At 47.4% G+C, this 68,297-nt stretch overlaps 1 long non-coding RNA gene across 1 annotated transcript; it reads right to left on the reverse strand.

Annotated features, from left to right (window-relative positions):
* Window positions 1-25,274: 25,274 nt before the first annotated feature.
* Window positions 25,275-59,765, reverse strand: LOC135361689 (uncharacterized). Its single transcript, XR_010405371.1, has 3 exons — window positions 59,366-59,765; window positions 33,557-33,722; window positions 25,275-25,664 (listed from the first exon to the last, which is right to left on the reverse strand). It is a non-coding gene; the product is annotated as an uncharacterized LOC135361689 (long non-coding RNA).
* Between the last annotated feature and the right edge of the window lie 8,532 nt (window positions 59,766-68,297).

The following is a 68,297-nucleotide window of genomic DNA, read 5'->3' on the forward strand; positions in this document are numbered from 1 at the left end:
ACATATTATTATTATCCCCATTTTATAGATGAAGAAACTGAGGCTCAGAGAATAACAATCCTGTACTCAAAAGACACACTTTGAGAAGTCAGGATTCAAGCCCCACTCTCTGACCCTCCTTCTGCCTGCCTCCATCCTTTAGGCAAACACAGCCATCAATCAAATGTAGGCAATTGCTGCATTACTCAAGAGGAAATTGAAACCAGACTGTAAGATGCAGTCCACAAAATTCATGATTTCTTCCCCCACCCCCGCTCCTTTTACTTGGTCCCTTTTTCATATGGATTGGGTTTTTATTTCTGCATTTATTGCACACGCAAATTACAGATGAGAGCATCAACTACACAAGTCATTACTCAGAGTAGCATCTCCCCAACTGCCACCGGACGAGGACCGAACAGCTTGTGGTTAATTTGCTATATAATCACTGCCTGTGACAGGGGGCCAGGGCTGTGCCTGTGCTAATATTTGGAAAGGGGAAGCTGAGCAGAGAGGACTCCTGGGGCGTGGGGAGTGAGAATGGGATTGGTTGGACCAGGGAGAAAAGAAGAGAGCTGGTGGGGAGCAGAGGGAGGGGGCTCTGCACCAGTCACAGGCTTCTGGGAGGGTCTGCTCCTCTACCAAGGAGTACAGTTGCTCCATGCCATTAGTCACGTCTCCATGGAGGAACTAACCAGAATCCCCACTCTCCCAGCCTCTGCCATTCCTGGCCACTGCCCCTGCCGCCTCAGCTCAGAGGAGGGATATTTGTGTGCACAGGGGTAACCGCAGCGATGGGTCGTGGGCTGGAGGAAATTTACCAACAGGCAGGAGTTACACCACTCTAACCAGTGTGCTGACAATCCAGTAAGAAAAAAAGGCTAACAATCCGATAAAAAATGGGCAAAGGATGTGAACAAGCAGTTCTCAGGTTAGAAAGCTTAAATCACCTCCAAACATGCAAAAAGGAGTTTAACCTTGGACTTTTAAAAAAGGAAATACAAATGAAAACCACAATGAGAAACCATTTTTTTATTTATTGAATTAACAAAGACCAAAATGTTTGATCACACACTAAACTGACCAGAGTGCAGAGAAGCCACCAGCCTTTGAGAGCAATGAATGGCAACTCAGCATTCTCTGTCAAAATGTTTGATGCACATACCCACTGACCCATAAATTCTACAGCTCTAGAATGTATTCCACAGCCATACTTGCATATATGTATGCAAAGTTGGATGTACAAGGCTATTCACTGCAGCACTGTTTATAATAACAGAAGATTGGAGACAGCCTGAATGTCCATCAACAGGGGACTGCTTAAATAAATTGCCATACATTCATACAATGGAAATCTTTATGGCTGTTAAAAAAGAATGAGGCAGCTCTTTATGTACGGATATGAAACAATCTCCAAGATATATTGTTAAGTGAGAAAAGCAAAGTGCTGAACAGTGTGATTAGAATGCTGCTCTTTGTGAGGGTTTTTTAAGGATATAGACACATATACATCTACACTTATATATGCAGAACATCCTTCTGGAAGGATGACAGTCTTTGCAATGTTTGGTTCCATAGAGGGGGAAAAGGTTCTGGGAGCTGGGAACAAAGAGGGAGGGAGGTTCATTGTTCACTGTTTACCATAGGCCTGTATAACCCATTATAATGGATTAGTAATAGTTTTTGAAGCCTCTGTTGGTTCCTCTTGCCCAAGAATCAAATCTCTTGGCCTAACACCCAGAGCCCTTTTGGATTTGACTTGAGCCTATTCTCCTTGGTCTGGTCTCCTGACACACCACCCCTAGAACACTCCTCTCTACGCACACTGAATTTTTCACTTCTCCCAAATGCACCATGCTTTTTCATACCTCAGGACCTTTGCACTTACTGTTTTCGGTGTCTGGAATGCCCCCCTCACTTTAATTTGCCCTATACAGGCTTTTGCATCATTCAAGACCCAGAACAAACATGACGCCCAGAGTTCAGCCTTCCCTGAACTCCCCAGAGAAAGGTAATCCCCCTCCTCTCCCCTCTCAAGGTACCCTAGACAGACCTCCAACCTGGTATAACTGGAATTGTGACTGGACAAAAATGACCTGCCTTTGGCCCATTTTCAAAAAAGAGCTGCTGATTTAGCCTGCCCCTACTGGGTACCAGCATCTGCCAGCATGGGTCCACCCAACATGAATGTCTACCTCCCCAGAGAGTGAGCAACAAAACAGAGTCGCACAGTATGGTCCAGGAAGAAAGATCCCATGGACCCAGAACTGGAGATCTCCATGCACATTAGCACATTAAAAGTTCTGAGGAGTCCTGCAAAGAAAAAACAGGTTAAGTCTATTTAGCCAGTGTGTCCCTCACTTTTTAACCCCAGAATTTGCCTCCCTTAAACACCTAGAGAGATGCGGTGTCAGTGGAAGTAGATTGTGTGTGGTTAAGGTGAGTGGTCATGACAGAGGCTGAGTCAGACATGCAGACATAGTGAGTGATACCCACAAAACACCAGAGGTCCATGCCCTCTGCACAGTGGGGACACTTTTTTAAGTTGGATCCAGTTTGGAGGTTCATCTTCCCACTAAAAGATTGGGGCACCAAGCCCTTTCCCTTGGTGACAGTTCAGCAGGCAGACACATGAGACAGATCAGAGGGAAGGAGGGAGAGAGCCCTCATTCTTTTTTTGGGGGGGGGGTTGTTGTTTTTTTTAATTTTTATTACTTTTTTAATTGTTACGTTAATCCTCATACATTACATCATTAGTTTTAGATACAGTGTTCCATGATTCATTGTTTGTGCATAACACCCAGTGCTCCATGCAGAATGTGCCCTCCTCAATACCCATCACCAGGCTAACCCATCCTCCCACCCCCCTCCCCTCTAGAACCCTCAGTTTGTTTTTCAGAGTCCATCGTCTCTCATGGTTCGTCTACCCCTCCGATTTCCCCCCCTTCATTCTTCCCCTCCTGCTATCTTCTTCTTCTTCTTTTTTTTTTTCTTAACATATATTGCATTATTTGTTTCAGAGGTAGAGATCTGAGATTCAACTGTTTTGCACAATTCACAGCACTTACCAGAGCACATACCCTCCCCAGTGTCTATCACCCAGTCACCCCATCCCTCCCACCCCACCCCCCACTCCAGCAACCCTCGTTTGTTTCCTGAGATCAAGAATTCCTCATATCAGTGAGGTCATATGATACATGTCTTTCTCTGTTTGACTTATTTCGCTCAGCATAATACCCTCCAGTTCCATCCATGTCGTTGCAAATGGCAAGATCTCATCCCTTTTGATGGCTGCATAATATTCCTTTGTGTGTGTGTGTGTGTGTGTGTATATATATATACCACATCTTCTTTATCCATTCATCTGTCGATGGACATCTTGAGAGCCCTCATTCTTGAGTGGAAGTAACTAGAGGCAGGTCCTGTTCACCATCTGATGGAAGAAAAGGTTCCTCTTGATTCTTTTACCATTGAGATTTGAAATAAACAGAGCCACAGAGATAGTGGTGGAGATTCTGCTAAGAGTGGGAATAAGGAGCAGTTGCATCTGAGTCTGAGAATTTTCTGCATTTGGAGTTAAAATCCCCCAGATAACATAGAGACGGTTCCATGCAATAGGTGGGCTGGGACACCCACCAAGGAACACAAGACCCCATCATGGCACTCATGAAAGACAGCAGACAAGAGCTGGTGACATCCTGGTCACCTGTCCTGGTCATGGTCTCTTTTTAATATCTCTGGGGAGCAAGACTGTTGAGGTCTTTTACCTCCAAAACAAATAATACATTGTATGTTAAAAAAAGAAGAAGAAGAAGATAGCAGGAGGGAAAGAATGAAAGGGGGGAATCGGAAGAGGAAATGAACCATGAGAGATGATGGACTCTGGAAAACAAACTGAGGGTTCTAGAGGGGAGGGGGGTGGGAGGATGGGTTAGCCTGGTAATGGGTATTAAAGAGGGCACATTCTGCATGGAGCACTGGGTGTTACACACAAACAATGAATCATGGAACACTACATCAAAAACTAATGATGTAATGTATGGTGATTAACATAACATAATTTAAAAAAAAAATTTTTTTTTTAATCTCTGGGGAATGCCCCACCTGGCCCTACCCCTCAGTGCAGACTCCCCAGACCATTCACTCCAGCCCTGCAAGCAGGACTCAGACCCCTGGGGCATCAAAATTGTCTCCCCTTCTTCACTGCCACAGCCTAGTCCAAGACCTTGTACGGCACTCACAACATTCTCCTAACTTGCTTCCTGATTCCATCCCTGTCCCTAGTCCACACAGCTGTCGGAGTGCTTTAAAAACATAAGATCATGTCATTCTTCTGTTTAAAGCCATTAAATGGGGTTTCCCTTTACTGTTTTAGTTTGCTTAGTTTTTAACAGCTTTATAGAGATATAATTCATATATACCATACTATTCAACCATTGAATGGTTTTTAAAATATTCACAGAGGGCGCCTGGGTGGCTCAGTTGGTTAAGCGACTGCCTTCGGCTCAGGTCATGATCCTGGAGTCCCGGGATCGAGTCCCGCATCGGGCTCCCTGCTTGGCAGGGAGTCTGCTTCGTCCTTTGACCCTATCCCCTCTCATGTGTTCTCTCTCTCTCATTCTCTCTTTCAAATAAATAAATAAAATCTTAAAAAAATAAATAAAATAAATAAAAAAATAAAATATTCACAGAGTTGTGCAGCCATGACAACAATCAATGTTAGAACATTTTAATCACGCCCAAAAGAATCCCCTCGCCCCTTAGCTATCACTCCCCGGCCACCTCACACACAGCCTGAAAACCACTGATCTACTTTCCATCTCTATGGATTTGCCCATCATGGACATTTCATATAAATGGAATCATATAGTAAGTGGTCTTTTTGTGACTGGTTCTTTCAGTTTTCAAGGTCCCTCTGTGTTGTAGCATGTATCAGTACGTCACTCCTTTTATGGCTAAATAATATTCCACTGTAAGGATATGCCAGTTTGTTCATCAGCTGATGGACTTTGGGGTAATTTCCATTTGGGGCTATTCTGAATACTGCTGATGCAAATATATGTATACAAGTTTATGTGATGATACATTTTCATTTCTCTTGGATATCTACCTAGGAATAGAATTGCTGGATTATATAGAAACTCTGTGTTTCACCATTTGAGGGACTGCCACCTGTTTTCCAAGGTGGGTTACCATTTTACATTCCCACCTTTACTCAAGGAGACCCTTTATTCAATGAGAAAGACAAACCTCTTTGCCTTAGCCTTCAAGGCCCTCCCTAGTCTGGCTCCTACAACCCCAGCAATCTCACCTCCCCTCACTCTGCTCCTTGTGCTTCATTCTCCAGCCACACTGGCCTCTTGCTCCCAACATCTCATGTTCCCTCCACCTTCCAAACCTCTAGTAAAGGTGTTCCCTCTCCAGTCACTTTACCAGCATAGCCCCTGGCCCTTCCCCAGAGCTTCTCTTATGTAGCACACACCACAATTTCAATTCAACACGTAATTATACTAAAATTTTAAGAATTGACAACACTAAGTGTTGGCAAGGATGAGAACAATTGGAACACACACATGGCTGGATGTCAAGTGGACCATAGAGTCTAGCAAATATATTCCTAGGTATTTATCCCTGGAAAGTTAGCACATATATCCATAAAGATGTTCATAATGACTTCATTCATAATAGCCAAACACTGGCGACAATCCAAACACTCATCAGTAAGAGAATGGAAGAACAAATTGTGGTACATCCATACAAAGAAACACTACACGGCAATAAAAGAAAGAAAAAAACTATTAATACACACAGCAATGCAGGTGGATCTTAAGACCATTACACTGAGGGAAAGAAGTCAGACATAGCATAGTACATATCATATGATTGAATCCCATGCAATTCAAGAACAGGCAAAACTAATGTGTGGTGATCAAAGTCTAAATGGGTGGTGGAGGAATGGGTATTGTCTAGAAAAGGACTTAAGGGAACTTCCTGAGGTGATGGAAGTATTCTGTATATTGACCAGAGATCTACATATGTAAAAACTCATCAATCTGGACAAATATATTATAAAGCAAATAGACAAAATGTTAATTGTAGAGTCTACATGATGGGTATACAATGTCCACTGTACACTTCTTCTTTTCACGTTTTAGTGATTCAACATAATAATCCCACCCATGCAATAGTCCAGTGCAGGTTTCACTGGTCAATGGGCAGCTTTCCTCCTTATGGTAAGCCTCACACCAAGTTCCTTCCTCTTTGTGGCCCCATCATCCTCTAGCACAGTGGTTCTCAATTTGAAGTGATTGTGTCCCCCTACCTCCACTTCCAAGGACATTTTCTTTCTTTTTTTTTTTTTTTAGAGAATGAGAGACAGAGAGCATGAGAGGGAGGAAGGCCAGAGGGAGAAGCAGACTCCCTGCTGAGCAGGGAGCCCGAAGCGGGACTCGATCCCGGGACTCCAGGATCATGACCTGAGCCGAAGGCAGTCGCTTAACCAACTGAGCCACCCAGGCGCCCCCAAGGACATTTTCAAAGCCTGGAAAGACATTCGATTGTCCTGACTGGGGAAGAGAGTGCTGCGGCATCTAGTAGGTAGAGGCCAGAGTTGCTGCGAAACATCCTACAGTGCACAGGACAGCCCCACAGCAAAAACGTATCCAGTCCAAAATGTCAGTATTGATGCCGCAGAGAATCCCTGCTCTAGCAGATTTAACCTGGGTCCACAAACCCCAGGGAGTCCTTGGAGAGAACTCTGTTTCAATATAATTGGTTTCCTTTATAATCCTATGGATTTTACTTCATGCAATGAAAATCATTATGCTGAGTAGGGGTCCATAAGCATCACTAGTCTACCAAATGATCCATGGCACACAGAAAAGTCCTCAGCTTCTAGCCAGGAGGTGGAGGAAGAGCTTGGAGAAGGCAGAGCCACTTCTTAACTCCAGGGGGCCTAAAAGTGACACGAAGTATTTCTGCTGGTAGCCAGCCCACTGATGAGAACTAGTCATACAGGCATATGTAGATGCAAGGGAGTCTGGGAAATGTAGTCCCTCTCTGGACAGCTGCTCTAAGCACCAACTCTATTCAGTGACAGAAGAAGCATAAATTTTTGGTGGCCAGCTAGCCACCTCTACCTCACCTTGCCACTCCTAAAAATGATGAAGACAGTAACCACAAGAATACTAACCAATGCTAAGGATAATAATAATAATAATATAAATAGCTAGCATTCATCAAGCAACTCCTCTGACCCAGTCATTGTGCCGAGAGCTTCCCCAAGCGTCATTCTATTTGCTCAGTCCTCCTTCTCCCTATGAGGTTAGGAAACTCCTACTCTGTAATCAGATCCCATTCCACTCCTGTGCTTTGTAGACATCCTCTCTGCCATGGTCAACTCTCATATCTATGAGGCACGGGCTGCCATGGTACCTGTCACTGAGAGCCTGGGGAAGGAACACAGAGGCTGGCTAAAGGGGGCTTGAGCTCTCTGTAACCATATGTCCCAGAACCTAAGACCCCAGCATGCTGACATGCTAAGTCTGGATTCTGGGTCTTCTGAAAGCTCCCCAATTCAAAAAGAGTACTCTTTAGCCTCCTTGAGCTCACCCACTGGGTGCACATCTGCAACTGAGCCTTCCATCAAGACCCCCTTCCAGACAGAGGAGATCCAGCCAAGAAAAGTGATCACCATTTTCACTGTCTGTGGCCTCCTCTTCCTTCAGCAGGAAGCTGCCCAAATGGTAGTGGTGAAAATAGATCTCCACCCTCTCTGTCACTTACATTAGGGGAATGAATGATGGACCCCTGTGATTCAGAGACCTGAAAGCAGGTGGAGGTTTTGCTTTATACTCAAAAGCAAGACCTGGTCCTTGTGCGTGAGTTCTCTGTGTCAATGGCACATACAAATATTATGCCATTTTACAGATGGAAGAATTATGGCTTGACTATGTTAAGTCAAGAGCATGCAGTTATGGAGCTGAGAGGTGAGCTGGGCTCAGGATGGGGGTTCTCAAAGCACTTTGCATGGGTGCCTCAGGCTTCCTGCTCAGAAGTGTTGGGTCCAGTCCAACACACCAGCCTTGGGCCTGGAGCCCTCCCCAAGCTAATCAGGGGAAGTGGTGGCGGGGGGAGGGGGGTTTGCGATCAAAAAACAGCTGCATGCACAGCAGATGGTAGCGGCTGCCTCTCAGATGGTTTTTTTTATCACGTAGCTTTTTTCTTTCACATTAGGAATTTTTTTCAAAAATCCTCTAAAAACATGAGTTTTGCAGCAAACACTCAGGTGGCTGAGTGTTTCTGAGAGATCCAGAGCCCAGACTCGGCATGTCTTGGCCTCTGTGATATATGAATAAAGTAAGTTCAAGTTCACTGCCTAGAAACAGTCCCTGGAGGTGGGTTGCCTCCTCTTCCCCTGTAGCCAATGAAGCCCTGGGATTCTGGAAAACCATGCTTTCCCCAAGCCCTGTAGATAACCCTCCAGAACAGCAAGGATGCGGTGGAACCAGCCCCTAGTGTGGTGAGAGTTCCAGTCTCCAAACACACGAGTCTCCATGGGAAGGAACAGAGACGAGCATCGCCTCAAACAAGCCACTTGAACCTCAGTCTCATCATTTGTAAAGTGCAGATAAGAAAGCTGTCTACCTCTTGAGGTTGTGGGGAGGATTGAATGAGGCTTGTCAAAGGACCTAGGGCAGGGCCTGGATCCAAGAACATTGCCAACGAAAGTTCGTTTCAATGATGATTTTCAAGCCACAGGAAAGAAAAAAGGTCATCAGTGATATAAAGGTCAGAGAAGATGAGACCCTGCAGCCCAGATGGAGGGGTTATGAGTAGGCTGGCTAGGTCAGAGAGGCCCTTGACCTTATCCAGCAGGAAGGAGGGCCTGCTGCTCCCAGGTGTGCCAGAGATGGGGGAAGGGCTTGGGCAAGTAAGCCCCCAGTCCAGCATGGTTCCCACCTCAGCAAGTGTTCCTGGGCCAGAGAAGACTTCTTGTGCAGCCCACTAGGTTATACTGGGGAAAATTTTGGAAGACATCCCTATAGGTGTGACGTGTGCTGTCCTTTAGAGATGCCCTCTGCTTAGACAGATGCAGATGATACTGAAAAGAACGTCCTCCACATGCCAACCCGGCATATCGGCAGAGGCATTGAGATGTAGTGGTTGGCCATGGAGCAGATGCTCCTTATGCGGGTCAAGGCATCCGTTCTGCAGGGGGACCTGGGAGCACTCAGACTGGGGATGCTGACTTCCAGGAACCTGGATGCAGTTCACTGGCCTACAGAAGGAGCATGAAGTGTGCTCCCTAGTGAAGGGGATGGAAGATGTGCTGGGCCCTTAGACAGTAAGGTTCCCCTGGGTCAGGATGGGTCCTTAAGTTTGAGCTGGACCTTCAACTACCAAATCCTAAGGGCCTTCCAGATAACAAAGCCTCACTTAAATGGAATCCTCCCAAAAACGCAGTGATCTAAAGATTATAATCCCCATTTTACAGGCAAGGAAAAGAGGCTAAGAGAAAGAAAGTTACTTCATTCATTCATTCATTCATTCATTCAACCAATTACTTAAATATTGATTGTCTAATACATGCCAGGTACAAAGCTAAGCACTGAGGAAGACAATTGTAAATGGGCGAGGCATACCGTGCCCACGGGAAGCATGCAGTCCAGGGGGAGACAAACAAATAACAGATAATCAAATAAAGAAATAAATCATCAAATAAAGAGAAAGAAATCATCAATTATTCAATGTGATCAAGTGAAGTGTATGGGGTAGGTTGAAAGATTGGCTCCAAGTCCCCACCCTTCTTTACATCAAGATTTGACCATACAACAGTCCTCCTGTCCATGGATTTGGGGCAAAATTTTGGCCAGTGGAATGTGAGTAGTCATGACATAAGCAGGAATTTGGAATGTACTTACACAATGAGGTTTGTCCTCTTACACTCAGCCAGAGCCATGAGAACATACCCTAGCTAGCCTGCTGGTCCCAAGAGATGGATGAAAGCAGAGCCACCATCTCATGAATGAGATAAATGTTTACTATTGAATACCACTGAGATGAGATTTGGTGTCCCCCCCCACTTTTTTTTTTTTTTTGTTACGCAGCAATAGCTGACCAATATAGAATGTGATGATAGATAATGAGACAGGAAGATAGGCTATTAAAAAAAGACAAAGTAGATAAGAGAGGGTAAGAGTGTCAAACTCTCTGAAAAAGAAACATCAAACAGAAAAATTAGTTAAGTCCTAGACACATAAGAGTGCAAAAGTGGGGAGGGAGCTTTAAAACCAGAGGGAGTAACATATACAAAGGTCCTGTGGTAAAAAGGAGCAGAACACATTCCCAAGAAGTCAAAAAAGGCCAGAAAGCAAGGGAAAATTTGATGGCAGGGGATAAAATCAGAAAGGAAGTTGAGAAAAAGAATAGAAAAAGAGCATGCAGGCCTGTGGGCCATGGTAAAAAAAAAAAAAGCTTTTATAGTTTTAGATTTCACATTTAGTTCTAGGATTTTTACAGAAATAAAATTCATGTACAATACAATTTACCCATTTTAATTGTTTAACAATTTAGTGGTTTTTAGTAAATTCAGGGTTGTGCAACCACTACCACTCTCTAATTCCAGAACATTTCCATCACCCCAAAAAGAAACCTCAGACACATTAGCAGTCCCTTCCCATTCCCCTCTTTCCCCAGCCCCTGGAAACCACTGATCTACTTTCTGTCTCTGTGGATTTGCCCCTTCCAGACATTTCATATAAATGGAGTCATAAGAATGTGTGGTCTGTTGTGTCTGGCTTCTTTCAATTAGTATCATGTTTTCAAGTTCCCTCCATGTTGTAGCATGACTCAGTACTTCATTCTTTTTTGTGGCTGAATAATATTCCATTCTATGGTTATAGCACATTTTATTTGTCTACCCACCAGTCAATGGACATTTGGGTTGTTCCTATGTTTTGGCTATTATGAACAGTGCTGCTATGAGCATTTGCATATAGGTTTTGTAGTAGACACTTGAGTTGTTTCCATTCATTCATTTTATTTAAGAACAGTGGGAAGCTATCAAAGGGTGTTGAGCATGACAATGACCTGATAAAAATTCCTCCCGGCTGTTGAATGAATAACGGATTACAAGGGTGACAGTGAACTCTCAAAACAATGCTGGTAAGACTGTAAGATGATACTACCATTTTGGACAAAGTTCAGCAGTTTTCTTAAGAAGTTAAACCTATACCAATAAGCAATCCAGACATTTCACTCCTACGTATTTACCCAAAAGAAATGAAAGCATATGCCCGTGCAAACACTTGCACAGGAATGTGCACGGCGGCATTAGTTGTAATAGCCAAAAACTGGAAATAATCCAAATGTCCATTAACAGGTGAATGGATAAACCGGTTGTAACATATTTATACAACAGAATACTATTCAAAAATAAGAAGGAATGAACTATAGATACACACAACAACCCAGATGGGTCTATATAAAATTCTGGGAAAAGCAAACTAATCTATAGTGACAGAGAGCAGATCATGGTTGACTGGGGATGGGAGGAGAGAGACAGGGAGGGAGAGGAGGGAGTATTTCAAAGGAGCACGAGAAAACTTTTGAGAGTGATGGGTATGTTCATTGTCTCAAATATGGTGATGGTTTCCACGTGTATAAATATGTGAAAACTTTTCAAATAGTACACTTTAAATACATTCAGTTTATTGTATGTCAATTATACTTCAATAAAGCTCTACAAAATTAACAGGACTTATTGATTGGATGTGGCAGGTGAGGGGAAGAGAAATGTCAGTTGTGACCCCCAAGTCTCTGGCTTCAGCCACTGGTGGGTGGAGTGGCCATGTCCTGACATGGGAATACTCAAGAAAGATGACTGGGGGAAAGAAAGAACAGTGAGCCAAGGTGTGGAGGATGGGAGTTGGGAGGAGAGAATAGCCCAAGATAGGAATCCATGGTGGGAGAAGATGGGGGTAGACAAGGCAGAAATGGGTAGGCGGGGTGGAGTGGAGAAGCAAGGCAGAAGTCACATTAGGGGGATCTTTCTGCAGGCCCAGTGGGTGGGTGAGCGGAGAGAAAAGCACCCAGTGGCTTCTGTGGGACCTGCTAGATTCACAGCCAAGGCGGAGAGGATATTAGAAATCAGGAGCCTAGAAAGTGAACCTATTTGGGGTGTTGGGGCAGGACAAATGGAGGAGTCAGCTTTGGGGCTGTGGCATTGGGCAGAGAGCCTTGGATCTGGGTGAGTGAGGAGAGATCTGGGCTGGAGAGAGGCAATTAGAGCTTCCCTGGGAGTGAAGGGATTGCGGTGGGTAGAAGCAGAAGGCCTCGGAGATGCCCCAGAGTGCAAATGAGGATGGATATGCAGTCAGGATGGGGGGGGGTGGCAAGAACCAGACCCAGTCCCCAGAGGCCCTACAGGAGCATCTCTGGCCAGAGCAGTAGTGCCCAGGGCTGGCAACCAGGCCTGAAAAAGGAGCCATCCTTGGAAGGACACTGGAAGGAGGGGGATGGCCTAATCCCCCAGGACCTGGGACATATATCTCCACATTGAATGCTCACAGCCCCTTCATGAGATCAGTGTAATTATCCCCATTGGACAGACGAGAAAACTGAGGGTCAGAGAAGTCAAGAGATGTCACCCAAGGTCACAGAGCTTGTATCTAACCCACGTCTGGGGGATCAAGGACTCCTTTTGAGCATCAGGATGCCCAGAATAAGGTTCACCAGGGCCAGGCTTGAACCAAGCTCCCACCAACGCCCCCCAGGACACACATAAGCACGTCTGAAGCAGTTGGCATGAAGGAGGGAGCGCAGCTAATTGCCTGTACAAATTAACTCTAATGTGGTCGGCATCAGTGTACTGATCTTTCTTTAATTACATTAATCAATTAATGAAGAAGATGGTTTCCTCTTATTATGATTTCCAAGGCCCATGTGTTCTCAGGAGTCCAGCTGGAGCTTGGGTTTCGTTTCTGCCCCGGCTTCAGTGGACAACGGGGCAGGCACCAGTAAGAGAAACCACCCCCAAAAGCCTTCTCTACCCTGAAGCCAAGCTCCAACAGGGAAGAGGTGAGACAACAGAAATAATGATTCCAGAAAAGGTAACCAGAGGCAGAAGCCCCAACCTGGCATTCGAGACCCCTCTCCAGCATTGTTCATTGTTCCCTTCACCTGTGTTTATCGGCCTGGGCTGATGGATTTTCTACGAACACACTTCAGCCTCCCCCCCACCCCTCCTAAGTGCCTTTCCCTCCAGCAGGGAGGCCAGCTCCATCAGTCAGCTTCTGGTCAATCATTTTGGATTCAACAAATATGCACTGGCCCTGCCATTGTGTAGCTTCCAGCCCTTGGCGACAGACAGACGTTAAACAGATCCACGATCACACAGAACGGTGGTTCCCAGCCCATTAGAATCACCAGGGTAGCTTGTGAAAGTAGGATGCTCAGGCCCCACCCTGGACACGTTCAAGGAGAATCTGAGGGTAGAGCCTGGGCAGCAGTCGGGGTTTTCATTCCCCAGGTGATACTAATGAGCGGGTGGGACTGAAACCGCATCTGCAATGCTTTCCCCAAGGGCTTTGGCAGTATGATCAGCCCATCATGCTTTTTATAATTCTCTGCTTAAATGAGATGAACCGACATGAGAGACTCTGCTTTCTGTGTATAAAGAAGTGACACACCCTTGAGATTCTCCTGGCGATTCTCAAACTTCCGCACACACCAGAATCGGACACGGGGCTGCGGGGGGAGCCGGGGTGCGAAGACACCGATCGCCGGGCCCCACAAATGTTAGTTTCTCACGAGGTGATGCTGATGCTGCTGGCCTGGGAACCCCAGTAGGATAACCACTGAATTAGAGCAAGGTTTAAAATAATTCAAGGGGGTGCGTCCTTCCCTCCCTCATTAAACGTCTGCCGTTCACAAACTTGGTTTTAATCAAAGTCGTCTTCTTTCTCCCAGGCCGAAGAAGAAAACAGCCTCCAGCTGCCCCTTTCTAGGGGTAGAAGCGTGTGAAAGCTCACACCTCCCCATCACACAGGTTCCTATTTTAACGGACAGGTGTTTGGTGACCACGGGGTTTCCGCTGACTCCTCTCCCCACTTTAACTCCTGATGTTGTAACAGAGCCCCAGATGTCAGAATGCACCTCACCTGGGAACTCGTGCCAGGAGCAGATTTCCCAGGCCTACTGAATCCGAATACTGTGCGGTTGGAACTCAGGCGTCTGTGTACAAACAGCCCCCACCCCCCACCCCAACCGGGGTGACGCCAGCGAACTCTCCAATGCACAAACTCCTGGCTCAGAGAAAGTGAGTTCGTTGACCATTTGAACTCTTCTGGACCCAACTCACTCTGATCGTTTGTATTGGTTTTTTTCGTTAACAAATAGAGCATGTAACTCTTGATCTCAGGGTCGTTGAGTTCAAGCCCCGTGTTGGGCAGAGAGTTTACTTTAAAAAATTTTTTATTTATTTATTTATTTAGATTCCATTCATCAAGACTTCCTAGGTGCCAGGAACTGTACATTACTGATCGTGTTTGATCCTCAGAACAACCCAACACTCATTAAATCTATTTTACAGATGACGAAGCTAACACGCAAAGAGATTGAGGATTTTTGCCCACCTGTTAAGTGACAAACCCAGGTGGGTGGGGCTCTGTGCCCCACCTCACTTTACCTTTTCCAAACAATAACATTGCAGGAACCTCTCACACTTGGGTGATACCTCCATTGTATGGTTCTCTTTCAATCATAATATTTTAACATCTCACAGAGCACCTGGGTGGCTCAGTCGGTTAAGCATCTGCCTTCGCCTCAGGTCATGACCCCGGGGTCCTAGGATCAAGCCCCACGTGGTCTGGTGGGGGGAGGGTGTCCCTGTTCAGCTAGGAGTCTGCCTCTCCCTCTCCGCCTGCCCCTCCCTCCCTGTTCTTGCACACTCTCTCTCAAAATAAATAAATAAAATCTTCAACAAAAAAAAATCTTAACATTCATCCGTTTTTCCTACCCAGATATTTGCTTTCTAAAGCCAGCGTTCATTAAAAAAATAAAATTTTTAAAAAACCTTCAGTTCAGTTTTTGAACTGCTTAAAATCATCTAACTAATGATTAACTGCCCTAACATGTCATGCATTTTTCTTTTGTGAAAATTGTGGAACTCAGCTCATTTGGAAGCCTGTGACTCATATCTAAAGGTGTTTTAATTAGCCAGTCAACCCAGCCAACCCAAGTGGCTGAACCGGTCAACTTGGCTCCCCGGAAACGTGCTACAGGATGAAGATTATTCCAAGACAAGGTGATAACTAGCTGGTGTCTTTAGCAGAGAAATTATCAGTGTGTCTGTGTTCCAATCACACATGGACAGCCTAGGGTGACAAGCCATCCCAGTTTGCCAGGACTGTCCTGATGTTAGCACAGGAAGTCCCGTGTCCCATGAAATGGTTGCCCTCATGGCACCATGCTTGGTGAGTGCATGGGAAGGAGTTGCTCCTTCCCTTCAGCCAGCCACGGGCCTGACTCCAGGGCTCTGAGAGATGGCCTGTGGCTCCCCGTGAGGCAGGATATCCTGGCCAGGACCAGTGTTTCGGAACCTCGCGAAAGGGCTATGTCTTAGGTCGGACTGCTGCAAGAGAATACCACAGACGGGGTGGCTGAAAATTCTCACGGTGATGGAGGCTGAAGTCTGAGATCAGGATGTCAGCGTGGTCCGGTTCTTGGTGAGGGCCCTCTGCCCAGTTTATCAATGGCCATCTTCTTGTCATATCCCCACGTGATGGAGAGCAAGAGAGCTCTGATCTCTTCATTACCTTATAAGGGCACTGATCCCATTCATAAGGGCTCAACCCTTGCGGACAAATTTCCTCCCAGAGGCCCCACCTCCAAATACCCAAACACTGAGGATTTAGGCGTCAACACATGACAGGGTAGGGGACAAGCCTTCAGCCCGTTGCAAGATACTTGGAGACAGAAAGGAAACTAGTCTGAACAGTGACCATGTCTCCTGCAGACCACCCTCCTCTCCCCCACACAAACTCGAGAGAGATTTTGCTGGGATGATTCTAGAGCAGGAACTCCACACCAGGCGCCCACCTCCTCCTCAGATAGAAACAAAGCCCAGGCCGATCCTGGAGGAGTGGGGGACAGCAAGACAGGACCAAGACAGCCCAACACTGAGATTCCAATCTCTGGCTGCCTCTGTTGCTCTCAGGCCGAGGAGGTTGGGAGGTGTTGGGGAAGTGTCCTGGGCCTCCCGAGCTGGCAGGGCCACCCCACAGCACCTGCGGCTGCTGGCCTGACCCAGGCGGTGGTCTCACCACAAGAACAGGGGCACAGAAGCCCAGACGATGAGCTGATGAGATCATCCTGGAAGGGGCTTGCAGAGGTCTCCAGCTGTTTTCCAGCAGCTTCTGCCTGCCGTGACTGGTTCATCTTCCTTCCCCTCCATCTCTCCGATCCCCACTGCAGCCCTCCCCGCCCCCTATTGTTGTGTGGCCTTGGTTTCCTCATCTACCAAATGGGGAGAATATTCATCCCAACCTCAAAGAACTATGGTGGGCTGTAAAGGGAATATGGCACATAGAATGCTATGGACTTGGGGCGCCTGGGTGGCTCAGTCGTTAAGCGTCTGCCTTCCACTCAGGTCATGATCCTGGGGTCCTGGGATCGAGCCCCACATCGGGCTCCCTGCTCAGCAGGAAGCCTGCTTCTCCCTCTCCCACTCCCCCTGCTGTGTTCCCTCTCTCGCTGTCTCTCTCTCTCTGTCAAATAAATAAATAAAATCTTTAAAAAATAAAATAAATAAAATAAAATAAAATGCTTTGGACATAGTAAGTGCTCAATAAGTGGTCATCATAGTCATTAGTATTACCCTCCAGGGCACCAGGTAATGGGGGAGGGGCTGAAGGAGGAAGAGGGGGAGCAGGCTCTCACACCCTCCTTTCCCCACAAAGCACAAGATCTGTTCTTCCTCAAAACCAGCACCAACTTCTCCATTAGGCTCAGGAGCATCGATATTTTAGGGACCAAAAAACGTTTTAATTTCTTTTCATCTTATTTTTAACATGAGATCTACCCTGAACAAATTTTTAAGCTTACAATACATTATTGACAATAGGTACAATGTTGTACAGTGGATCTCTGGAGCCTATTCATCTGAACTGAAACTTTTTATTGAAATATATTTGATATATAACATCGTATAAACTTAAGGTGTACTTAACTGAAACTTTATGCCCTTTGAATAATAATTCCTCATTTCTCCCTCCCCCAGCCCCTGGCAACCACCATTCGGTACTTTGATTCTATGAATTTGACTATTTTAGATACCTCTTATAAGTAGAATCATGCAATATCCTGTGACTGGCCTATGTCACTTAGCATAATGTCCCCAAGGGTCATCATGTTGTCTTACGGCAGGATTTCCTTCTTTTTTTAAGGCTGAGTAGTATTCCATTGTGTGTATACACCATATTTTTACATTTCTTTTAAATCCAGGAAAAAATGGGTGCCTGGGTGGCTCAGTTGGTTAAGCATCTGACTTTGGCTCAGGTCATGATCTCAGGGTCCTGGGATCGAGCCCCGCATCGTGCTCCCCGCTCAGTGAGGAGTCTGCTTGTCCCTCTGCCCCTCCCCCCACCAATGCTCTCTCTCTCTCTCTCTCTCTCTCTCTCTCAAATAAATAAGATCTTTTAAAAAATTATTTCTTAAAATTAATTAAAATCAGAAAAAAATAACTTTTAGAGGAGACAAAAATGTGTCACTTTTTTTTCTCTCATCAGAAACAAGATTTTTAGGACCCCTGAAAATATATTACTGGGGGAGGGGCCCACAAAGGCAGAAGTGTCTAGAGCCCACAGAAGGCATAAGGCAGCCCTGCTGGAAACCTCAATGGTGCCTGCCTTGCCACACCCCCCGGCCCTGTCCTCATGGATGCCATGTTTGCCTCTCTCCTGGACAGTGGGGAGAGCCTCCCAGCAGGTCTCCTCCCAGCCTGTTCTCGCAAATCCTCCGTTATATCTGCCACAGAGTAGCCAGCTCAGTCTGTCAAGATCACAAATCTGACCATGTCTCCTCCCTGCTGGAAATCCTCTGTGGCTCCCCACTGCCCTCGGGATAAAGTCCAAATTCCCCAGCATGGCACCCAAGGCCTAGGTGGGCAGTCACATGCAGACTTCCTGCTGCTCCCCCACCCACCCCACATGCACCCAACCTTCTTGCTTTCACATCTCCACACCTTTGAGCTTGCAGTGCCTTCTACCCAGAATGCCCTTTCCCCCGCAAACTCCTAGCCATCCTTCAAAGCCCAGCTCCTCCGTGAGAACTACCACACATTTACCATGTTGTGATTTGGGGTGAATGTCTTCTAGAGGTCAGGGGCTGTGCTTGTCCTATCCCTCCAACCACCACCCCAGGGCCTAGCTTAGAGCTGGTGGCCAGTATGGTTTGTGAAGGCAGAGATGACTGCCCTGTGGTCACGGCCAGCCTCCGGGCCCTCCTCCGCCCCACCCAGCCCCAAGCCCCTGCAGCCCCATGGTTTGCAAGGGCAGAGGGACACCCTGTGCTCCTGCCCAGCCCTACCTCATCTGGCAGATGTTCACAGGTGGCAGACTAGCCCGAGGTGAGTAGAGCTATAGCCTTCACCGCCACCACCCCCTCCAGGAGAAGCCACCAGGACTATAGGGGAAGCTTGCCACCCCAAGAAAATCCCAGGGGCCATATTCAGATACCTGGCCAGGGAGCAAGAGACCGGGTTCAGCCTTGGTCTGCATGTGACTGTGTACCACTCTGTGCCTCAGTTTCCCCATCTGTTAAGAGCAATTCGGGCTCAAATCCTCTAAAGAAAGGGTTCTTCTGACTCAGGCTGCAAAAGCTCTTCCAGGGCCTTCCATCGGCCCCGGCCAAGTTACCAACACAGAGGGAAGAGTGCCACCTACTGACTCCCAGGCTCCCTCCAGGAACACTGAACAACCCAAGGAATCCTCAAAATATGCATCCTTCCGCTGGAGCGCTTGTCTGTATGGTCCCTCTGCGTAGCCACAGCCCCCTCCCTGTGCATGGGGCCCAGGGGCACCCCCTCCAGCCTGGCCAAGGGGCTTTAGCTACACTGGCCCCACGCTGTCCCCAGCCCCCAAACCTCAGGAGAGCCAGGAGCCCTTGTGCCATCCTGCCCCCCACATCACGCCCAGAGCCAGGGCAGCCCCCCAGCTGCCAGCCCCCCCCAACACTGGGCTGGCGGCTGGAGGTGGAGAACAATGATCTCTATTGTGACTAAATTTCCCCCTGAAGATCTCATTCAAGATGTTAGAGTGAGCGATCATAAAAGGAATTAATAGTTGATTCGCTGTATAATTTCCTAGTTCAATATACTTTAGTGCGGCGACTAAATGAGCCGTCCCGGCCGTTCGGTGGGGCCAGATAGCGACTTTATCACTGGGATCTCAGGCTGAGGAATAAAAGCAATTCTTCTGAAGTAATTGCGTCTAATTAAAAGAAACATTTAAAAAGTGTAACCAAAAGGAATTCATTTCAAATGGAAAATTAATGCTGAAAAATAGCCCTGAGCTCTCTTGTCGCAGCTAATAGCCAGGCAGCCGCAGAATAATTAAACTGTTTTGAAATGTCGATACCATCCTCCTCGGGAGAGGATGGGCACGGCTGAGCACGGCTCGGGCACCGGCAAAGGGAGCAGCTTCCAAAGCGGTGGCCAGCGCGGGGACTCGGGCTCAGCCACAGGCTTCCCTGCAGGCCGAGAGCTGGGCCACCTGGGCCAAACCCAGAGGAGGTTGGTGCCGTGACACTTAATGAGAGAGCCATCAGCGTTCGGGCCTCCTGGGTGCCTGAGCATCCCAGTGGGTCCTCGGGACAACCCTGCAAGTCAAGTCTTATTATTAATTATTATTATGAATATTATCATCATCAGTTCAAAAGGAGGATTCCCAGTGACCTTGTCTGATTATCACAACTAATATGTAGCAGAGCCAAGATTTCACCCCAGGTCCTCCCGGCTCTGGGGTCCTTGTGCATTCCCCTACATCGATGTTAGGACCCAGCATTGAAAAAGAGGCCCTGTGCTCTCTGATTCTGTGATTCTCAGCTTTGAAATCCCTGCCCCAGGCTCTACTTCCAGACACGTTGACTTCATTGGTCTGGGGGCAGCCTGGGCATCAGTTTTATGGGCTTTTTTTTTTTTTTTTAAGCTGTCCAGGTGACTCTACTGTACATCCAAGGTTGAGGACCAGTGGGCTAACACCCAAATACCTAGCACGCTTTATCCCATGGACATGCCCTGAAATCTTCCTGCCCATTTCCCCGGGGCGAGGGTGGGGGGCTCACTGCAAAAGAGCAGTGCAAATACCACCCTTGCAAGGTTGCAACCAGGATGAAATGGGCTAAGAGAGACTAATTGAAAGCCAGGCACTTAATAGATGCTAAATAAATGCTAAGTTTCCAGATAGAGGGCAGCAAGAAGTAAGAACCCAGGATGAAATGTCTAATAAGACTTTACTATAGCTACTGCCTCCATTAAAACCTGGGAAGAAAACTAAATCTGGACAATTTAACAGGCAAGATGATCTGGTCAAAAGGGCCGTGCTCCAACTCGAATTCAGAATGCAGAGGTCATGCTGGCTTTAGAACCAAATCTGCATTATGGAATATACACAAAAACCCACATTTTTTTCAAGTGCTTGCAGTTACTCAAACTAAGCTAAGGGTTGCCTGTGATCAGTGATTAGGGGGCATGCTTTAGTGAAATAGAAGACTAATTTGTAATCCAGGAGTTGTTTATATGCTGACAAGCATTTCTAAAGACCTTGGGAATGCTCACAAAGTAGGTTTAAAGATGTACCTAAACCTTATTTACACCATGAAGATTCTTAGAAAACACCTCCTTTATATAGAGGCAAAGATCCCTAGCACCCCCCCTTTCTGAATTGCAAATAGATTCCCATTTTCAAAGATCACCAGCAAAGCACCCATCTGCTTTGTTAATGGCTAAACCCCTTATAAGGCAACTCTGTTCCCCAAGACTAATAGAGACCTTTGGACCCAGGAAAAGCACCACCTTACCTTCTGATGAACCTAGGCTGCTGAGACACAGTGACCCCAGGATCTTTGCAAGTGTCATGGACATGCACGATACTCTGTTTTCGCTGCCAACTGCCACTTCTTTGCCTGAGGACTTTTCTCTGGCCATTGCATCCACTTTGTCCACCTGTCTGGCAGGACAGAGGGGCCACCCACATACCCCCAGGGCAGCTCTCAACCAAGGAGCAGTGAGAGTAGGTTGATAAATACCCTGGCTCCCTCCTCCCTTGAGTGGATAAGCCTGTGGTATGCTATGCAGCTTCCTACAGTTTCACCGGCTGGGAACTAGCAGGATCATGCACCCTTTATTAGCTGTCTTCCCCTACCTATCTTACGTCCTCACTCCCTGTACTGTCTTCACCTCCCAAGTTTATCCACTTGCATTTGAATCCATGTCCACTAAGACAGAGGGTGAGAACAGCATCTTTGGGGTCATCAGGTTAGCAGTTATAATGGAGATCCACCCCAAACTGGCCTCTGCATACGCTGCACAGGAGAAAGCATGGGCTTTTGGAACAGAGATACCTGCACTCCAAATCTGGCCCAGACATTTACCAGCTGTGTGACTTAGAAGAGGTCAGTGGCTGAGCCCTTCTTTTCTTTACCATAAGATGGGACTAATCATGGACCCACTACACAAGGTTGTTGAGAAGACACATGAAATCACCCGGGGTTAAGCCCTTGGCACGAGCAGATGTTGATCCCACAATTTTTGGTGGAAGGTTTTTTCCAGGATGAGCTCAGAGCGTGACACAGCAGGGAGGCAGAGTTGCTCCGGGGGAGAGAAGATGTAAGAAGACAATTCAGTCACGGTGTTTGCATTCAGCGTGCTGGGAGACCAGTGGGCCGGGGGCAGCAGCCGGGCTGCACCAAGGTCTCCAAGGGTCTGGAGCTGTGCTGTCCAGGATCATAGCTAGTAATCATAGGTGGCTATTTAAATTTTAATTAATTAAAATTAAATACAATTAAAATTCAGTCCCTCAGTCACACTAGCCACATTTCAAGTGCTCAGTCAGTGCTAATGACTACCTGCTAGAGACTGAATGTTTGGGTCCGCCCCAAAAACGTCATAGGTGGAAACCTATTCCCAACGTGGTGGTATTTAGAGCAGGGTGTTTGGGAGGTGATTGGGTCATTAGGGTGGAGCCCCCATGAATAGAATTAGCGGTTTTATTAAAGAGCCCTCAGTGAGCTCCCTAGCCCATTCTACCACGTGAGGACACAGAGAGGACAGCCATCTATGAACTAAGAAGCGGACCCTCATCACACGAGGCCAGCCCCTCAATCTTGGACCTCCCAGCCTCCAGAACTGTGAGAAATAAGTATCTATTGTTTGTAAGCCACCCGATCGCGGTATTTTGCGATAAGAGCCCAAACAGACCAAGCCACTGCCACCCTGGGCAGCACAGACACCAAACATCCCCATCTTCACAGCAAGTTCTGCACTGGCCTGGGGTCAGACAAACCCGGGCTCAGACCTGGCATGGCATCTGCTCACTGTAAGGCTTGGCCAGGGCACCTGACCTCGCGGAGCTTCAGTTTCTTCTTCTGTAAAACGGGCTATATTAATCATCTCACCCTGGGCAGAAAGGTTCTCCCAAGGGCCAACTTAAAGGTGATAGATGAAACCACCTAGACCAGCCCCTTGTCTGTAGACCCTAGAAGTACAAATAATGCTGACCGAGTCTACTTCAGCATTTAGTTTTGCCTGTTTTCCCTTCAACCTTTGGGCCCTAGCTGCACCTTCTCTCCAGTCCTGCCATGATTTCTGTCTCTCTCTCACACCCACCTCTCTGCTCACACCATCAAGCAGTCCCCGGGGCCTGCACAGACTGAACCAAGGGCCCAGACACATGGCAGTTGGGGTGTCAGGGAGAATGGCTTTCTGAGATAAGCCTGGAAAAGGGGTGGCCTTAAGTGCGTAGTCACTAAGTGAAAGTAGCCCATCTGAAAGGACTATATACTGCATGGTTCCAACCGTATCACATTCTGGAAAAGGCAAAACATGGAGACAGTAAAAAGATCTGTGGTTGTCAGGGGGCTCGGGGGAAGGAAGAAGGAATAGTGGGAGCACAGATTTTTCGGGTGGTGAAAGTATTCTGTATAATACTATAATCATGGACACATGCATGATACATTTGTCCAAACCCATAGAATATACAACATCAGGAGAGTGAACCCTAATGTCAATTACAGACTTTGGGTGTTGATGACATGTCCAGGCGGGTTCACCAATTATAACAAACGTACCAGTCTGGGGAGGGATGTTGATGTTGAGAGAGTCTTCCTTTTAACTGGGGATGTGGGAAGTCTGTATGTCCTGCTCAGTTTTTCTGTGAGCTTCAAACTATTCTCAAAAGTTATTTTAAAAGGAAAAAAAGGAGTCTTTCAGTACTTTGGTCCAGAGCACATGCAGTAACCAGGTTAGAGGAACAGACCTCCTGGCAGGGGGGAGGGAGGACCAGAAATGAAGATACAGTCTGACTCCTCTGATTGCAAAACCAGGAATGCAAAGAGAAAAGGTCCAACCAGAAGCTGAAGGGAATGGCACTGGGCTTAGAATGCCCTTGTCCTTAGCCCCAGTCAGCCAGCCAGCCCTGCTCCGACAAAATCAAGCCCTTCAGGATGGAACATTCGCAATCTTCTCACTCTCAGGCCCTGCTGGACACCTTCACCTCTCTTTATTCACTCTTTTCCTTCCACTGCAATATGCTCAAATCATCCAAAACTTTCCCTTTATCACTGAGCCTTCCTAATTAAGCTAACATTATTAGAAGGTTGAGAGGGAGAAAAAAAAAAAAAAACCCTCCCAAATTCTCTTTGCGTTTCAGTAGCTCTTTAATATGCGAGGCAACGAGAGATGAGCTGCTCCTAATTGCCAGTCCCTGGAGTAGCCAGTCAGAAAATGAATTGATGCGTTTTTTCCTTATGAACAATGCATGTAGCACAAATTGCGGTGGCCGTCACCAGAGATTTAATTACAAAATATCATTACTTTCACACATCATTTCAGATTTGGCCTGATCAAATCAAAGTTAGGGCAAGAGGGAAAGAAAACTGCACTCTTCGCAGGGTCATTCATCCAGGGGTGCCTGCAAAGCCAGGGGGGATCGGCACAGTGGAAATGTCCTTGGGGCCACTGCAGAGAAAGCAGCTGCCGGAGACATGCGTGGAAAAGGAGATTCCTGGGGTCCTGAGGTTCTGCAAAGAGGAGGCTGTGGGAGGGTCCCCAGGGCATGGCGAGGACTCCTCAAGGGACAGATCGGAGGCAGAAGCACCACAACCCTGCCATTCGGAGGCTCTACCCCAGTTCCGCTCATCGGTGGCTTGAAGCAACTCATGTCTCCAGTTCTTTACTTCCACAAATGTTTCTTGAGTATCTCATGTGTGCCCGACCCTGTGCTAGCCCCTGAGGCTGCAAAATAGTAAGCCAATGCATGTGGTCTCTGCCTTCATGGAGGCACACTGTGCTTGGAGAAACAGATGTACATCAAAATAGTCACAGAATAGTTGGGGGGGCGGGAGGGGTAGGGGAGCCACACTTCCTGAGTCTACATCCTTGCCTCCGCACGTCAAACCTGGGTGAGCATGACTAAGTCACTCAACCTCTTAGTGCCACAGCTTCCTCATCTGTAAAATGGAGCTCATGCCAGTACTTACCTTATAGTGGTGTTAAGGATGAGATGATTTAATATTTATAACACACTGGGAACAGTGCCTGGGAAGCTCCATGTAAGTGTTTGTTAAATAAATACAAATTAAAAATTACAACAGTAAGAAGCAGAATGGAGTATCCTGAAAGGCTATGAATAGGAGGATTCAACCTAGTCAGGAAAGACGGGAAGAGGCTGAGTTGAAATGTGAAGAAAGGGGAGACATTAGTCCATGGAAATACTAAAGAGTGCTCTTAAAGTACGAAAGCGGCACGTGCAAAGGCCCTGTGGCTGGAGGAAACATTTTAAGGGCAAGGTACTGAAGAAAAGGCCAATGTGGTTGGAACATGGTGCAAACTAAAGATAAAGAAGCTGGCAGGTCCAGTCCATGTAGAGCCTTGTAGGTCATGGTCAAGAGTTTGGACTATAAAAATTACCCATGTGCACTGGAATCTTAAAAGCATTATTTCTCATTTGTTGCAAATGAGGCCCCAATGTTTTGTTTTGAATGTTCATGTTTATATAAAAGACATTTACTTCAATTATTACACCTAAGATGCTAGTGTATAATAATAATACACACCATGAATTTCATACAGTGATGTTGCTTCTCTGTAGCATGTAGAGATCATTTTAGTGCTAAGAACAAACATTGTACAGATAACCAAAGTTGTGATAGATTTATTGCAAATGGGGTCCCAATTCCCCCCTCCTTATATCCACATCCCTCACAATGTGACTTTATAGCCGCTCCCAACAAGGGATGAAGTCCATTTCTCCACTCCTGGAATCTAGGCTGGCCTCAGGACATACTTTGCCCAACAAAATGTGCTGGAAAGTGACATCACGCCAGTCCGGAGTCAGACCTCAAGCAGCCTCGCATGCTTCTCTTAGAACGCTGCTCAGCCACCCCTAAAACAAGTTCAGCGTCGCCTGCTGGGGGAGGAGAGACCACAGAGAATGAAAATGAGCCATCCCAACCAAAGCCATTCTAGATGAACCAACAATCAGCTGACATGGAAAGGGCTCCCCATTGAAAGGAGGACAACTGCTAGCCAAACCTAGCCAGGATCAGCCAACCATAAGCTGACCCACAGAATTATGAGTTAGATCAATCGTTGTTTTAAGCTGCTAAGTTTTAGAATGGTTTGTTACGCAGCAGGAGCTAACTGATATACACACTTGGTAGGCGAGGGAGTTGGGCATCATGAGAAGGTGGGGGGGGTGCCTATAACATGGTGTGGTGCTGACACACCCAAGATATGCATGGAGCAATGGGAACACCTGGGAGGGGGGAGTGAGTTCTGTAGGAAAGAGCTGCTATCAGAGGAGACTTTCTGGAAGAGAAAAAACGAGCACATGTTTGTCCAGGGAGAGCAGGTGGGAGAAGTCCACCAGACAAAAGAACGAACATGAGCAAAAGCACGAAATCATAAAAAGGGGTGGGGCTTGGTCAAGAGCAGGGAACTTCAGGCTCTTCTGGGACATGCAAGGGGGTAGAGCTAAAGGTGGGGCACCCAGCCAAGGTGCACCCAGCAGGAAGGAGGCACCCCTGCTGTGGTTGCAGGACATGGGGTGAGGGGCTTGGACAGGGGGCTTCAGGACAAGTAGAGGCAGAGCTGGAGGGATAAGGGGCAAGCACATCTCCTCCATGAGACCCACACAACTCCTGGAATTGCTCTAGGTCACAGGATGTCCTGGACCAACCACAAAACAAGACCATTTCCCCCACCATGTGGCCTTGGGCAGATCTGTCCTGTCTGAGCCTGGTGCCTCCACAGCCTGGCCTCCCAGAGGTTCTGCCTAGGAGCTCATGAAATGACATCTGGGGAGGTGCTTTGTAAACTAGAAAGCCCAGGTACTTGGATGGGGTGGGGTTATTCTCGTCCTCCTTCTGAGCATTTTCTTCAGTTTTATCCAGAAAAGGAAGTTTTCCCAGAAAACTGTGCATCAGTTGGTATCCCACAGGGAACAGATGGTAATTGAGGGGTGTATAATTTTTTTTTAAGTGAGCAAGGTACCGAAGACCAACCAGGATAGCGCCATGCCCCGAGGACAGCAGCAGTGGGGAGAGCCAAGGGACAAGAAAAGAGGAGTAGTTACTGGGATAGGAAGGAGGAAGGGGAAACTGGCAACAGCCATGGCTCCTGTCACCACCATGGTAGGGAAGACGTTGGAGAAATAAATGCCCCAGCGTCCTGCTCCTCCCACCTTCCAGTCTCCAGCCAGAACTTCTCATAGGTTGAACCCACCCAGAAAATGGATGGCAAGAAAGTCCATGAATGCAGTCCCTAACGGGTCAGCCGCCCAGGGTTAGAGCAGGGAAGAAAGTGGACAGTGACCCTGGGGGGCCCTGGAAGACGTCCAGCATCACCTCCATAGAGGATAGGTGGGCTGTGGGAGAGGAACGCAGACTCTCCAAGATCGTCCACGACAGCGGCCAGGGACAGGACTACCACTCTTGCATCCAACCCCTTCTCCCTTTGGCCTCATCCCGGTGGTTCTCAAAGTGTGGTCTGGGAACCCCTAGGGGTTCCTGAGATCTTTTCAGGGGTCCACAAAGTCAAGCCTAGTTTCCTATTAATACTAAGATGTTGTCTTTCTACTTTCCTTCACTCACAAGTGTACAGTGGGAACTTCCAAAGGCTATGGTGAAGAAGCCATAATCCCCTGAAAAGATTACTAAAACACCCTCCCTTTCCCAACTGCGTATTTGAAAGAGGCATTCTTCATGCGTTTGAACCAAAATAATTTATCACAACAGATCGAATGCAGAAGCAGATATGAGAACCTAGCGGTCTCCTGGTAAGCCGGAAATTTTTTAAATTTGCAAAAACGTAAGACAATGCCACTTTTCTCAGATCTTCTTTGTTTGGGAAAATAGAGATATTTTCTGTCGAAAATGTGATTTACACTGACAATGTAATAGGTTGGTTATTGTTATTATAAGTGAACATTTGTCTAACTTTCCGTTTTAATTTCTAATACAGTAAATATTGATAGATACAGACCACATAAGCAGAAGCTCTTTGGGAATCCTCACTAATTTTTAAGTATGTACAGGGGTCATAAGACCATGAAGGAAGACCCATGGCTCTTTCGGATTCCCAGAACAACTACCTATGCCAACTATCCCAACTACTGCTGCCCACCTCCTGTTAGGGAGGCTCAGAGGCAGGGCCACAGCCCCCCCACCCCGGGGCTCACACAGCCGGTGAGCGGAACAGCTAGAATTTGAATCCAGGCTGTCTGACACCAAAGCACGCACTCTCTCCCCCCACCGCCCATGCAGCAGGACACGGGGGAGGGGGACAGTGAATGATGGCACAGCACCTGGCTTCTGCCATCTCCTCCAAGGAGGGAAGATGACAGGGATTGATTGATCTCAATGATCAGCTATAAATGGTCCCTACACGTGGCCATGTTAATCAGCTTCTACCAGCCAGCATCTGACCAGTCTGAAAGGTTTATGGCAACAATGTGGTGCTGATTTATTTCTCCTTAATAAAAAAGTGATCAAGTGAAACCTGCATCTATCATTCTATTTATCACCCGGGGTGATTTATGAACTAATTACACTTGCAGTGGCCGCTGGCTCTGAGTATGGACGACGTGGAGAGGTGGGGTCAGTGTGGTCATCGGTACTGCCCTGGACGTGCCCGCCGCCCTCTGCTGCTGGCCTCGCCGTGCACGCACAAGCAAGACGGGGTTCCCGGACTCGGGTGTCGAGGTTCTGAGAGAAGGGGGAGGAGGAGAAAGGGAGAGGGGCGAAATGGAAGGGCTGCCTGGTCCCAGCCATTTACACCTTGTCCCTGAAGAAGAAGTGCAGCAAGCCGATCTGCTTCCCCATCTTCCTCCTGGCTCTCTGGAGGAAAAGGGAGCCTTAAGGCAAGATCTGGAGGGCACTGATGGTTCGCGGAGAGGAAAGATTAAAAGCCAACAGCCCAAAGAGGAGATCCCAGGCTAGTGGGGCACTGCCAGAGGACCCCCCCTTCCCCCCTTGCTTGTTGCCCCAGGTGGGGTTGCAGGTAAAACACAAGTCTGAATCTCAGAAAAACAATGAGTAATTGTTTAGTGCAGGAATGTCCCAAATATTGCATGGATGTCCTGCCAAATCTGGCAGCCCCATGCCCAGAGCCGTGAGGGAGCTGGTAGGGTGTGCAGCTGACAAGACCTGCAAGAAAGCCCAGGGCCCGGGGGCGCCTGGGTGGCTCAGTCAGTTGAGCGTCCACTCTTGGTTTCAGCGCAGGTCATGACCTCAGGGTTGTGGGATGGGGTCACGTGTTGGGTTCCACAGTCCTGGGGGTGGGTGTCTGCTTGTCCCTCTCCCTCTGCCCCTCCCCCAGCTCTCTCTCTCTCTCTCTAATAGATAAATAAATAAAATCTTTTAAAAAAAGAGAAAGAAATCCAAGGGTCCATAACTATGGCCAGCCTCACTCTGCCCACCTGTTCTCTACCCACTATGTGTCCCTGGATCCTGAGGGCCTCCCCCTGGGATCTCCAGGAGGCCGTGACTTCCCAGAGCCAGTGGGCAAACCATTCAAACTTGCCAAGCCTTATCTGTAAAATGGGGCCCCCAAACCTGCCCCTGGCCTTCCCCCAGGGGCTACACAGAGCTGGTGGGGTAGATGAGTCTGAACGGCTCTTCCATGAGGGTCCATGGCAGGGGCGGGGGCTGTCATGGGGGTGTCATGGCTAGGTTCCCATCCACCCTGAGAGGGTCAGGTTCCTTTTAGTCCTCTTGGGGAAATAACAGCTTTATTAATTATAAATTTTTTTATTATTATCTTTCCTGAAACTTTGGGTTTGTGGTGGGAAAAGTCAGAAGCTAAGTTGGCACAGTCTTTGTGGAAGAACACGGTGTAGCTAAAATTGAAAATAAAATTAAATTTGAAGTAAGTATAAGCCATGCTTAAAATACTGCCCAGCACATAGAAGTTTCAGATGAGTACTTGGAAGTCTACCAACCAACAACCAGCACTTTGGCAAAGCCATCACCCTCCCAGCATCTAAAGAAGGAACCACTCCCCTCATACATGCTGTGTGAACCAGGGTGTTCCGTTAATCCAAAAACATCAGAAGCACTCCAAAAGCTGTCAAGACAGAATTAGGCATGTGGACAGTGATACCGTCAGACTTTGCTGGAGTAAAAAGAGGGAGGAAGAGATATCTACTAACCTGCCACGATGTGCATGATACATTGCTTTCAGAAGAAAAGCAAGTTGAGGAACATTCTAGAGCAGGGTTTCTCAACCTCACCACTACTGGCATTTGGGGCCAGATAATTCCCTGCTGTGGGGCCGTCCTGTGCACTGCAGGATGTTAGGTGGCGCCCCGGCCTCTACCTTGGATGCCAGGAGCTGTTGCCCTATATGTCATGATGACAAAAAAATGTCTCTAGACACTGCCAGAGGTCCCCTGGGGGATAAAGTCACCCCTGAGAACCGCTGGTCTAGATGGCATCGGGAATGTTTATGTGAACAAAAGCAAACACCTAACCTAGTATTTCTAGAGGAATTTAGGTAAGTTTCTGGGGGCATAGAGAGAAGTCTGGATGGCAAGTTTCTAGACAAGGAGCTGGAGTTGCCTCTGGGGAGTGGGGGTAGGGGAGGATCATGGGGGACTGTCACCTGATGTGTTTTATCTGCATGTTTGTCAATGACAAGAGAGAAAAGGAGGAAGGGAGGAAGGAGGGAAGGAAGGAAAGAAGGAAGGAAGGAGGGAAGGAAGGAAGGAAGGAAGGAAGGAAGGAAGGAAGGAAGGAAGGAAGGAGGGAGGGAGGGAGGGAGGGAGGGAAGGAAGGAGGGAGGGAGGGAGGGAGGGAAGGAAGGAAGGAAGGAAAGAAGGAAGGAAGGAAGGAAAGAAGGGAGGGAGGGAGGGAAGGAAGGAAGGAAGGAAAGAAGGGAGGAAGGAAGGAAAGAAGGAAGGGAGGGAGGAAGGGAGGAAGGAAGGAAAGAAGGAAGGAAGGAAAGAAGGAAGGGAGGGAGGAAGGGAGGAAGGAAGGAAGGGAGGGAGGGAGGAAGGGAGGAAAGAAGGAAGGAAGGAAGGAAAGAAAGAAGGAAGGAAGGAAAGAAGGAAGGAAGGAAGGGAGGGAGGAAGGGAGGAAGGAAGGAAGGAAGGGAGGGAGGAAGGGAGGAAGGGAGGAAGGGAGGGAGGGAGGAAGGGAGGAAGGAAGGAAGGAAGGAAGGGAGGGAGGAAGGGAGGAAGGGAGGAAGGGAGAAGGGGTGGTAGGGAGGGAACCCCAGAAGCCAGGTCTGCCTCAGGTGCTGCAGCACATCCTGTGCTGCTTGTCCTCTCTGGTCCTCGATGTCCTCAAATTGAAATAAGGAGCTGCACAAGCCCCCTGGCCCTCTTCAGCCAGCAAGCCCCAAGGTGACCCGGGCCCCTCCTTCCCACACCCCCAGCGGTTTTACAAAAGAAGCCCGAGGTCTGGCTCCCTATCAGCGGCTCTAACTGATTGCACCTGCTGGGGGAGGCGGGGAGGACGGGGTCTGGTCAGCCACGCAGCTCCAAGCTGAGGACTTGATCGGGCTTGATTAAATAATTACGCAGAGCCCACTGAGTAATCACGCCGTCTCAAGAAGCGAGGAGCACCTTCAGAGGGAGGCCCCATTAGTGATGTGGGGGCGTGTGGGTGAGCACGTCTGTCTCTTGCCTATGATAAAATTATCATTGTAAGGCCTCATTTGCAAAATGCATCCATCTCCCCATCTCATCGATTGCCTCCCAAACCCGGGGGTGCAGTGTAATCCCGGTTTGACACACGGCTAAGGGAACCGAGGCTCAGAGGGATTTGGGGCTGGCTGAAGAGCCCACCAGGAGGGCTCCGTGTGACCCAGGAAGTCCACGCAGAGCCATGATAGGGCTCAGGACTAAAAGATCCGAAGAGGGGTTGGGGTTTTGCTACTCATTGTTTTCATTTTGGTTTGTTTTGTTTCCCCACTAGGATTATGTCTCTCCTTCTAATTTTGGAAAACAAATCCCAAACCATCTGAGCCTTCCCAAAATCTGTTGCTGCCAAGAGAACAGCCCCGTGTTGTGGGGTGAGAGGGGGAGCCCCACTGCAGCCGCCCATGTGCCCCCCAGGCCGAGAGGGGGGCTGCTGGATGGTGGGGGGCCCAGACCGATCTTCAGTGAGCCACCCCCTCTCTGGTATAAAGACCACAAGCAGGTGGGGGGAGACAGGCATTAAGACTCCAGCACCCTTCCCAGCCAAGGGTCTGATTTAACTGGGAAGAGAAGCAAAGAGCTAGAGGTTACTTCGTTGGGTTCTCTGGCCCAAAGGGAGATGCCCACTGCCTGCCCCCTTGCTCCTCCCGCCACCTACCACCAGCCCCACCAGAGCAGCCCAAATTCATTAATAATGATTAGTCTCTCCTCAAAAAGAAGCGTGCAATCAAAGGGCCATTAAAATTAAGTGCTGGAGGAGCAGGTGGGGGGAGGGGACAAGGAGGGGGAAGGGGGAGGAGGGGGAGGGGCGGGCAGAACTGGGCAGGAATGTCTGCTGGACTCCGACATCTTGCTGCAAGACCTTGGTTGGGTCCCGTCTCACCTTGCTGCTGAGACTCAGTTTCCCTATCTCTGAAATGGAGGGGCAGTTGTGACTACGGTGTCGGGGGTAACGTGCATGGAAGCACCCGGTGGAGAGGCATTAACACTGGTTGACCGTGATATGAGGCTCCGGCACCATGACATGGTCCGGGCACCATGACCTTGTGGGGGAGTTAGTGGAAGGGGAGGGGGTGACGTCACCCGCTAGCCAGAGTCCCGAGCAGCCCCTGCTCACTGTTCTGCTGCCCGCACTCTGGTCCCTGGCCTCTGGACAAGAACAGCAGAGGCATCCAGAGCAGCAGGGCAGGGGAGGGGAGGGGAGGAGATGGAGGGGGAGCCAGGACACCCCTAGACCTTGGGGGAGGCTGAGTCAGACAGGGCTTCCCAGACACTGACAGCCACTCGGCCCCCCGCTTCCCCGCCAGCCCTCTGGTTTCTGGGGAGGTCTCAGGGCGCAGAGAGGAAGCCCTGGTGCCCCCCACCTACCAACTGACTCTCAAAGTGCCCTGGGTGACCAGAGACCAGACAGAGCCCTCTGTGGGGCACCGGGACACCCAACATGGAGCCCCCTGCCCGGCAGCTGGGAAGTACACCCTTCTTTCTCAAGGAACAAAGAGAGGAAGCAAAAGAAGTAGCCTCTCGGGCCCACGCCTTCCTTGGGAGAAGGCAAGATGCCAAAACTCCAGATATGCTGATCCCTGGGTTTGTGTGGACTTCTGATTCCTCTTGAGGACAGGAAATGAGATTTTTACAAAGACCCCTCTCTTGTGCCAAGCGCTCAACCTTGTTACTTTTCCATATAACAACCACAAGGACACCGCGAGGATGATATTCGTCATTCCTGGTTTACAGAGGAAGAACTCAGCAAGGCGTGCCCGAAATCCTGCATCTGGGGCAGTTACGGTGCCAAAGCCAAGACTCGAGGCCGGGAGCATCGGGGCCTGAGCTGCTGCTTCTCCCACTCTCCACCTGACAGCCAGGCCCCCCGCTCCAGGGATCAGGGCGGTGTGGGTTGGAGGGAGCTTCGCATGGGGACACTCCCCCGCTTCCCTGTGTGCCCAGCTGTGGCTCTTGTAGGTTTGAGTCACACCATCCTCCCCAAAACCCCAGGAAGCCAGGGCTCTTGTACTCATACTCCAAGGTCGAGGGATGTCCTAGAGACAATGGACTCAACTTGACAGCCTGTAAAGTCCACAGGGGCGTGGTCTGGCCTTGCTCCCCCCCACCCTGGGCCCCACGGGCACTGTGCTGGGATGGAGAGACAGATCAATAAATACATGATGGGTGGAAGGGGCTCGGTCACAGGAGGGAGGGACGACAGGTTACACAGCAGGGGAGGCTCTGGGCAAGAGGCGGCATCCAGAGCCAAACAGCAGGGCTCAGATCCCCACTTGGCCACTTCCTAAGTGCAAGTTTAAAGTGTCTCTGTGTCGATTTTCTTACCTGAAAATGACAGTAATAACAGTTCTTATCAGCTAAGGCTCTTCCGAGAAGCACGTGAGTCACCGCAGCCTGGCACCTCGTGAGCACTCTATACCACTGTGGATGGGCAGAGGGCGGGCGGCCCTAAGGCTCTGGGGCTGGCCCACAGCCTGGCCCCGAGCTGTCCTTATAAGGCCACCCGCAGTGGTCAGACTCCACACATGCACAAGCCTGAGAGTGAGTCCTTCAACTTTGCACCCCGGGCATCTGCTGGGTCTCACCCTAGTGCCCACCCCCAGCTGTCCACAACTTTGCCTCTGGACTCCCCAGTCCCCTCGGGTCTGGCGGGCCCCCACCCAGAGGACAGGGGCTTTCGGAGACCCACCCTGCCAGGGTCTCCAGCCTGGGATAGTGAGCTACTCAGCACTGAGAGGTTACAACAAAGGCTGGCTGGCCACTTGGAAACCTACAACCCCTCAGAAGCTTGGAGAGCTGATGGGCTGAGCGTCACCTTTGCGAATGATCATAGCGCCACCTGGTGGTAGTATTGGGGATGGCCCTGCAGGCCCCGGAGGACAGGGCATCCTCCAGGCCGCCCCCGACCCACCCCCACTCTGCCCCCCACACTTCGATGAGTTATTTTCATATATTGACGTCTAACAACACTCCAAAGAAGGGATTGTTATCCTTTTCACAGATGAAGACGCTGAGGCCCAGAGACACAAATTTACTTGCCCAAAGTCACACAGCTAGCCAGGATTTGAGTCTTACATTTACAGCCTTCCCTCCTAATTGCTAAGCCTCGAGGGATTCGGTGAGAAAGAAAACAGACACTCCCCCCCTGGTCTCCTGAAGCTTACAGCCTCACTGGGGAAAGAGAAATCACAAACTTATTTCTTAGGGGCTCTCTGTGCACTTGGTGCTGGGCCAGGTAGTGGGGATGCCATGCTGAAGGTGGCCAGGATCCCTGCCTGAATGTACTTTGTGGGGAAGATGAAAGTTAATCAAATGATCGCACAAATAAATACACAGCAGTGACAAAAGATGTGAAGGATAGGTATGGGTTCTAAGACCAGACATCCGGGTGCCTACCTGGCCTGGGGGTCCGGGGAGTCTTCCCTGGAAAAGTGAGGTATGGAGCTGAGATCTGAAAGATGGCCAGACCTTACCCAGGCAGAGAGACATTCATTTTTTTCATTGGTAAACCAATGTGTCACATACCCACGTTTTCACTCTTTGCTACACATATATCAACCCATAACTAATATACTGAAAATATGCTTGTGCAACTTTGTAACTCCTTATTGCTCTTAAGATGTTTGCATGTCAATACATAGAACCATTTGCTTCAACTAAGGAGGCTGTCATACCATTGGCATCGGCCACATGCACTGCAATGTATTTATCCTTGTCCTGCTGATGACACTTGATTGGTTTCCAAATCTTCACTCCTACAAACAGCCAACATCCTCCAAGCGCATGCATCTCAAAGTGCACGCGTGTTTGAGCTCCCCTGAGGTATGTGACCGTATTCTTTCAAAGACATTTCAACATCATTTTGATGGGAGTGAGGAGAAAACAAGTTTCTATTAATGAAAAATTTATACAAAAACACATTCATTTACTACTTCATTTACCCTGGCTGAAGCCAAGTTAAGGTTCTGGAAAACATTGGCCAAAATGTTTCCCACATTTCTTTTTTTTTTTTTAATTTACATTTCTGTAGACCTCGTTCTTTCTTCCCTTTCTTTCTATAATTTGTCCAAGACAGACAACTGCTTGGAGACATACTTAATGGGTTTCAAATAATTTTTTTAAGTCACTTGTTTCATAAACAAGCCAACCTTTGCAAGCCTGAGTTCAGAACTTCAGCTGAGTACTGTGGCTTTCAGTTTGGTAGGGGTTGGTAGCACCCACCTCCCCCACCCACCCTTGCCCTCTCACCTCCCCACCCCCTACCGTGACTATACCATGTGGCCTGCCCATAGTTTAATACCTAGAGATAGGTGGTGCCTGGGAGGAGGGCTCATGCTGCCATTCAAGCATTTGCACAGTGCCCAGTCTGTGAGCAGGTACATGGGAAAACCTGGAGTTAACCAGCACCATATTTCCTGTTGATCCCCATCATGTGTTATGTGCCCTAAGCATGGCTCTAGGTGCATGCATAAACTCCATATTAGAGGTTTCTAGAGTGTCAGGTGTGAGGGAGACCTTGAGACCATGGTGGTGGGAAGCAGCGGGTGGGAGGTCAGGGGATGAGGGGTGACAGCCCCTTTTCTGCAATTGCCCCTGATTCTCAGAGCTGTGGTGAAACCTGGACAATATTAGACTACTGAAGGGTGAAAGAGATTCCGTGGTTAAGCCTTACCAGATTCATTCACTGGGCACTGGACTGTCTACTCTGTCAGGAGCTGAGCTCAGCTGAGCAAGGCCGAACAGAAAGTCACACCCCGGGAGCCAGGGCATCTGATCCAGAAGCAGTTTCAAAATCTGCCACCAGGTGGAAGCACAGTTCCTGGCCCGGGTCTCTCACTGGCTGAGGGTCCACTGAGACTCTCAGATCTGCATCCAGACGGTGCCTTGTGGTTCCACAGCCTGTCTCAGCTGTGTCATTCATTCTGGGTCCCCCTGGCCCCATCACAAAAACCCTTTAGCTGGATAAGATACTACAGTCAGCTGACGCACAGAGAATCTCCTGTGTCCCTGAGAGTCTGCTCCAAAGGAACCTGTTCTGCTCCATCACTTTGGAAGCATAGGGCGGGGCTACAGGACAGCCCAGGAAAACCCAGGAGGCAACATGAGGAGGTTCACGCCAGTGAGGACTTCCAGAGTCCAACAAAGGATCCCTACTCTCTGCCCCGGTTTCTGTCCCTTCCCCTGGGGCCCTAAGGCCTTGAACCTGGCTCAGCTTCACTCCCACAAACAGTGGTGATCTTCCCTCTGGCCCAGCATGGGACCTGGCAGCTCAGCCCTAGGGAGGTAGACAGAAGCCTAGAAGTCAGTGGCCACATCCCAAGGCCTACCGTCTTCTCTGCCCACTCTTCCAGGCAGCCCTGATCTCACTGGCCAGACCCCTACACCCTATGAACCAGCACAGGAGGGCCCTATGTGACGCTCTCCATCTCTGAACCAGCACCGATTCATCTGATGGCCACTGGGATACTGTCTCTGGCCTCACTTCCAGCCCTTGGCACCCCCTTCCCCAGTCAGGCAGACCAGCCTGTATGGAAAGGTGAGGAAGGACTAGCTGCAACCTGGAGAGAGCCTGGTCGGAAGCCCGAGGCCTGAGGCCTGAGGTCGGGCAGGTTCCCAGCTGCACGCTCACAGCTGCCCGCATGCATGATCCCTTCATCAGTGCCTGCTGATTATAATCAGCACAAGCATGGATGCTTGTGATCTTTTACTGTCCTGTGCCCTCCTAACTGGGAAGCTCCATAAAAGAAGGTGCCATGTTCACCCCTATAAGCCCTGCACTGAGCACAGTGCCTAGCACATAGTAGGTGCTCAGATAGTAACTGGAATAAGTAAAAGAATAAACGGATATCTTCCCAGAAGGTATCCCATACTTCCCACAGTGATCGCATCTCATTCTCCCTACCAACCTACTGAGTGGGTGCTGTAAATACCCCCACATTACAGTGTATTCATTCCTTATCACTGCAGGAACAAATCACCACGAACTTGGTGGCTAAAACAACACAATTTTATTGTCTTACAGTTCTGGAGGTCAGGAGTCCAACACAGGTCCCATGGGTTGAAATCAAGGTTTCGGCAGGGCTGGATCCCTTCTGGAGGCTCCAGGAGAGAACCCATTTCCCTGCCTCTTCCAACCTCTAGGGGGTGCCTACATGCCTTGGCTCCTGGCCCCTTTCCTCCATCGTCAAAGCCAGCAACATCCCATTACCCTGACTGAAGCCAGGAAAGAGTCTCTGCTTTAAAGACTCTTGCGATGAGATTGGGCCCGCCAGGATCATTTAGGATCGTATCCCAATTTCAAGATATGTAACCTTAAGCACATCTGCAAAGTTCTTTTTTCCATGAGAGATAACATATTCACAGGTCCCAGGGATTAGGACATAGACAGGTATTTGGGGGATGTGGGGGCAGAGGGCGTTGTCACACCTAGAACATGCGGATTCAAAAACACAGGTGAATTAACTTGCCCACCCCTCCCAGCTCATGACTGGGGAGAAAGACTAGGGTTCAAACCCGAGTCTTTCGGGCTGTAGAAGCTGAGCTCCTTCTCCCTTGTTGCCTTTCTTTGTAACCACCCAGGGTCTCTGGACCCCTTTTCAGAAACCAGAAGAGCAGGACCCATCAGCCCAGCCCCATCGAATAAATACCCACTTTTATTTATGGAGTGTTTTGTTTTGTTTTGTTTTTTAAGTCATGCTTGTCTAGGCAGTGAGAACATGTGCAAAAACTTTCATTTTATTTTCCTTTATGGACATCACATTAACATAAATACTTCCTTTTCATCTAGGGGAAGAAAGGATTAACCTACCTTATTGGCTAGAGTTGGGGGTTGGGCATGACGCTCCCACCACTGAATTTAAAGTGGCTTTTCTCTGCAATTACACAAATGGCCAGCAGATGGCGGGGCAGGCCCACAGCCGACTTCCCAGTCCCTTGGACCATCCCTTTTACGGGGTGTGGGGGTGGCAGGTGTAGAGGTCTTTCTCTTCTTTTCTCCAAAACCCATTCTAGGAGGAAATGCCCAGAGGAGTCCCAGCAGGGTAGAGCAAGGGCACAAAGTCCAGAGAGTCACCAAGCCTCAGGACAGCCTGAGGGCCTGCACTACCCCATCCCCTGAACCAGGCACCAGAACCAGAGATCAAGCCTGCACAAGTTGAATGGCTTGGTCACAGGACAGCAGAAGAGAAGGGCAGCTAGTTTACAGGACACTTAAGATAGCCAGGTACCTTACACACTTTTATACACATTTATTATTTCATCTCATCTTCCCTGTGGCCCAGCATGCGACCTGGCATTAAAAATAGTGAACTGGGGGCGCCTGGGTAGCTCAGTCGTTAAGCGTCTGCCTTCGGCTCAGGTCATGATCCCAGGGTCCTGGGATCGAGCCCTGCATTGGGCTCCCTGCTCCGGGGGAAGCCTGCTTCTCCCTCTCCCACTCCCCCTGCTTGTGTTCCTGTTCTCGCTGTGTCTCTCTCTGTCAAATAAATAAATAAAATCTTTAAAAAAAAAAAAAAATAGTGAACTGGCTGGGGAGATAGTAGCAATGTCAGCATCATTTTTTAATCTCTCCAAATTCCCACATAAAAATAAGCAGGGCAGGGCGCCTGGCTGGCTCAGTCAGTGGAGCCTGCACCTCTTGGTCTCAGCGTTGTGAGTTCAAGCCCCATGTTGGGCATGGAGCCTACTTAAAGAAAGAAAGAAGCAGGGCAAATCAGGAAAAACAAAACCCACAGACATTTGCTTCAAAATTAGGTGGCAAAGGTGTCCCCGTGAACACCAAAAGATGAGTGGGGGAGCACAACCTCCAGTAACCACCTGCATGTTATCTAGATGCCCCCAGGGATGGGGGGGTGGGGGGGACGTTCCAGGATTGGCCTCTGGCCCTTGGCACCCTATCTGCTGGTCAGCAGAAGGAAGCAAGGGGGTAATCTGAGGAGCCTAAGAAGAGCATGAAAAGACAATCTGAGAAGAGCAACCAGGACTGCAAGGGGTCTTGCCCTGTCCCACCGTAGGTGAGGTCAAGAGTCCTCCAGAAGGACTGAGGGGCTGGAGCTCTTCAGCCCTACAAGCTGACCCACTTGGATTCCCGTCCAGGACAGGGTTCCCTACTGAGGGCAAATTACTTGGAACAGGATCAAAATGGAGGAGGATCAATCAAGACAATCAAGAGGAAGGAAGGAGAAGATCCAGATAAAAGTGGAAGAAGGAGATTGAGCCAGAAACTTCAAAACGCCAGCCACCATATCCATGGACACCATGTAAAAACAAGACAGGGAGCTCATGAGGTTAGAAATGCCCACCTGAACATCTTCAGGTTTACGAAGACGAATTTCACACAAGAACAAACAACAGAAAAGCCTTGAGGTCAGATCCCATACGAATTTAGTTTAAGCCAAAGAAGAATCAAGAGCAAAATAGCATCTCTACAAAGAGTAAACACATTCCAGTAAGACATTGCTTGGGGATAGATCAAAATCATAACCTTCTATTTCAAAATTATCTAAAAGGCATTTTTTATTTAGGCAAGAATGAAAGAACAACATAAAATGGAATTAGAAAAATCTTATAAAGTGGCAAAAGTCATGGAAGAATTGGAAATACAAAGATATAAATCTTTTTAGAAACCAAGTATAAAATAGAAAGAACACGAGAGCAAATTAACTCAACCTTAAGATAATGCTGTTTACAAAGGTTAAACGAGGGAATACTTTGAATCAACAAGAAATGAAGAAAGAGATATTTTAAAATATTTGAGAGAAAGGGACAAATATTGAAATCAGACAAAGAAGTTCCAACACACAAATAATGAGTCCCTGAAAAGAAAATCAAAGCAAGAGAACAAAACAAATACTAAAAACTATAATTTAAGAAAACTTATCAAAATGTTCAAAAATTGAAATTACATATTGGAAGAACATACTGCATACCTGAAAATACCAACCCAAAATAATCAGACATATTCATGACATTTTAATAGAGGGGCACCTGGGTGGCTCAGTCGTTAAGCGTCTGCCTTCGGCTCAAGTCGTGATCCCAGGGTTCTGGGATCGAGCCCCAAATCGAGCTCCCTGCTCGGCGGGAAGTCTGCTTCTCCCTCTCCCACTCCCCCGCTCTCACTAACTCTCTCTCTGTCAAATAAATAAATGAAATCTTTAAAAAAAAAAAGACATTTTAATAGAATTACTGTTCTTTGAGGAAAGAGATAAAGATCCTTCGGTCATCTAGGCAAAAATACTACTACTAATAACTGACTGATAAGGAAAATAAATTAAGTTGTTAGCAGGTTTTTCAAGAGTAATGCTTTATGGCAAGAGAAAATGAAGTAACGTATTTAAGATATTCAAAACAGAAAAATGTAAGTTAATCATTTTATGTTCATCAAAACTGAATTATAAGTATAATAGACTCTGACAAATTGTTACAGACTCACTATATTGTTCTCATGAGCCTTTCTCTTTTTTTAAGATTTTATTTATTTATTTGAAAGAGGGGAGAGAGAGAAAGAGAGAGAGAGAGCACAAGCGAGGGGAGGGGCAGAGGGGAAAACAGACTCCCCACTGAGCACAGAGCTCAATGCGGGCTCCATCTCACAACTCTGAGATCATGACCCTGAGATCATGACCCAAGCTGAAATCAAGAGTCAGCTGCTTAACCGACTGAGCCACTCAGACACCCCTCTCAAGAGCCTTTTCTGAAGAACCTACCAGAGAACAAGCTTCAGACAGCCTAAATGACTAGAAAGACAAAGGGGAGCTAGTGAATGTGAAATATACAGTTACTGGTAAAACTAAAGCTAAACTGGGATCAAAAGGAGGTAATGGTCAGGTGCTCTGACATGTAGCTACAAAACCACTATTAAAATACAGACAGCAGAGGCATCTGGGTGGCTCAGTCTCTTAAGCATCTACCTTCAACTCAGGTCATGATCTCAGGGTCCTGGGATCGGGCTCCATGCTCGGCAGGGCATCTGCTTGACAATTCTCTCCCTCTGCCCCTTCCCCTGCTCTCTCTCTCTCAAATAAACAAATCTTTTCTTAAAAAATACAGAGGGCATAGACCAAGAAAAAAATGTTTTTAACTGGTCTCAGTAAGTACATTGGTGGTGGTATTACTTTTGTAATTTTGAGACTATTGTGTGTGTAATATAGGATAAAGCAAATAAGTAATTATGAGATATTCTAATTCTATTATCCCCTATACCCCTAAGAGCCCAATTCTCAGGATGGAAGAAAGGAGAGATGTAATACTAAAAACATTAAGTAAAAATCCTAAACATGAACTGGAATTATCAGTATGAACACAGGGTTCTGTCCTCTTGGTTTCTGGCTGAAGGGTGTGTGTGATAAAATATATTTCTTCATAGTGAAACCATGAGGAATATACATCTCTAGCACCCAGAGAGTGGTTGTGAAATATCATTTTCCACTTCAAAAATAACAATAAAAGTTCTTCTTGGAGAAAACCCTGATTCCAGGTCTGGAGCAGAAAATGACAAGGTGAGTCTGGTACATCCTGTCGTACAGGAAGCAAGGCAGCTTCAGAGGCATTGGGGTTATTTTGAAAGGACTCAAGTGCCAACTTGAAGAGGCTCTCACTGGCATGGTACAATGGAATGGGAGCATATGAGCTTCAAAAAGAATAATACTTGTGGTTGATTATAACCATCAAGTGTGTTTAAGTCCTAGAATTCATAATGATATTGAAATCATTTGCTCTCCTTTGGAGGATGATAAAGAACCAATTCATTCTCTTAAAAACTGGTAAATAAAGGAAAAGAATGAAGCATGTGCCCTGCCTTGTGTCCCCTCTGAACTGTACCGCGGAGTAACAAAGAGTCAATGAGGGGAGGTGTCTCTTTTCCAACAGTCCCTTTCCAACGGATAAATGAAAAAGAAAGGATGAGACTGGAATGTTGCCACTTGCAACCCTCCATGAATGAATGGACTCACTGATAATGAGCATCAACACCTGCCAAAACAGAAAGAGGGACCACCCAACATTATGTGCCATCAGATGGAAGAACACAAGGCCACTGGCAATGTAGCCAACGGGATTGAACATGAGTCTGATGAAGCCGCTGGACCCAGCCGCCAACATGCAGGAAGCACAGAGGATGGGGGAACACACTGAACTGGACGGTGAGGACCAAGTCAATAAAATCCAGGCTGTGGGAAACTCTACAAGTCAGATGGAAGTCCTTCAAATAATAGCTTGTAGGGAAAAAGAAAAATTAAAAAAAGGTAGAGGGTGACCTGTGGATTAAAAGAGACCTTAAAGATGTATCATTTTCTTTTTTATTTTTTTTAGAGATTTATTTATTTGAGAGAGAGCACAAGCACTCATGCATGTGAGTGGGGGGAGGGGCAGAGGGAGAGAATCTCAAGCAGGTGCCCCCCGCACTGAGCACAGAGCCCAATGCAGGGCCAATCCCATGATCCTGAGATCATGACCTGAGCTGAAACCAAGAGTTGGATGCTCAACTGACTGAGCCACCCAGGCGCCCCTTGTTGTCTTTTTTTAGTGGGCAAGTTTAAACAATAGTATCTAGGGATACACACTTAAGTAATAAAACAAAGTACTGCAAGAAAATCATTACAAAGTCAGGCTCCTAGTTAACTGGGGACGTGGGGGGGTGATAAAAGGGCTCAGATGGGGAAGGGGCACCTGGAGGGAGTTGGGAAAGGGGGTGCTTGCAAAGTTCTATTTATTAACTTCGGTCAAGGTTACAAAGATGCTTGCCGTGAGATATCTCATTAAACCATACATTTGTTCTGTGTGATTTTCTGCGCCCGTTTACTTTACAATAAAGAATTAAAAAAAAAAAAAAGACTGACTGAATGAACAGCCCTAGAAGGTCTCACTATTCTCTTTTGATGGATGACGAAAGGAAAACTCAGAGAGGAAAGAGGTTTGCCAAAGGCCCACACAGCTGCCAAGCTGCCCAGCTGGGCTCCAGACAGTTTCACCTGTGCATCGACAAACACTTGCAGACCGCTGCTGAGTTGATTGCAAACAGCTGAGTAGAACAGCCTGCCTTGAGGTTCATCCTTCCTGCAAGGGAGCGAGCAAGGGTGGGCGTAGGTGTAGGGAACAATGCTGGTCTTGACACCTCTCGGGTATAACCTTAGAGTGCCCCAGGGCCCCTCCTTTATGCAGGGCCCACCCCCTCTTGCTCCAGTCTCAGAACAGGGAAATGTACTGTTCTGCACCTGACCATCTGATGAAGTTTCACTTCTATTTCTCAACCCCTCCCAGGTTATTCTGTCCCCTGGAAAGGAGGGAGGGTCTGGGAAAGATCCTGGCCTGAAACGAAGAGGTCAGCTTGACCTCTCCTTGATACCTCATTTGGGGAGGGGGCCACCAGTGAGGTGGGGCCGGGGTTGGGGGGGAGAAGAAACTGTGTCTTCAGCTCTGCAGGCTGGAGCCCCTCCTTTATCTGCCTAGGTTTCTGGTGTCCCAGGCATTCAGTGCTTGGTGTCATAGAAAGCAGGAGCACAGGGGCTCCTGGGTGGCTCAGTCGGTTAAGCATCCGACTCTTGGCTTCGGCTCAGGTCATGATCTCAGGGTTGTGAAGTTGGGCTCCGTGCTGAGTGTGGGGTCTGCGTGAGATTCTCTCTCCCTCTGCCCATCCCCACCTCAAAAACTTAAAAAGAAAGCAGGAGTACAATATATGTTTGTTGAATGAATGAGTGAATGAATGAATGAATTTGATATATCATATTTTATTTATTTCACACAAAATCCAAGGCTCAACTAATACTTTTTAAATTATCATCTTTCACTATAAAATGGGAGTTCTGCTAACGCCTACCACGAAGAGCATTGGGAAGATTGAATCAGTTAATGAACATAAAACCCTTAGACTAGTATCTGGCACATACTAAATCTTCAATAAATTATTCCTGTAAAATGAGAGAAGTTGGCTTAAGGTCAGGATACAGCCGATGTGGGATTCGCGATCAGTATGGGGCCAGGGTCAGAGGTCAGGAGGTGGAGAGAGCTGGTTTAGCATGAAGTTAGGATTAAGGGACCAGTTTGTGGCCAGTGAGTGGTCAGATTTTTAAATTAGCCATGTATTTATTTATCACCACATTGTTCCAGAAGGACTTGAGGCAACTTTAAGGAATATGGACTGCAAAAAAACAGGAAAGAGAGAGATGGAAGTGAATATGATCCTGGCCTGGGGCATTCATGCCGGCACCCAGGGCCCTTTCAGCAGCGAGCCACGACTGAGTGACCAAATCCCAGGACCCTCTGGCCACTCTGAGGTCCACACTGACAGCCCAGGGTTGAGCAGAGCCAGCCTCTCAGAGGTCTGGCGAGAATCCCATGAGTTAACCCCATGCAAAGTGCTGGCACATAGCAAGTCCTCCATAAATGTTCACGATTATGGTCAGAACACAGGGCTGAGGTGGACTCGGAGGGCCTGTTGGGAATGTGCAGTGAGCCGTGGGGACTGACCACCCCAGCACATCTTTTCCCAGTGAGCAGCGCCCTACCCACCAAATCAGAGCCAGAAGATGTTCAGTGGCATCAGGCCAGGATGGCCAAATCCACTCCATCAGAGCTGCCCAGACCAGCAGCTCCAGAGATAACTGAAGGCCCTTGGCTCTGACTCCCTCTCCTTAGAATGTGCCCAGATGGGCTCTGCCAGACCCACCCCAGCCCCCAGGGCACCTCTTTTCTTCCTAATGCTGAATATGCTTGGCCAGATGAGGAAAAGCCCACAAGACGTATTTCAGATGTTGAATGTGTGTATGCGCCTGGGCACACACATGGGCACACGGGCACGCACACGGGCACGCACACACAAGAACATGCACGGGTGTGTTTGGGGTCATATTAGTTTTCCATGTCTATTGTAACAACCTCATCACTTAAACAATACATAGTATCCTATAGTTCTGCAAGTCAGACCTGAGCTAAAATCAAGGTGCGGCAGAACTGTGTTCCTTCTGGAGGCTGAAAGGGAGAATCTGTTCCTTGCTTCTAGCGGCTGCCCCCGTTCCATGGCCCGTGGCCCTCGTCCATCTTTAAGCCCACAATCACAGCATGTGGTTCTGATTCCTGTCTTCACATCCCCTTCTCCGACTTTGACTCTGTCTCCCTCTTATCAGAACCTTGCAATGATATCGGGCCCCACCTAGATAATCCAGGATACGCTTCCCATCTCAAAATCCTTCACGTCCTCACAAAAGTCCCTTTTGCATTGTAAGGTGACATATGCATAAGTTCTGAGTCAGGATGGGACGTCTTGAGGTGGGGGGGACATGACTCTGTCTAGCACGGGAGCCTAGGGTTAAAAACTCCTAGGATGCGGTGAAGCCCCCTGCTCTCTGCTCTATGGTGTGGAGGACTTTGGAACCAGGGAAAAGCCCTGCTCCTCAGTTCAAAGAAATGTCGGTAAAATGTCCCATCAGAAGATTTAAAAAAAAGGAGGAGGGGGGTGGTCAATCCTCTATTTGGATCTTCTAGAGTTTGGACAGTGCATTATACTCACTCCTGTGGTCCCAACATTCACCTGTGACATCAGCCAAGAGGCAAGAGTAAAGGACAACGAACCCAGGATCAGCTTTCACCTGCTGGGGAATGTCCAGGCTATGAAAGACTTTGTCACACCTCTTTGCTCACTTATGATTAGAAACATCAGTTCTTTACCAACTGAGATGACCCAAAGAAGCAATGGGCCAGGGACCATTCGGAGAGGCTATCCAGCTCTGCAGAAAATATAAACCAGACTCAAACAAAGACAGTGCTGGAGTGCCTACGGTCCCTGATCCATGTCCCACTTCCCCTGACTTGCTGACTCTGACTCTGGACTCCAAGTCACAGAGACAGTGAAGGAGTGATGAGGCTGAATGCTCAGGAGACCCTCCAGCCCCCAGGCTGTGAAAGCCACCCAGCTGGGGACCAATCAAGTATCCTTCCTGTAAAAAAAAGATTCTTTTAGGCGCAAGTCATAAATCTCCTCTTGTTCAAGTGACAGGTTGATTGTTGCCTTTGCTTACAGGAGACACACACATAGGAAGGTCAGCCTTCACAGTCTGAAGGGGACAGTTGGTCAAATACCAAGATCAGAACCAAGTCTATTAATCATTGGTCAGGAGTGTGGAGAGAAGGCCATGCTGGGGAATGGAGGCCCCCTCTAGGGACTCACACCCAGGTTACAACCAAGTGTTGTGCCTGGAAACTGTCGTGTCTCCACCTGGAAGCGTCCAAGCAAGCTGGGCTGACCCCTGCATTTAATTCTCAAAGGCAACCTTCACTATGTCCCTTAAGAACTGACAATTCAGGAGTAAAAAGGTAAAAAATAGGAAGGTGAGGAAATAGGGACAAAGGGGAAATGGTAAAAAGAAAACTAAGAGCGACCAGGGGTGAGGTTAGTGCAGACAACACAGCTTAGAGTCCTAGGCACTTAGAAGGCATAGACCACACATCTATGAGCTTCCTGGCAACCACTGTGAAAAGAGATACAAGATCCATCACATGACTCATTAGGCCTGTCAGCTAAAAGCAAAATCGCCCCCACCCCCGCCCTGAGGAAAATGCCCATTCCTATTACTAAAATGGGGAAGAAAGTTATTCTGGAGTTCTCATGGAGAGGCCACTGTGGACAAAATTAACACTGTCCTCATTAGGATCCTGACAGTAAATCCAACAACCAGTTTCCTAGAGCTATTTCTTTTTTTTTTTTTAATATTTTATTATTTATTTTGACAGAGAGAGAGACAGTGAGAGAGGGAACACAAGCAGGGGGAGTGGGAGAGGGAGAAGCAGGCCTCCCGCTGAGCAGAGAGCCCGATGCAGGGTTCGATCCCAGTACCCTGGGACCATGACCCAAGCCAAAGTCAGACACTCAACGACTGAGCCAGCCAGGCACCCCTCCTAGAGCTATTTTTTATAAGTCTTCTTGATGAAGGTCCACAGCAGAAAGCTGAAACCCCATTTAGTAAAAACAGTATTTCCTGGTCCATTCTCTAAGGTGAAGTGCTACAAAATACCTGTTCAGGTAAGGGTGGCTAAGAGCAGGCAGTTAAGTGCTGGAGGTGGTCCTTTATGAATTTATTCGTTTGGGAGATGTATGAATTTTTGCCTCAGTGCTTCCTGCAAGTTGACATTGGGAACCAGAGGCTTGATAAGACTTGGGTTCAATCCCCTTGGCTACATTCTCAGTGGGCTTGGGAAACACTAGACCTGGATATGTTTGAACTATCAACAATCACGCATGGAAATATGGATGCATTTCACCAACATAATGTTGAGCAAAAGAAACCAGACACCTAAAGGTATATACTGTATGATTTCAAGTACATAGAAGTATAAAAGCTGACAAAACTAAGAGACACTGCTGGAAGTCAGGAGAGTGAGTAACCTTGGGAAGTAGTGACCAGAAGGGAGGCTGAGAGTGAGTGTTCAGTACATGGATGGGCTTAGTTTGTGAAAATTCTTATGATATTATGGGCACTTTTCTCAATGTATGTTACACTTCAATAAAAAGTTTTTTTTTAAAGTGGTATCAGGTCATTATAGCACAAATTTAATATCAGGGGTTTGTGGGGGGACAGGGCCTCAGTCTGTGACCAAGGTTAGAGCTCATTCTAGGGCTGAAATCTAGGCTCAGCTGCAAAAAGGTCTAGCGTGGACCCAAGGTCAAGACCCATTTGTGGCTGAATCAGGGCTCATCTTAGCAGGACTCCTCACTCCCTGTCTCTCCCTTGACCACAGCCATTCCAGGGTCTGACCACTGGATGTCTCCACTCCACAAATTGCTAAATGAGGAGACCAGGCTGGACCGGGCTGCCTGGACCCATAAAGACCCTGAGCTGGGCGAGGTTGGAGGCTGCAGCACAGAGAATGACCAGGAAACACCAGGAAATGAATCCAAGTCGAGTAGAGCTGGCCAGTCTGGGCCTGGGATCCAGGTCCTGTGGAACAGTGGGCACAGTACAAGGAACCACAGAGGCAAGGCCAGCTCAGAAGCCCCCAGCTTTGTCCCCTACCTCAGTCAACATGATTTCATTCACTCATTCATTCATTCACTATTACTGAGCTCCTGCTCTGGGCCGGGCATTGAGGATTCAAGGACAGCAAGTGGGCCACAGTCCCTGTCATCACAGAACTCATGGGATACTCATACCTCCTCTCTCCCTTCCTGGTTTCTCTGAATGCAGCTCCCTGCCCAGAATCCACAGTGCCTTCCAAGCCCAGAACTCCTGTATTAGCATCTACCTGCCAACCAGCTCCTCAGCTCAAACCACCCCCTTCTTTTCTTGTTTGTTGTGTGTCTCTCCCATTAGGATACATGTCCAAAAGGGCAGCAGCCTCATCTGTCTTATAGACCCTGGTGCTCTCAGGGTCTGGCCTCGAGTAGATGATCGATAAATATTTGTTGAATGGAAATGGTTCCAATGGTTTCCTGTGGAACCAAGCAGAACAGAGCAGGGGGCTTCGTCTGGTCTAGGGCACCAAGCTCCCCAAGCCTGTGATTCTGGAGGAAGTCTCTGGCAGGACTGTGAGTGGGGTGGGTATGGGCACCTGAATCAAACAGAGAGCTGGAGGTTTCCGAGCTGAGGGCTGCAGGAGAATAGTGCTGTCAGCCTAGCTCACAGACCCTAGCACACCTCCACTTCCCTTTTTTCAAAAGTAAACATGGTGGGGGAGGGAAGAGACAGGCTTCCGTACCACCCCTTGATAGGCCCAGGGAGCAGGCTACAGGAACAGGAAATATGAGCTAGCAGAGATTAAGTAGGAGCCAGCTGGGGGTGCCCTGCCCGCCTCCAGCTCCCGGCAGCCTCCAAGCCACTCGAATCCAGCTTCGGCAGATGATAAAGGGCAAATAGACCAGCTGGACTGGGGCCTGCTAGGATCCTGGGGAGGAGACCTGGGGAATGAGGCAAGACGTGATTTTGGGGGAAACAGGCTGGAGGGAAGGGGATGAAGAGCTGGAGCTGTAGACAGATGCTTCCTGGAAGAGGGAGTAGAGAGTGAGAGCCTTGGATGGCCACATGGATGCAGGCAGCCATCCTGGACCCTCAGATGACCAGTTTGGGCCCATTTCCTTGAGTACCAGAGACAGGGGTACTAGCATGGGGTCTCCAGCACTAAGGTCTTCATTCTACTGCCACACACCTGTCCAATCACATTTGCGCACGGTGCTCCATGGGGGTTAGAGTAAGCCAGCACTGTCCAATAATGAACCTCTGCAATGATGGAAATGTCCTATAGCTAGGCTCTCCAGCATGATAGCCACTAGCCACATAGACCAGTAGCTACAATACTGGCCAGCAGAGTTCTAGACTCAGTGTAAGATAAGCAACGCCAGCTTTCCTCCTTCCCCCGATTTCTTTCTCACATTCGACTCTTTCCCTTGTGCCTCAAGCTCTCAGTCAATAGCTATGTTGTAATGGGTTTGAATTTCACAGGCCATGAACAAAAACAAATATATAAAATATTTTTCTAGAATTGAAGGTAATGGCTATCCCAAGTACCCATTCAGGCTAAGTGCACTCAAGTGAGGGCTTCCTCCCTCTGTTCTCTCAGAGTACATCTCAGTCTCAGGGCAGGACGGCTCTGGGGGTCGGGGGGACATTTGGAGCCTGCAATCCCCCATCCATGCTGGCGTCCAGCCATCAGCCCATGTTGCATTCATTCAATCCCTTCTTTAATCCCCAAACTTCATCTCTGGGTTCTACTATCCCTATCACTGCCGCAGGGGCAGGAGCGGCAGGTACAGAATCCCTCCTTGAAGATGCAACCCAGCATCTAACCCAACTATTCCCACCTCTCCATACACTCTGGTACTTCCTATCCCTTGTTAAGGGTGACTGAACACCTCCTATGTACCAGGCACATTCTAAGCACTTCAAAGCATCTTCCCAGCAATCTCGAAGGTAAATACTGTTATCATTCCCATTTTGCAGGTGAGAAACTGAGGCGCAGACAGGTAGTGTGGAAAAGCTCACACAGAAAGTATTCTCAGGCGAGGACTTCAAAACCAATATTCTGGATACACTTACCCAACAACACTACTTCTGGGAATTGATCCCAAAAATACGCTGGCAAAAGCCTGAGGCTAGCTATGCCCAAGACCATTTGTTATAGCACTCTTTGTAATAGCAAATGTTTAGGAACTACCAACATGCTCATCAACAGGGGACTAGGCAAATAAATCATGGTGCATTTACACAAGAAATACTTGGTGGCTGTAAAAAGGAATGAGAGTTATCTCTATACACTGTCATAGAGTGAACTGCAGAATACATTGTAATTAAATAAAAGTGTATATGATATGCTACAATTTATGTAAGAAAGGGGGGATAGAAATATATTTTTTTAATTAAAGAAAAAAAACAAAAACAAAAATTTTTTAAATCATTACCAGAGGAGCCTGGGTGGTGCAATCACTTAAGCGTCCAACTCTTGGTTTGGCCGCAGGTCATGACCTCAAGGTCGTGGGATCGAGCCCCACATTGGGTTCCATGCTTCTCGTGGCGTCTGCCTGAGACTCTCTCTCCCTCGCACCCATCCCTACCCACCCCCACCCCGTTCCCTCTCTCTCTCAAAATAAATAAATAAATCTTTAAAAAAAAATGACTACCAGTGGGAGAGGAAGAGACTGGAGGGGAGGGAGCAGAGGTGTAGAAGCAAGCCATACTTACTTGAATATACCTTTTTTGAAGACTTGGCTGTGGAATGGTAAAAATGTTTTATGTAATTATTAAAGCCAAATAAAATTTTAAATAAAGTAATCCCTAAAACTTAAAAGCAAAATGAAACAGATGTATGAAACTATGACTTAAATTCATAGTATAAGCACTTAGAGAAGAATTATTTCAAATAATTTGATTGTCTATTCCCATCGGGATACACTCAAAGGCCCAAAGAACAGCTTAAAAAAAAAAAGTTTTTACTCTTAAAATGTTTCGTCATCATGTTGTTAATAAAAATTGTTATTTTATACATTAGAGGATAAAGCAAATAAATCTAATGTTATTGCCATTAGAAACCAAAACTCTTAGCCTACAAGAAAATAAAAATATAAAATGGAAGAAATTTAGTAAAAAACTGCAATCTAGATTGAAAAAGGAAACATCAGTGTGAATTCAAGATCTCTTTTAAAAAATGCCTGTAGCCAGGGGCGCCTGGGTGGCTCAGATGGTTAAGCGTCTGCCTTCGGCTCAGGTCATGATCCCAGGGTCCTGGGATCAAGTCCCGCATCAGGCTCCCTGCTCACGGGGGAGCCTGCTTCTCCCTCTGCCTCTCTCTCTCTCTGTTTCTTATGAATAAATAAATAAAATCCTTAAAAAAAAAAAAAATGCCTGTAGCCAGACTCCTGGGTGGCTCAGTCAGTTAAGCATCTGCCTTCAGCTCAGCTCATGATCCCAGGGTCCCAGGATCAAGCCCCTTGTCAGGCTCCCTGCTCAGCAGGGAGTCTGCTTCTCCCTCTCCTCCCCGATTGTGCTCTCTCTCTCTCACTATCTCTGCTGCTGTCTCTCTCTCTCTCTCAAATAAATAAATAAAATCTATAAAATTAAGTAAAAAGAAAAAAGGTCTGTACCACTTAAAAGGCATAGAAACAATTACCAATACAGTAGCTATGATCAACCCTAGAGAAAACAGTGTGCAAGATCAAAGTACTTTTTCCCATAAAAGAACCAGGGTTCCTTGGAGAAATGGCTGACCCAGGGTCTGGGGCAAAAAAATGTACAAGGTGAACCTGGAACATCATGTCATTCCAGAAAGTAAGGGAGCTATAGGGTCATATCAAAAGGGCTCAGAAGCCAATTTGAAAAGGCTCTCACTGGCCAAAGATGAGACGATGTGAGCAACAATATGGTTTAAAATCAAGCAGGTTTAAAATCTGTAAATTCAGGGGCCCCCGGGTGGCTCCGTTGGTTAAGCGACTGCCTTCAGTTCAGGTCATGATCCTGGAGTCCCAGGATCGAGTCCCGCATCGGGCTCCCTGCTCAGCAGGGAGTCTGCTTCTCCCTCTGAGCCTCCCCCCTCTCATGTGCTCTCTCTCTCATTCTCTCTCAAATAAATAAAATCTTTTTTAAAAATCTGTAAATTCATACTGATACTCAAAAAAAAAAAAAAAAAAGGAAAGGAAGAAGAAAACCTCATTGGATTTCCTTTGAACATGTTAACATGCCAAACTCATCATTTGAAAATTGGTTTTAAAGAGAAAGAATCAAGCATTTTTCCGATGTGCACTGAATCTCATTGTAACCAAACAATTGGTTAGAGAAAATTTCTCTGATCACAATGTTTCTGCTAATAAATGAAAACAAAAGTTTAGGAGTTAGAATTTTGTATTTTACAACATTTAGCAAAACAATGGACTTGGGCCATGCTCATCAATCACTAGAAATTTCACAGAAAGAAAGACAAATATGCAATGTGTCTCCTGACAGAGGTATACAACGTCACCTGTGAAGTATTTTTGCTAAAAGAAACATTTGACCTGGCCCTGTCCAGAGGTTGGTCATGTGAAATAAAGGGGTTAGGGAGTCTATTAAGTGATACCACAGGGATGCAATTAGCAAAATCCAGAACGTGGGAAACGCCACAGGACAAATACCTCATTTCTTCAATAAGTAAATTGAAGACAAAGGGAGAATCTCTCCGAGGCCTGTCTATTTCACTCCCACACATTCCATTTTAAAAAGAGAGGGAGGGAGGGAAAACCTATAGATTGAAAAGAGACTTAAGAGATATCAAGCAATGCAATGTATGTTGCAATGCTTCATATGTTTTAAACTTAGGCAACAGTTGGGTATATTTCGACACTGACTGGGTGTTTGATAATATTAAGAATTTGTTGTTCATTTTTTAGGTGATAATGGTTTTGTGCTTACATGTTTAAAGTTCTTCTCTTTTAGAGAGGCATAAGGAAATGTTTACAGATGAAATGATATGATGCCTGATACTTGCATCCAAATAACCCAAGAAAGGAGAGGGGTAGATGAGCATATAATAAGTTTATTCCTGGGTTGTTAACTTTTGAAGCTGGGTGATGGGTACCTGGAGGTTCATTATATTCTTTTTCCTACTGTTGTGTATACTTAAAATTTTCTATAATAAAAAGTTATTTATTTATTTATTTGAGAGAGAGAGTACAAGCGGGGGGAGGGGCAGAGGGACAAGCTGCCTCCCTGCTCAGCAGGGAGCCTGACACAGGGCTCAATTCCAGGATCCCAGGATCATAACCTGAGCTGAAGGCAGACACTCAACTGACTAAGCCACCTAGGCACCCCTAAAATAAAAAATTTTAAGGAAAAAAAAAGTAACATTAATTTATTTTTATTCTTTCTGCATTTCTTCTGTCCAAACTACCTCCAAGCCAAAGGTACTAGTCTGAACCTGAGAAAGGTAAAGGAATAAGAGACTTTATAAAAAAAAGAAAGAAAGAAAGAAAGAAAGAAAGAAAGAAAGAAAGAAAGAAAGAAAGAAAGAAAGAAAGAAAGACAGACAGACACTGGTTAATACTACAAACTATTTTTTTTAATATATTTTTTTAAAGATTTATTTATTTATTTATTTGACAGAGAGAGACACAGCAAGATAGGGAACACAAGCAGGGGAGTGGGAGAGGGAGAAGCAGACTTTCCACGGAGCAGGGAGCCCGATGCGGGGCTCGATCCCAGGACGCTGGGATCATGACCTGAGCCGAAGGCAGACGCTTAACGACTGAGCCACCCAGGCGTCCCCACAGACTATTTTTTAAATTGAGGTGGAGTTCACCCAAGATAAAATGAACCTTTAAAAATATATGGCTCGGGCGCCTGGGTGGCTCAGTTGGTTGGGTGACTGCCTTCGGCTCAGGTCATGATCCTGGAGTCCAGGGATCGAGTCCCGCATTGGGCTCCCTGCTCAGCGGGGAGTCTGCTTCTCCCTCTCCCACTCCCCCCTCTCGTGCTCACTCTCTCTCTCTCTCTCAAATAAATAAATAAAATCTTTAAAAATAAATAAATAAAAATATATGGCTCAGGGGCACCTGGGTGGCTCATTGGTTAAGCATCTGACTCTTGATTTCGGCTCAGGTCGCCATCTCAGGGTGGTGAGATCAAACCCTGCATCCAGCTCCTGAACTCAGCAGGAAGTCTGCTTGAGATTCTCTCTTTTCCTCTGCCCCTCCTGCTGCTGGCACACTCTCTAAATAAATAAATAAAATCTTAAATAGATATATATGTATATAAATACAGTTCAGCAGCATTTAGTATATTCACAGTGTTGTACAACCACCATCTCCGTCAATTTCCAAAACATTTTCATCCCCCCAAAAGGACACCCCATACTCATTTAGGTAGTCCCTCATTTCCTCCTTTCCCCCAGCCACTGGCAACAGCCTGTCTGCTTTTTGTCTCTGTGGATATCCCTATTCTGGATATTTCATAGAAAGGGAATCATATATGATCTTTTTATTTGGAACTGTGTCCAGCCACACAGTTTGCTGAGCTCTATTACGGACCAGGCACTAATCAAGTACTAGAGATAAGAGGGTGCTGAAGACAGATGAGATCTCTGCCTTCACGGGGCTTACGAGACAGCCATTCCTCAAATAAATACAGTTAACTATCTCACAAAAAATGTGCAAATGCTGCAGAGTTGAATATCAGAATCTACGGGGCTGGTACAATGAGGGGGACTGCTCTACTTTGGGTGTTGAAGGAAAGCTTCTCAAAAGTGGCAGTTACACTGAGCTCTAAGGAATAACTGGGAATAAGCCAAGGGGAAGGAGGGACAAACCTAGGCCAGATTGGACGAGCAAGCATCGGAAAGTCTAAACAGAGGAGTCATGAAACTCGATGTGTTGGTTTTTGTGGGATTTTTGATTGACTCAAGTCCGTGGCGTAATTCAGGTTCTCTCTTTGCATTGTATAGCTCATTGAGTTTTGACAAATGAATAACGACACAAGTTCAGCATTACAGTATCATACAGAACAGTTTTACTGCCCTAAGACTACCCTGTGCTTGATTTATTCATCCCTCTCCTCCCCCTCCCAACTGATCTCTTCGCTGTCCCCATAGTCTCGCCTTTTCCAGAATGTCGTATAATTAGAATCAGATAGTACGTAACCTCTTCAGACTTGTTTCTTTCTCTTAGTAATATGCACTTAAGGTTCTCCCATGTTTTTTCATGGTTTGGTATCTTATTCTTTTGTGGGGGCGTTATATGTTATATACATAACAAAAAGTTTGCCATTTTAACCTTTTCTAAGTGTACAATTCAGGGGAATTAAGTATATTCACACTGTTGTGCAACCATCACCACCATCTATGTCTTTTTTTTTTAAGATTTTATTTATTTATTTGAGAGAGTGTGTGCGTGTGAGCAAGAGAGAGAGCAGGGGCAGAGGGGAGGGGCAGAGGCAGAGGGAGAAACAGACTCCCCACTGGGCTGGGCTCGATCCCAGAACCCTGAGATCATGACCTGAGCCAAAGGCAGACGCTTAACTGACCGAGCCACCCAGGTGCCCCCACCACCATCTATTTCCAGAACTTAACTCACTCTTCTTTTTTTTAAGTAGGTTCCAACGTGGAGTTCGAAACTCAGGACCTAAGTCATGACATCAAGACCTGAGCTGAGATCAAGAGTCAGACACTTAACTGACAGAGCCACCCAAGTGCCCCATAACTCACTCCTTTTTATTGCTAAGTAATATTTCATCATATGGCTGTGCCACAGTTTGTTTATCCATTCACTTATCGAGAGATGATTTGTTTTTATTTTTTTTTTTAAGAATTTATTTATTTATATGCCAGAGAGAGAGAAAGAGCACACGAGCAGGGGGAGTGGCAGGCAGAGGAAAATGCAGGCTCCCTGCTGAGCAAGGAGCCCGATGCGGGACTCGATCCCAGGACCCTGGGATCACAACCCCAAGCTGAAGGCAGACACTTAACCAACTGAGCAACCCAGGCGCCCTGAGAGATGATTTGTTTTTATTTTTTATTTTTTTTAAAGATTTTATTTATTTACTTGACAGAGAGATAGAGAGCACAAGTAGGCAGCGTGGCAGGCAGAGGGAGAGGGAGAAGCAGGCTCCCCACTGAGCAGGGAGCCCGACGTGGGGCTCGATCCCAAGACCCCAGGATCATGACCCGAGCCGAAGGCAGCTGCTTAACCGACTGAACCACCCAGGTGCCCCAGTGATTTGTTTTTAAATAAGACCACTGGCTGCCATGCGGAGGACTAAGAATGGGGGGCAGGGAAGCTGGGGAAATGCTTAATGTCGTCATCCAAGCAAGAGATGGTAGTGGCTTCAGCTGGCATAATCTCCGTGGAAATGGAGAGAAGTAGACAGATCTGAGAGAGCAAGAAGGGTAGAACTGGCAAGACTTGAGGACGGATTGGATAAGGGGGTTTAGGGAGAGGGAGGAGTTAGGGATGAGGTCCAGCCTTCCAGCTTGGGTGACTGGGTGGGAAGGGGGCGGTGTCACTCACAGAGATAGGGAAATGAAAAAAGAAGGGCGGGTGCGGGAGAAGACCACAAGCTCAGCTTTGGAGCTGATGTTTTGAGTTCCAAGCGTCTGCTAGATGTCCAAGTAGAAATGGGAAGTGCCCCATTGAACATATGGGTCTAGAGCTCAGACCTCTTTCTTCTCCCTTACCAAATAATCCAGCCCACTGGCCTTAATTCTATTCCTGAAGAGGCCAAGTTTCCTCCAGCCTCAGGTCCATGGTGTTGCTGTTCCCTCTGCCTGGAACACTTCCCCTGAGATGCTCTATACCTAGCTCCTTCTTAACAGCCCCATCTCATGTCCATTGTCACCTAATCAGAGAATCCTGCCTCAGAGCCAAGCTAAAGTCAGAGTAAAGAGTGAGCTAGGGATCCACATCAGCCAGGTTTTGCTGCAACAGTGCTCCATAAAAAACAACTTCCAGAAACTCAGTGCTTTCTGAGAAACATTCACTTCCCACCCAGGGGTCTGCGGGTCAGCTGGGGTTCATCGGGGCTCTCCCGGCTGAGCCGGGCTGGGCTCCAGGCTCCTTCACGTGTCTTCTCACTCTGGGTCCGGGCTGGAGAAGCCCCCACTGCCTGGGGCTCATGTTTCTCATGGCCAACAACAGTTGCTCAAGATGGGTGAATGGAAATACTCAGTGTCTTGGGACTGGCCTCTTCCACACATACTCCTTTAGCCAAAATAAGTCAAATGGCTAAGTCCAATATCAACAGAGTGCGGAAGTATATTCTTTCCACACTGAGGAGGGCTGGAGGAAGTAAATATTTGCTGAACAATAACACAATCTACACAGGACCCAACTCTTTTTCCCCCTAGATGGCCATGTTTACTGGGTAATCCCCTCACACTCCTAATCCCCTCACACTCTTAGAAAATAAGAGTGTGTATACATGAATGAACGATTGAATGAATGAATGAATGAAGAAATGTACCTTTCAAGGCAGGAAGATTCTCCTTACTCACTGAGGAACCTGAGGCTCAGAGAAGGGAAATGATTTGCCCAAGGTCACAGAAACCACCTGTGGTAAGCCCAGCCTGGCTGGCTCCTTAGGCTCAGTTCCCCATACAGAGGGAGTGTGCTATTCTTGGGGTGGGGTGGGGGGGCGGTCCTATTACCCATTCTGCCCTCTCACTGAGTCTTGCTTGACAGGCACATAATCAGGGGGCAAATACACCAGAAGGTCTTGCTGATTCAATTTCAGTTCTCTCTCTGAAGCCAGGGAGGACCTTGATTCATCATTTCCGGGTCCCAAAGCCCTGAATGTTAAATGCGTGCTGAGAGAATGAGTCATCGGTACAATGGTGGCTTTAATTGCTGATTAAGTGTTCCGTGAAATTCTGTGTCCCGCCCCAACTGTGCCCGCCCCTAAGGTAGAGACAGTCATCTCCATTCTGTGGGGGCCCTGCAGTGTCTAACATGGAGTGGGCCCCACAGTGGAGCTCAAAAACTAGGTACAGGCAAAGGAAAAGTCTGGAAGGACATGAGTCAGATAAACAGTAGGCACCTCTTTTGAAGCGGGATTCCTTAGGACTTTCAACTCTTCTGCCTTATATCTTTATGTAACGTTTGAACAGGTCACAGTGAAAATAAGTTTCTTCTGCAATCAAGAGAGAAAAGAAAAAGAATCTGGAAATATTTTAAGTTCACACTAGCGTGCAAAAAGCCATCACTTGCTGGTTGGTTGGGAAACTCCTAAAAACCATCTTCCTTCAGAATCCTAATCCCACACGTTGTCAGAAGCCTGTTCTCAGAAACGCTGAGTCAATTCCCAATCACTCCTCCTGTCGGCACGCCACTGGGTGCCTACCACACGTGGAGGACTGAGTGAGCCCCCAGGGTGACTGGTGACAGGCTGGGGAACAGGTGACAGCGGAGTCAGGAGCTCTGCGGCCATGCCTACCATAGATGCCATGGAGTTGGCCCAGGGGCCAGGCACTGTGCTAAGTGTTCCTCATGGATTAGCACGTTTAATCCGCGCAACAAGTCAATGTGGTAGGAGCTATTATTAACCTGTTTTACAGCTGTGGAAAGTAAAGTGCAAAGAGGCGAAGGAACTCGCCCAAGGTCATATAACAAGCAGATGGTGGAACTGACATTTGATTCCAGAGCTTGTGCTAAGAACCACTACCCCACGTGGCCTCTCACTAGGAACCTGCCCAAATTCCACAGGCAGCAAGTGGCAGAGTCAGAATCCAAACCAATCAGGGTTCAGTCAGCCCCCTAAAGATATGCTCTCTTTTTTTATTTTTTAGAGTTTATTTATTTATTTATGTAATCTCGACAGCCAATGTGGGGTTCGAACTCATGACCCCGAGATCAAGAAACCATCCTCCCCTGACTGAGCCAGCAAGGTGCCCCAAAAGATACACTCTTAATTGCTAGGATGGCCTTTCTTCCTTCCACCTTTCCCCGTTTCTGGATCCAATGCCAATGCACTGGGTGACTTGGGTCACCTCCCTGAGCCTCAGTTTCCATGGCTGGAAACGGGAAGAACATTGCTTACCCCAGGGAGCTGGAGAGGCTTGTGTGAGAGGACAGTTCCTCCTGTGGAATGTGGTAGGCACTCAGTTAAGACAAATCTGTTCTTCCTGCTTTCTAGGAGTTCGGTGAAGTTGGCCAAGCAGACACGGGAACAAGCCCATCCCATGAGCTCCATGACCAACGGGTGCATTAGGTGCTGTGCGGCCAGAGACTGGACACTGGATGAAAAGTCAAGGGTTACTGTGTGTCCAGAAAACTCCGCTGAGGAAAAACTGGAATAAACAAGCCCCAGAAGGAGAAGGAGGGGGGTTTAGTTCGTCATCCTTCCTGTTTTCCCAGCCTGGCCCAGTCCCAAAGCCTCTTCTTAATCTTGTCAGGATTTTGGCCCTTTGCCCCAGGAAGGAGCTGCCAGGAGGCCCACAGTGAGCCAAGTCTTCAAGGAAGTGATGTCTTCTGTGGGTCAAGAGAAAGAAAGAGGCTTTCTGGGACCAAGAAGGCAGGGACAGAACCAAGGGAGGGTCCAGCCGACAGGCCTCTCCTTGAACCTGTGAAGAGACTGAGGCTTAGCACAGAGCAGGGTTGATTGGTTTGGGGGGCAGGGTGGGGGCCGGGAGCCAGCTCAGAGTCTTCACTTCACACTACTTACTGCTCACTCCCTTCCAACTGTAGGGCCACCCAGGGAGCGCAAGTCACCTTCACCTCTCTGCCCCCAGCTTTTTCCAGCAATATCTCTCCATTGCTGCATGGGAAACTTCAAAAACACAGGTGCAGGCCTATGGGGACTGGAGGACAAAATGGGAGCTGCAAAGATCTTGGTGGGCTTGATCCTGCAGGAAATGGGGATGATAGATGCTCTGAAACAAAGAATCAGCACTCTCTGAGCACTTCCTGTGAGCCAGGAATGTGCAGTGCCCGGCACATTCAACACATACATCCTCTCTGGGAAGTGGGTCACATCCCCACTTTGCAGATGAGGAACCTGAGTCTCACAGAGGAGATGTTTCCTGTCAACCCTCCTTCAGCATGGAACTCTCTTCTGAGCTCAGACCTGGATATCCACTCTGCCTTGGGCATCCCCATCTGTATACCCCCACACGCTTCCCAAAATCAACTGGAACAATCCTAAACTCACCATCCTCCCTTCCCACAGACTTCTGTGTTCCCATCCAGGCCTCACTACTCAGAAACTAGGATATCAACCTTGACTACACCCCCTCCCCTGGTCCCATCAGACGGCAACCTGGACCAGTGGTCCCAACTCTGACCCTATCTCCCAGACACTGGGTTTCCGTAATTCCAGGGTTTGCAGCTGGAATTACTCATCTCCCTCCTAGATAACTCCAATAGCTTCAGAATCAGCCATTCTGCCTCCAGTCTGTCCCTACACCCATTTATGTCCCACCCTAACACCAGGGGGATGTTTCTAAAATGCAAATCTGCCCAGTCTCACCCAACCAAAAACCCTTCAGTGGCTTCTCAATGTCCTCAAGAGAAACCCCTTACTACAGCTTCCCAGGTCCCCCAAATCTTGGGTCACTCCCTACCCTCTGCCCCCATGCCTCAGACGTCCTGGAATATCCACAGTTCCTCTTTCACTTCAAGGTCTTGGCACATGCTATTTTTGCTGCCTTCCCCGGGCTAACTCCTTCTCATCTTTCAGGTCTCGGCTTAGTCACCACTTCCTGACCACCCCCCTAAGTTTCATGAGCTGCCCCTTCAGTGAATTCCCACAGTTCCCCTGTACTTCCTCCATGACGCTACCAGCCCCTCCCCCACATGTGCTCCTGTGTAGGCCCAGTAAGGCTTCATGACCTGCAGAGAAGGCTGGGGCAGCACTCCCCAGCGGAAATATAATGCATGCTGCATGGATAATGATACATTTTCCAATAGTCACATTTTCAAAAAGAAACAGATGAAATTAATTTTAATAATACATTTCAACCTGATATTTCAAAAACAGTCTTATTCCCCCATATAATCAATATGAAGTTATTGATACTTTATTTTCTTTTTGTACTAGGACTTTGAAATCTGGTGTATATTTTACACTCCCAGCACATCTCAGTTTGGACTAGCCACATTTCAAGTACTCGATATCCCCATGTGCTGGTGGCTGCAGGGTTGGATAGTGCAGTTTTGGAGGATGTTTAAAGCTACCTGGCCTGTGTCCTATTCTGGAGGACACGAATCCTCAGAAATATTCATAGGCATTCTATAGAAAAAGGATTCTAAGTCAAATAAGTCTTGAAGACACTGACAAAGTGAAACAAGGTTTCTATGCTTCAGGACCTCCCAGAGTCTTATCTGAGCTAAAGTAAGACATGATACTAGAAACAAACCAGAGAATATGTAGCATTTACCCACCTCATTTGAGCTCAGAGCTCTATTTTCATAAAGTATTTCTGGGGATTAGCATCCACTAGAATGTTCTTTGGTAAATGCTAATTTAGCTACATCCCTGACTCAGTAAATTCCAGGATCCCCACAGAAAGAACTTGGGGTGTTGGGAGCCCACCTCCTGTGCCTCTGAGCCTGGCACAGAGAAAGCACCCAAAACCTGATTACTGAATTGACTAATTCTGAGAGGCTACAGAAGGCAGGGCTAGAATCCATGAGCAAAAACTGCAGCATATTTAAGCTCAAACAAGAAAGTTTTCCAGGTGGTGTGTGTGTGTGTGTGTGTGTGTGTGTGTGTGTGTGTGTTTAAACAGTTTGAAACTAACTTGTCTGATCTGCCCGAAAAATGCAATAGGTAGTCTTATGAGTTCATGATTTCTCCACCACTAGGAGTGATCAAGGATGAAGTTCTGGAGGACAGAGTGTTTTCTAGAGTCTCTAATCGCCCTCCTTCAGAACTAAACAGAAAAAAAAAGAAAAAGAGCATCAATGGGCATGAGAACTTGAACTGTAGAGGAAGTGATACAGATGTAGACATGTGCTGAGCCCTTTGTTAAGAAAACACTTTGAGAGGCACCTGGGTGGCTCAGTCGGTTAAGCGTCCGCCTTCAGCTCAGATCATGATCTCAGTGTCCTGGGATGGAGCCCCACGTTGGGCTCCCTGCTCAGTAGGAAGTCTGCTTCTCCCTTTCCCTCTGCCCCTCCCCCCGGCTCATGCTCTGTCTCTCTCTCAAGTAAATAAATAAAAATCTTTAAAAAAAAATAATACTTTGAGATTCTGGAGCCCCAGTAGAGGGTCAGTTTATGGCTAAAGCCCCTTAGAGGCTACAGGCCCTTGGTTCAATTCAGAATATTCTCTTTTTTTTAATTAAGATTCTATTTATTTACTTATTTAGGTGGGAGGGGCAGAGGGAGAGGGAGAATGCCAAGCAGACTCCCCACCGAGGGTGGAGTCCAATGCAGGGCTCCATCTCACAACCCTGAGATCATGACCTAAGCTGGAATCAACAGTCGGATGTTTAACCAACTGAGCCACCTAGGTGCCCCTCAATTCAGAAGATTCTTGATCCATTTTGTATACAGTCAACATCTGTTCAATCACTAACTGAATCCATCAGTCCTCAATCAATCAAAATGTGTGCCCGGAGGGTGGACAAGAGGATGGTCCATTTCTTTTAAAAGTGCTTTTGTGTGGGGCACCTGGGTGGCTCAGTCAGTTAAGCATCCGACTCTTGATTCTGGCTCAGGTCATGATCTCAGGGTCGTGAGATTGAGCCCCATGTCTGGCTCAGTGCAGAGTCTGTTTGAGATTCTCTCCTTCTCCCTCTGCCCACCCACCCCCAACTCGTGCACACTCTCACTCTCAAATAAATAAATAAAATCTAAAAAAAAAAAAAATACAATTCCTTCTGTGGACAAAACCAGGCAAGACCAATGTGTACTGTAGAAGTCATCAGGATAGTGGTTACCTTGGGGTAATGGCAAGAAGGAAGCACTAGGGGGGGTGTGGGGTGCTGGCAAATTCGGTTTCTTGATTAGGTGCAGGTTACACAGAGGTTCAGTCGGTGAAAATTCAACAAGCTGCATAGTTTTGATAGGTGCACTTTTCTGTATGTATATTGCCCTTTGATAAACAGTTTTAGAAATTGCTTTTGTGACGATATACTACTTTATCACACTAAGAACAAAAGTGTGACTATGATTAACACAACTAAAATTATCCGGCTGGTCTGAGATTTGAGCTGAGGAGGAAGATGTTAATCAACAGCCAGGTGTTTCTCGGGTAGGGTCTGAGTGGCATTTTTGCTGGCTCACCTGGCAGCTGGATGCTAGCCATGCTGGAGAGAGACCCTTAACCATCCATAGGCAGGCAGCAGATGGATTCAGACCAATCATCTTAGAGCCTCCAGGTGTCCATCAGTAAGATACCTGGAAGCACCTGGAAGCTAGGGCCATTATAAGTTCTGTGTCCCCATGCCAAGCACAGGCCTGGTACGAAGTAGGTGATCAACTCCATGTCCTCTCCTTTCCTCTTACCTGGATTTCAGGTGTGGCAGTCCCAGAAGTGCTAAGGCCTTCTGCCATTGAGGGCCAGCAAGGATCACAGAGGCTGGCACAGCTGGGCTGAGAGCGGGAGGGGGAAATGAAACCTTTTTCATGGCTCACATGTGCTCAAGCAACTGCAAAGAAGCCACCTGTGGTCAGTTGAAGCTGTGGATGGGGGAGAGAGAGAGGGAGCTTCAGAGGACTGGGGGAGGTGATAAAAAAAGGCATATTTCAGGTGGTAAAGTTGGGGAGGTAAAAAAATAAAAATAAAACCTCACAGCAATTAACAATAACATGCAACGCACCGTGGGGTGGGGGCTGGGGGCAGGCTTCACATGGTAGAGACGGGGAGGGTCAAAGCAAACCGCCGTTTATAGTAAACAGACAACACACCATGAGGCAGAGGAAAGAAACCATGGACTTAGAGCTCTGTGGGGTTGGCAAACCACGCGACCAAGCAGTTCTCTCATCTGTAAAGACGGGACAATAATAGTTCTTTCCTCTTGGGGTTGTTGAGAGGGTGAAATTAGGTGATGCGTGAAAAATGGTCAAATCTTGTAGCTGCTGTTAATAACAATAACAGCATTGGTAATAATATGGTAGGGAGAAGTTTCTACTTCCGAAAGGAGACTAGATAGATTGATTCAGAAGCCAATGACAACCAGAAATCTAGAGCGGAGGGGAGAAGGAGTAGAGAGGCCATCTAGAGGAGGAGTTATTAATTTGGGTGCACTTAAACACCTATACAAAATGGCTGCATTTAGGAGTATATGTGTTTTTTGGAGGGAGAGGGCCCATAGCCCACATCAGCTTCTTAAAGGGGTCTATGACCTCTCCCCCACAGTTGTTTAAGAATTACTGATCTAGAGAAGGGCAAGCAGGTGGGAGAAGAGGCCCACAATTCTCCATGGATGGACAACCCATCTCCATGAAGTTAAGACATGGGTTTGGGGGATGGAGGAGAGTCTAGAAAGAAGAGGCAAAGGAGAGACTCAGAGAACCTACTGGACCCACAGTGGAGTAGGAGTGGGGTAGGCAGTGACTCGGTTATCTGCATGGCCTAGAGAAGATTTGCAGAGGCTATTGGCTGAAGGCCAGCTGAGTGGATGGATGGGCAGGCAGCCCAAGCCAGCAACTGAAGTTGTGGAAAATAGTGGGGCAGACTGCAGGTGTGGGGGCGTGGGTAGGAGGTAGAACAAAGAGACCTTGACTGTGTGTCTGGGGAACTGCAGAGGGATTGAGTGGAGAAATACTTTCCATTTGCCTGGTGTGATGGGGAAAAACTGTCAGCCATTGTATGGTGTTCTCCACCTGGAATACTTCTGGTTCTATGGTTAAGGATGTGCAAGACAGGCACTCTGCCACAGGAAGGGAACTTAGCTGTTATGTAGTTGTCTTAGGGACACCCCAGGGTAGAGTCAGGGTGAACAGAGACCTCTAACAGTTGGGGGTTTGCGTCCTGATTTTATTCATTCATTCATTCATTCATTCATGTAACAAATATTTCTTGAGCACCTACTATGTGCCCAGCGCTCTACTAGGTGCTAGAGATGCAAAAATGATTAAGAGATGGTCCTTGACCTCAAGTCTTACATCTGCCTGGGGAAATGGCCCATGACAATGCAGAAGGATAGGTACTGCGGACAGGCACAGGTTGCTATGGGAACAGAGAGGAAGGACACTCATACTTCTCCAAGCTTCTGTCTCCTTATCTGCAAAATGACAATGGTGTTGCTCATTACAAGGAATTTTGTGGCACATTCCAGGCCACTGTTTGACACACACCAAGAGCTCATTGCACCCCAGGATTAATTAGTTTATTCAACAAATATTGAGTACCCTATGTGTGACAGGCACTGCTATAGATGGTAGAAATTCAGCACTAAACTAAGCAAACAAAAATCCCTGCCTTCGTCAAGATTATATTCTGGGAGGAAGAAAATAAACAATAAGCAAATAAGTAAAATATTTAGTAGGTTAAATGGTGACAAGTGTCTTGGTGACAAATAAAGTAGAGATTAAAGGTGGGGAAGTGATGAGGGGAGGGGGTTGTGATTTTAAACAGTAGTCGGAAAAAGTCTCACTGGAAAGGAGATATTTTAGTAAGGATCTGAAAGAGATGTCTGGGGGAAGGATGTTGCAAACAGATCCTCAAATGCAAAGGTACTGAGGTGTGAGGGTGAGCGGTATGTGATACGCATTGCAAGCAGGCCAGTGTGGCTGGAGAGGGGTGGTCAAGGCAAAGGGCACTACCAGATGACCTCAGAGGGCCAGGGAGAGGGGCATGGAGGTGGGGCCTTGGGGGCCAACATAAGTGTTTTTGGCTTCTACCTAGAGTAAGATGGGAGCCACTGGAGAGGTTTGAGCTGTGCGGTGACAGGCTCTCACATTTTAAGAGGATCACTAGTGCTGAGGATGTTCCATGGAAAGATAATATGGAAGCAGGGATACCAGTTAGGAGGCTCCTGCACTAAACCAGAGGAGATGATGAAGGCTCGGCTAAAGTGCAAGCAGAGGGAATGGGGAGAGATGTGTAGCATCTGGATATTTGAAGTGGGTGTCCACTCGATTTGTTGACAGATCGGAGATGGGGGTAGGCAGGCAAGAGAAAGTTGAGGATGACTCCGAAGGCTTGGCCTGAACCATTAACCATGACGGGAGAGACCTAGGGAGGGGCAGGTTTGGGAAGAAAGATAAAAGTTTGGTTTGAGGTGTGTGTTTACGAAGCCCATTGGAAATCCAAACAGCGATGCTGGGTATGCTGCTGGATATACAAGTCCAAGGCGGGGGTGGCGGGGGGGGCAAGGTCCTGATTACAGATATGAACTTAGGACTTCTCCATACGTAATTGCTATTTAAAGCCACAGGAATGGGTGAAGTAGTGAATGAAGGGAATGAAGAGGTGGGAGGATTGAGCTCAGGGACCTTCCAACATCCAGCAAGGGTGGCCTCACCTGCTTTTAATGTGGGGGTTCCAAGGCTAGACTTGGATATTCTGTAAGGTTTTGTGCAAATATTTTCCCAATGTTCTGTCTCCCAGCTCTGAATACACACACTCACCAGAAATGAAAAAGTCTGCAGAGGAAAAAAAAAATCAATTTGAAATAGATTGTGTTGCCATTTCTCCCAAAATAATAGGAGAGCCAGGCTCAGGGTTGATAGAGGCATTTAGAGTTTTCCACTTTCTGCCATCAAACCTTTGAGGCCAGGTTCCCACGCAAGAGTCTGCCTGGCTTCCCAGCCCCAAGGGCCATCTCATAAAGCTCTCAGAACACTGTCTTGTGATTGATGCTTTACTTATTCATCTCTTCTTCTGGACTGTAGTTCTTCCAGTCCATCACAGCACCAGGGCCCAGCACCAAATAGGCATCAGAAAATGTTAGTAGAGCTTAACATCATCATCACAGAATCCGAGGAGGAACATCCATCCCCTGAGCTGGGGCTATCTTTCTCCAGCTCTGTCACCAGAGCTGGTATCTGGCAGACAACTTCCTTAGCACCTGCAGTGGAATCCTGGAAAGGGAGAGACAGATCATGCACGACTGGACTCTGCCCTTTGGGAGGAGATTATCCCCAGGGGCCTGGATGAGCCATCCTGAGAAACAAGTTCTCTGAGTCAATCCTCGAGTGAGTTCTGGAGGGAAAGCCTCCAGAATATTGGAGGTGAGGTTTGAAGGAGCTTGTGGCTTCTGAGAGGCAAAAAGAGGTGTCTCCTCCAAAGGGACCTGCCTCCTTATCTCACCCAGAAAGATAAGGAAGCATATCAGTTCAATTGTGCTAGTACTTTATCAAAGGGGTTGGGATGATTCAAAAGACCCTGAACTAGAAATCAACAGACACTTTTATTAAATATGAGTATGTCTTGCCCATCATAAAACAGACAAACAGGAGCACCTGGGTGGCTCAGTCAGTTTAGCGTGCAACTCTTGGTTTTGGCTCAGGTCATGATCTCAGGGTCCTGAGACTGAGCCCCGTGTTAGTGCGGAGTCAGCTTGAGATTCTTTCTCCCGTTCCTTCCCCCCTGCTCTTCCCCCTGTGCTCTCTCTCTCAAACAAACAAACAAAAAACAAACAAAAACCCTCTTAACCCCAGGTTATTCTAATTACTGCATTATGTTCCTCTTCCTGTTTATAGCTAAGCCCTCTAGAACAACTTGTCTAAACTTGCTATGCTCTACTTCCTCACCTCCTATTCACTTCCTAACACAGTCCCGTCCCTAAAATATGGCTTTCCTTCTAGGCCCTCCCAGATGATCTCATCTAGTCTAATGACCTCAGGTATCACCTTTACGCACACACTCTCCTGAACTCCAAACCCATATATCTAACCGCCTACTAGACACCTTGACTTGGCTAACCTCAGAGTTAATGTAAAGAGCTGAACTCATCATCTTTCCCCCACACCAGGTCACCCCCAAGTGTTCCCTGCCTTTGTGAATGACATCTCCATCCATATCCTTGATCTGCCCTTCTCCCTTTCTCTTACAAGTATAGTCAATTGTTGATACATCA

This window comes from Mirounga angustirostris, unplaced genomic scaffold, assembly GCF_029215605.1.
Source record: "Mirounga angustirostris isolate CCGP_5_RB_7025 unplaced genomic scaffold, mMirAng1.0.hap1 SCAF_10, whole genome shotgun sequence".
Classification (NCBI taxonomy): domain Eukaryota; kingdom Metazoa; phylum Chordata; class Mammalia; order Carnivora; family Phocidae; genus Mirounga; species Mirounga angustirostris.